This window comes from Phalacrocorax aristotelis, chromosome 20 (genome assembly GCF_949628215.1).
Source record: "Phalacrocorax aristotelis chromosome 20, bGulAri2.1, whole genome shotgun sequence".
NCBI lineage: Eukaryota > Metazoa > Chordata > Aves > Suliformes > Phalacrocoracidae > Phalacrocorax > Phalacrocorax aristotelis.
Genome location: NC_134295.1, coordinates 5,129,679 through 5,200,070, shown reverse-complemented (window position 1 = coordinate 5,200,070; position 70,392 = coordinate 5,129,679). Strand labels below are relative to the sequence as shown.

General features: G+C 49.1%; 2 protein-coding genes across 3 annotated transcripts in view; both read left to right on the top strand.

The window, feature by feature from the left end:
* Positions 1-19,045: 19,045 nt before the first annotated feature.
* Positions 19,046-49,148, top strand: GRHL3 (grainyhead like transcription factor 3). Its single transcript, XM_075114729.1, has 17 exons — positions 19,046-19,364; positions 20,213-20,293; positions 30,642-30,828; positions 31,524-31,585; positions 33,210-33,546; positions 33,846-33,925; positions 35,762-35,915; positions 36,730-36,841; positions 37,567-37,661; positions 39,358-39,516; positions 40,093-40,171; positions 40,574-40,707; positions 41,598-41,632; positions 42,355-42,443; positions 42,585-42,670; positions 43,818-43,882; positions 48,252-49,148. The coding sequence occupies exons 2-17, from the start codon at positions 20,277-20,279 to the stop codon at positions 48,364-48,366; spliced, it is 1,806 nt and encodes a 601-aa protein (XP_074970830.1). The 5' UTR covers positions 19,046-19,364; positions 20,213-20,276; the 3' UTR covers positions 48,367-49,148.
* A 20,099-nt stretch (positions 49,149-69,247) lies between these two features.
* The window catches only part of NIPAL3 (NIPA like domain containing 3), a 13,545-nt gene continuing 12,400 nt past the window's right edge, over positions 69,248-70,392 (top strand). The window contains exon 1 of one of the 2 annotated variants that reach the window (XM_075114544.1): positions 69,248-69,353. The gene's annotated coding sequence lies outside the window, so the exon portion shown is untranslated. The remainder of the gene's footprint in view (positions 69,354-70,392) is intronic. The other variant, XM_075114545.1, reaches the window with a different exon arrangement.

The following is a 70,392-nucleotide window of genomic DNA, read 5'->3' as shown; positions in this document are numbered from 1 at the left end:
GATGGTTATTACAATTAATAATACACTGAAATTAATTACTGGGGAGAAAAATTATGTCTGTGTTGATCCATCCACATGAATGACAGTAGGGATGCCTCTGTGGCACTTTCTTCTCTTGCCATTTGTACTGTTTTCCTGGAGGAACTGGGGTTTCCAGTTAATTCTCAGAGTGACAGTTTAATGTATTTATCTAATGTAATTCATTCCCCTCTGCAGCCCCATCTCCAAGCAACAAAGCAGAAGAAAATAACCGCTCAACCACCCCTTAATCCACTAAGAGTAAAGGCAGAGACACTCTGAACTAGCCTGACAGGAATGATGACCGACAAAGCAAAGGGCTGGGGGCCCTGGAGGGAAATCTGCCAAGCTTTGGTCCTACAAACCACCTAATCCCTTTGCATCTGAGTGCCTTTGGAGCTGCTGAAAGTGGTACAGGGCAGAAGATCTGTTGTGACTTTTGAGTACTGATGTCTGGATTTTTAAGCTTATTATGGGGATGCTGGGAGTGATGTTTCATAGCGGCTGTGAGCCAGCTTAGGTCGGAGAATAAGATTTCCTGGAAGCTCAGGTTTGCACCGCTTCAGAACTGCACAGACCATCATTCTTCCGCTGAGAAACGGATTCCTTGCAGGTATCCTCAGCAAGCACACATGCATGTGCACGCACATGTGCGTGCCTGTGTAGCAATGCCTGAGACCTTGTAAAAATGAGATTCTATCTGGTCATGATAATTTGCTTGAAGCAGACATGAAAACTGAGGCTGATGGACTTACCCTGTAGGTAAATGTTGAAAGCTGAAGTACCAGGCAGGAAGGAGGTTACTAGAGGAGTTCTTGCAGAATCATTTTTGGGCTCAATCTTATCCATTTTTTTTCAGAATAAACAAAAAAGTGTGTGCTGGTGAAATCTGCTGGCTCCCATCCAGACTTTATCATGAAGAGCAGGGGAGGGTCAGAGGGTTCTACAGAAAGAGCGGTGTGGCCTTCACGACCAGAGCAGTAGGAAAAAGATGACATTCAAAGCACAAAATGCAAACTCATGCATTCAGGATTTAGTAACTACTCAGCTGTAAACTGGGAATGTTTGATTTGGAGATAACAAAAGAAGGGAAGGACCTGGGTGTGCTAAGTGACCACAGCAGGTCTGTGAGCTACGGGGACTAGGCGGAAGTAAAAGAAAGCTAAATGCGATATTAGGACGCACAGGGAGAAGAGAGCATTACCGGGGAGTTAGAGAAGTACAAGTGCCCTTGCACAAAGCCAGGGAAAACTTCATCAGAAATAATGTCCGTAGGTGCGGTCATCAGCAGTCAGTGAAAGGCAGTGAGACAGTGAGAGCGGTTCAGAGTGGGGGTCCCAGGACAAGCAGCCTGCCAGAGGTGGCTCTGTGACCCAGCGAAGACCATGCTGAGTGGGAATATGGTCACCCACCATAAATATATCACAAGGCAAACATTGGGAAAATGAGAACTGTTTCCTAGGAAGGACAATACTGACATAACAATCAGTGAATTTAAAGTGGCCCTGGGTTGATTTAGACTGACAATGAGGAGACACTTCTGCCCGCTAGAGATAACACATTTTGGAGACATCCAGCAAGTTTGTACCCTCCCTCCCCATGTGAGCAGGCTGGCTCTGTTCAGGAGGAAAAGGAGCCCAGACAGAACCACAGATCCAGCTGTCCAGTCTTTAGCCACCAAAGGTGGGCATTTAAAATCAGTTCCACAGACATATTATTTGGCTGGCCAGTATTGGGTAATCTGCTCCAGCTCAGAGTGAAAACACAATGGTTTGGCCTGCATTTTATATTTTCTTTGTGTCTGATGTTTACCTCTGGTCCTTGGAGAGCACCCCATTGATTCGTTAGGACCCCAGGGCTGGACTCTCATCCAACGTCCCTTTTATTTCATGGCAGTATTGCTGCTTGGCTTATTTGTTAGATGTCCTTACCAAATCAAGCCAGTGGCTTGTCCAGTGCAGTGTCTGTTTTTTTTACCATCAACAGTTGATGCTTGATATTTCTACAGATGGTGAAACCCCTACAGAATGCACCCAGCTACTTGAGCAATGCTCTGAATGGGAGGAAAAATTCCTCCGTTGTCCCTAGAGGCCACCAGCTCAAGCCCTGAAGCAGGAGGTTTCATTACCCCTATTTTTTTCCCTTGGGTTACATGACTGCCAGTGTTATTTGCAGTCATAAAATTTTCCAACTCAAGTTTGAAACCTAGTCAACATTGTTTGTCTCAGTCGCCTTCCTGCGGCTGCAAATTCCTTTGCTCTGCTATGCACTGGACACAGCTATTTCCTTTTAGGAGCCCGCCATATGCTGCCCTTTAATTTCACTGGGAGCCCGCTTTTTCCCACAGGGTCTGGCTGAGGGTGCTCAGCACCTCACAGGATGGAGCTGGCTGCTCAGGGCTGGCCTTAATATTAGCAGGACTTCAAAGAGAGAGACACAGGCACAGAAGGGAGTCACAGCTATGGGGCAAATAGCCTCCCCTTGGCAAGGCCAGGCTGGAGGAGCTGTTTGCTTTGCTTGTCACCGTGGTTCTGTTAGCAAAGAGCGCAGTTTTTGCAATGCCCTCTATAAGCAGCGCAGCCCCGCTGAGAGCTCTCTGAATCATCTTTCCATAGCACAGGCCAAGGCAATTCAATGGTATCCCCACCCATCTTTGTTGCTCTTTAAACGAGCCATGTGCATTCAAAAGTCAGGAGGTGCAGTACAGAAATTAGTTTTATTTGTTCTTGCGTTCTAGATTTTTTTTCCAATAAGTAAGCATAGGAACTTCTATTCCTTCCTTCCTTCCTTCCTTCCTTCCTTCCTTCCTTCCTTCCTTCCTTCCTTCCTTCCTTCCTTCCTTCCTTCCTTCCTTCCTTCCTTCCTTCCTTCCTTCCTTCCTTTTCCTTTTCCTTTTCCTTTTCCTTTTCCTTTTCCTTTTCCTTTTCCTTTTCCTTTTCCTTTTCCTTTTCCTTTTCCTTTTCCTTTTCCTTTTCTTTTAAAATGAGACAGATTCTTCCAAAATGAGAGGTTTGCAGGCTCTGGGGCTATATGAAAGAATATGAAATCTTTTTATTTCAAAGAAAGAATACTATTGAAAGCAAAATAATCTCAAATGTGCCCAAGAATGGCTACTCTGGTAAAAATGGAAAGCAAAAGTTGCTTCCACAGGACATGGTACATCCTCTAAGCCAGCATTAACACCCTTTGTGGCAGATGTGGCAGGGAAGGGTGCGAGCTACTCTGTAGTCGACATTCTTCTGGAGTAGCCTACACAAAAGGGAAGGCAACAGGATACTATATAGAAGGAAGAGATTCAAAGATCTAGGAGTCCACAGACTTGCTTCCCATCTATGCCCTGAGTTTCTAGATTTAATAGAGGCAGGGGCTGAAGCTGCTGCGCAGCTCTCGGAGTGGCTCCGAGACAAAGCCGTGGACCTCGGCAACAACCGCTTTCATTCTCACACACAGTGCTGAGTCTGCAGGGTAGCACCAGGGTGGGAAGAGCTTCAGCACTTAATTAAAGGAAGGTGCTCGGTGCACTGGGGTGGAGACGAAAGCTAGCTCCCTGGGGATCCCTGCTGCACGGCCACGGGGGGCTGCGGGGCCTGCGTGAGCTCCAGCTGATAACGGTAGGAAGGCAATTACACACCTGCCAGTACATCTGCTACAAATAGCTCCGGAGGCTGATTCATGGGTTGGTTTATTTGATGCTTTTTTCCCCCCTTTTTTTTCCTCTACTCCCCTTCTGGCAATAGCAGTGAGGGACTGGCTGAGTCCTGCTTTACTGACAGGAGGAGGACTGCCAGGTTAGTGTATGAGCATCTACTCTTCAAAACCAAAATCTGTCAGCAATGCAGACATAATGTCAGCCACACAGAAGGCACAGAAGCATGTAAAGAATGGTGAATTCAGCCGTCCTGGGCTACCATCATTCTGCAGCAAGAGAAGGTACTTCAACGTTCGAGGGCAGGCAGAGAGGCAATTCACAGAGCCCAACAGCTACTGCATCTGAGGGCTGCAGCTGCTTTTCCTCTGCTCGGATCTCCCTGGGAACGGCAGTGCAGGCACAGAGAAGGGGCTGTTATGCCAAGTAGGCCTGGTGTCTGTGGAGAAAAAGTATTTCTGTTTCTCCAACACCTGAGGCTTTGCTTCTTGCTTCCCTCTTTGCTATTGGCAAAGGAGAACAGAGGGGTTGCTGTCCTCCCTCCTGCCTTCCTCTTGGCTCCAATAGGATTACAGTTACCTAGGCTGATCCCTGATGCCAAGCACCCAGATTGCAGGTGGCGAGGTCATTTTCCCTGAGCCCCTAGTGGTAGGGGTATGATGAGGGCTTCACCATAACTTGGAGCACCAGAGCAGGGCAAATCTGGCCTGATCTGCACTCTCCCACCATCCCATCCTTTTGCTGTGGCAGCGAGTGAGATCGCTAATATCCTAAGAAGTTATTGCTGCCATGCAGCTTCTTTAGAGGAGTCAGGATCATCATCCATGTTGAGCTGGTGTCTGGGAAAGATCTGGGGCCAAGCTGAAGCAGAGCTGGCAAATCAGACTGCAACTGGCCCTGATTCTTCCCCTGAAAAACACATACTCATTGTCAAGGGCATGCCATACTTCATAGGAGCACACTATAACGAGCGCAAGTGCTAAGGGGGTGTAAAACAGGCAGAGAATCTGGCCTTTTTGTCTTCAGTGCCACAAGCGCAAACAGAAATACCCGGGTACAATGTTTTTACTTTCATCGGGACTGTACAGATGTGAAGGGGCCCCTGTTAGATCATTTGCAGAGATAACTCAGAACATGTAAATAAATCCATCCCTGTCTCTCCAGAGATCCCAACTCAGATGTTGCATGCTGTAAACTCCAGCATTTGTAGCTCTCATTTACATGATCAGATGGGGAAGGGAGGCAGGTTAGTAACAAAGGGTGCAGCTGCCTGCCCCACATACTGTCTCCAAGATCAACAGATTCCTTCACCCCCCGAGGTGCTGGAGTCTTTAATCTCAAGCTCCATGGAGATGCTCCATGCAATTAGCACCTATGCTTATTACTCCCTCTTGCTCCATTCTTACCCCAAAGCTCTCTAGATAAAAGGGAAGACTTTTAAAGCTCAAAGTTTTCTGTGGCAGTTTCCTACTTTGTGCAGTTTTACCCCACCTCTCCTCTCCCTGCTCCTTTCTCCACGGCTCTGAGAATCTCCCAGGTTTGTTTGTGGTTTTTTTTTCCACAGGAAGTTCAAACTCTCCTTTCCCTTATTAGGATTGTCTGTAATTCCATCTCCTACACATTCATCTTGCCATCCTTGAAACCTTTTTCTTTTTTTACACACCTTTCTGCATCCCAGAGCCCAGCTAGTTATTATCTTCCCACCCCCCCACCCCCCCACTGGGTGGCTACTTATCTGTTTATTAGCAAAACTGGATGGAGGTCTTCTAAGAGGAGATGTTTTCATTTGATTTCCAGCTGTCCTTGCTCCAAAGAGAGGGAGAAACTTAGCAGAATGAAGATTTTTAGAAGTTTTTTTCCCTAGTCCCAACAAGAAGCTGAGAACAGAGTGGCAGGACTCAGTAGTGCTTGTTGTTATCTAGGCTCTGCTGCTCTCTCATGCTGTGTTCTTAGGCAAGACCCTTCAGCTTTGAGTCTGTTTTGCCCAGTTATCAACAGAGAAAATCAAATGGGCTGGTATATCGCCCAGAGATGCTGTAATCTTTAATTAGATGGTCCCTGTAGAGTACTTCCAATATGCAGCTTTCTGTGGCAGAGCTAACTGTTACTGCCCAGAGAAAAAATATGCTGGACTAAGTCCTGGTCTTCCCAAGAGGCTGAGTAAAGGGCATGATATGTGCTGGAGAAGTAATAAAAGGATGGGGATCAATTCTTTTTAACCACAGACTCCTAGGGGATTTGCATGACTTCTAGTGGGTCTGCAGAGGGTAACTGAGAAAAGGAAGGTTATTGTTAGTTGGTTTAAACTGATTATCTAGAGAAGAATGGAAAATTTACAGAGATTCTCATCCAAAAAATATTGAAAACTCCTGATGGCTAGAAATGGGTCAACACTGGGGTGGAAGAAGTCAACAAAGACTTGTTCAAACTTTCATGTGAGCTCCTTTGTGACTGTACACCTGTGGGGTATTCTAGGGATGGGTCAGCTCCCAAGAATAATCCTGGAACTAGTGAATTTTAAGGAGCTCTGATTTTAATTCATATAGTTTAGTTTCTGTGGTTTACATCAAAAGACACCAAAATGCTGGGAAAACCTCTGGAGCAGCCACACCTCAGTTTTGAGAAGGGCAGTTCATTCACACCTACTTCAGTGTTCTTCCTTTTAAGCTGTATTAATTGTTTTAATAAACAAAACAGTGTTCTTTCTAGAGCATTCTATTCTTTTAGTTGCTAGTCACTTAAGTGGTGTCCCCATACGCTATGAAGTTGTCCTTGTTTTTTCTTTGTCTGACTCCATTTACAGATTTTCATTGAGTTTGAGATGGGCAAGAACGAATAGATTTCCCAGAGCCCAGATGATTCTGTCACTGGCACATTCTCAGAGGCGCTCACTGCTCTCAGCTCTCCAAATCCTACAGCTGAACACCCAAATTGGGCAGGTAGCCATGAAAATAGGGAATTAGGTGGCTACGTACCTGATTTGCATGCACAAATTGACAGTTTTATGTGCAAATGCAGCTTCTTAGAGATGTAACTGGTAGGTGTATTTATTTAATTTCTCTTTAAAATATTCCATCAGTTTCTTCTGCTGCTTTCACTTGCTGCAAATCCGGGTCAATCCAATTAAGCTGGTGCAGTTGCCTCAATGAAAACTAGCATGAGCAAGAAGAGAATTGGGTTTATTGTCTGGGTGATGGTTGTCACTAGAGAAAAAAATCGGTGTGTGGTGTGCTGGGATAGTTGACTTTGCTGCATATTTGAGATATTTCCCATTCTAAGTATAGGAAATACTTGAACAAAGTCAACAACAGCGTAGTCAGCATGCAGTTCTCTTTAGATGCCACCATTATAGCTGTGTGTTGTGCTGACGGAGTGAATTCCAGATGGAGCTTGGAGAAGTGATGATTAATTTCCAGCAGTTCCAAAGAGGAAATTATACTCGTTAAATCAATCTAGGCGAATTTCAGCTCTTGCATAAAAGACACCCTAATTGCATTGGTGAATTCAGAATGAACTGCAGTACAGTGTGCAGGAAGTTCACACATGCCTTGTACTATCATTAATGATTGCAAAAGAGCCTGAAATGTTTACTCACTCGACCAATAACATGTTTGTGTTCCCTCTTTCTTTTTTTTTTTTTAAACTTATTTAATTGCAGTGGGAAGGGGGCAAATATATGGCCTCTGATGAAGTGGAATGATGCACTGAATAAACCCTCGGCTGGTGTTGCTGGGTCTCGTTGCACCACAGCAGCGCAAGCCGAACTGGTGTAAAATGTGCTGTTCAGCTCCAGTTGTGACACTGATTCGCTGTCGCTGGAGATCTGTCTCTAGCTCTGTGCTCGGGAACATCAGTCATGGTTTGTTGTTATTTTCAGCCTGCCCTACTTTGCGCTGTCATTAATCATGGAGAGGTAGGTGGGATGGGGACGAGACTGGCAATCCCTTTTGTGGTGATAGTCACGCAGCTGCCGGTGCGCAGTCAGCCTCCGTGCCGCTTTCTTTCCACCGAACCTTTCCTTTCCTAGAAGCGGGGTCAATGAGACATTTAATTCATTAGCTGTGCACGGTGATTTACTGGCATCAAATTAATATGACTTAAATTCACAAGGAGCCCGTGGAGAAGAAAAGCAGGTAAGGAATGAGGCAGCCAAGTGTTCTGTGGCTCTGTGACTCAGCAGGCTGCAATTAGGCCACGTCGGGGAACGGAAGGGATGGCCACTGTCTCTTCCCATTGCAGAGTCTCCTTGGGGACAGCAGTGGAGCTGCTTCAGGTTGACTGTCGGGTGTTTGGTTCAGCCTGTTGTGCTTTGGGCACAGGCTGGGTGAAGATTTTCTGTCAGCCTCTCTTATTTTTCCCTCTCTCTCTCTCTTAGAAAATGGCAATGCTTATGAAGGGGCTGGGAGGGAGTTTTGTCCGCGTCCAGGCTGAGTGCAGTTAGGTTGTGTGTGGTCCCTGTCACTTTATGGGACTTGGGTAAACACCAATTGCTTTGTTATGTGCTGAATAGGAAAGTTAGCCCCAAATTAGCACTAATGTGAGGTCATTTAACCCTTATGGGAGGTCTTTTGAAAAATCATAATAGAGCCATGCAGGAGTCAGGACAAACCAGTCACAGAGTCCAGCGAGGTTTTGTGCAAGATTGACAAAGTACACTATTATCACGCTGAGATGGGGTCAAAAATGTAAATACTCTGAAACCAGCAGAGAGAAACATTCTTCCTGCTGGGCTGATTATTCCTCAAACAGGTGCTGCTCCAAATCCCCATGCAATGGCTACAATCTCCCCATATTATTCCTGTAGGGTTTCACGCCAGGAGAATTAAAAGTGAATTGGAGCCGAGACGAGCGTCAGCATCTCTCAATCCAGCGTATTCATTGACATAATGGTTGCTGGGTCAGGGCAGCTCTTCCTGCAGTTTCATTGTCCAGCCCTTGAAACAAGAGCTAGTCTTTAATTGCCATTGAAAATAACTGTGTGTGTCTTGTTTAGGACATGTAGCAGCCTGTGAGTGAATGGAAGCTCACCAGTACAGACACTGGTGTCCTCCTTTCTCGGGCAGCTATGGGCTAGGGATGGGCAGACATTTCCAGCCTGCCTTGCTCCTCGTCAGTGGGAGCAATAGTCTCTGCTGGTCAAGACGTCGGAAGTGGGGTCTATACGTGTGTGGCAGTTTGCTTTCAAGCGAGGTCCACCCTGGGGGAAAGCTGTGATGACCTGTGGGGCTAAGCAAACTATCAGGGAGCCATAAACCTCTTATAATTGGGGACCCTCACTTGCAACACTTATTAGAGCTGTTGGTCAAGCCACAAAGGTGGGGTTATGGGAGAAGAGCGCAGCGTCAGTGGAGGCCATGCGTGCTCCTGGTGTGTGCTGGGTGAGGCAATGGGCGCTTGCAGATCCCATCAAGGGAGGATTGCAGACCAGGCTGTTGTGGGGTGGCACAACTGGAAGGTGGGCACAGATAGCCCCAATGTAGGGCACAAAGAGGTCACAGAGTGATGGAAGGAAGCGTAGGAGGGTGTAACACGCTGAGCTGGAGGGAGGGAAGTGACTTGAGCCTTGCTGTATGCCATGGACTGTCAAAAACAGCAAGGTGGGTGTCCCTCCCATCTCCACTGCCACACAATTGAGTGTGCGGGGCCCTGGCTCTGCAGGGATTCCTTGTATGACCCTGTGCTGGGCATTTCAGGTGTACTGGCCCTGCGAGGGCCTCTGTGGCTGGGAGAATGGGCTTAGGATGGAAACAGGAGAACCTCTGGCTTCATGTGAGACCCACTGTGCGTGGCTTTAGGCTGGGAAGCCCAGATGTGCGGGCTGTACTGTGCAGAGGCGAACAGTTTGTGTTGCCATTTTCTTGGGGACCTCTGCACTGTGCTGTGTTGCAAGGTAAAGGCATACCTCGTAGTGAAAAGAGAAGAGAGGTTTTTCCGGCTTCATGAGAGTGCTGGGAAGATAAACCATTAGAGTGCAGGGCACTTGATGGGATCAGAGGCCACAGGCAGACAGGGAGTAATCCAGACCCCTGGAGCTGCCACAGCCTCTTTGTGCACTGGCAAAGAGAAGAACTGAAAGCTGTAACCAGCTAGCTTTTCACAATATTAAGCCCATTTAAAGTGTCCATATGGTTTATGTCTACTTTAAGCCCAAAAGCCAAGAGAGAAACCTTGGTCACTCTTCGCTGGTGAAAACCTGGCTGTGCTTCCCTGAGTGCCAGTGAGTGCTGGCTCTCTAATTCCAGCCTTCCCAGGATGATTCCCCAGGTTGTTGTTGAGAAATACCTTTCTGCCAAGCAGTCGGCAGGACCGGAAGCTCCAGATGCATTCTCATCTGGAAAGGCAATCAGACAAAATGCCAAGCCCAGGGGGCAAAATTTCAGTCTTGGTGCCAGTCTTGCTTATTACATATCTGGGTTCTGCAGCCCGGTAGACTTTCATCATATAATTTATTTGCTTCTCAACATCCCTGCAGTTATTAAAAGCATCGTACTCAGAACTGCCACCCAAGGTTTCTCTAATTAGTACATCTGCCTTTCGGGGCAATTTTGGATTGTTCATTTTACAGCTTGACCTCAGGCAGTGAATGGCCAGAATTCGATCTGGGTTCCTGTTAGCCAGGGGGGCTGCCTGGGGTCTTCAGGACACAGGAGATCACAGGGAGAAAGAAAGGATCTGATACTGCAGGGCTGGGCTCCATAGAAATGTCAGCCAAATGCTTGGGTCAAGGGGGACAGTCTCCAAATACCCTTGCCTGCCCGCTGCCACCCAATGCCAGCTTGCACTGCAAGGCTCTGCAAAGGGCGGTTCTTCCTTGTGTGCAAGAAAAGAACAATCCACAGCCCAGACTCTCCCTTGGCTCACAGCGGCCCTGCACTGCCCAGTTTGGCACTCGTCTACACTCAAGGTTCAACGCTGGCTCCGGACAGCTGGCTGAGCTCCCCAAATATCATCTCATATAGTGGGATTAAGTAGCTGGGTGCAAGGAGAACTGCTTAGGTTATGTTGTCTTCCCCATCTATGGTCCTCCTGCTCCTTCCAAATCGTGGCTGAGGTGAAGCAGCAGTCTAATGCAATTAAACCCATCAGCTGGGATGCAAAGGCAGTGCAGAACTGAGAAAAGGAGTACGCCTATCCCTGCCTCCCAGCTGAGCACCTTCAAGTGCAGGAACCCAAGAGGCAGGTAGGCCAGGTGGGAGCCTTATGTCTCGTTTGTCTGAACATTTATTCAAGAATAGATACAATACTTTTAAATTCTTAGAACAAGGCTTTCTCCAACCATCTGGGATCCTTCATCTGAGCCCAGTCTTCAGCTTTGCCTCTCCACTGAGCTCTGAATCTGGCTGCTCCTAGGTTTGACTTAGATTAGATCTTTCTAGTTGATCCTAAAATGATTTAATTCTATGCTGAAACTCAGAGCAGCAGGCACTGATTTCAGTGGTAGTGGTTAATCCTGAAGCTACTGTAGGAGCTCACAGGAAAAGGTCTCACTGTCAAGGTTATAAATCCTTCAGGTTCAGAAGAAATTGTTGCTTCCTTTTTGTGCCTTTTTAGGACTCATCTGTACTTGGGTTTTGGCCACGAGTACCAGTTCCGGCTCCAGTAGAGACATGGTTTATGCTGGTGCAGTATAATTTGTTTGATCTTGTTTCAAACTGGGGTAAAAATGCATTGCTATAAGTCACATCTCCACTAGTGGTTTGCGTGGGTGACTAGACACTCAGGGTAGGCAAATTTTTCTAAGACTCGCATAAAATTACTTGCAGTACGGTCATGGCTGCAAATCCCATGAGAGCCCCAGGGGTGGCATCTGTCCAAGTGCTTAGTGCGGGACTGCCCAAACAGGCCTCCAACTGGAACAGGCACAAAGGTTGTGAGAGGCAAAGCTCAGGCAACAGTGATGTGCAGCGAGCAGCGCTTTGGTCTCCTGCTTTCCATTTCAGTGCCTTAGAGACAAGCTATGGCAACAGATCCTCCCTGAATATCAATGACGAGTGCCGCTGCTGCTCAGACCCAGCATCAGAGGTTCACAGGTAAATTTGGTTTGCCATTCTCAAGCCATCAGTGCCTGATATGTGGGTGCCATATAAGATTTGTGGGGAAAATATGAAAGTGTCAGCTTAGAAGGGAGGCTGATTCTCAGATCTTGAAGTAAAAGAAAATTGATTTATTTATTTAACAAAGCTAAAGCAACAGTTTGTTTTGTAATAGGTATGTGCTTCTTGCAGGAGGCATTTTCTATGAGGAAGGAAAATCCCCAAGCCCCTAAGGGCCAGCAGCCCGTATGTGCTAACTGCCACCCAAGACGTTCTTGGTGCATCTCTTTAAATGTTGCAAAACTACCTGATATTTTTCCACTCCATGGGACAATTGGTACCTCGCAGTGAACTTTCTGTTAATCCCCCACCAACAACCTGCCCCGAGAAGGGAGTTCCGCCCCTACAGAGGCTGATGAAAAGCAAACTTATCTACTGGATTTGCTGCGCAGGAAGGCTCATAGGTTTATTCACTTGACCTAGACGTTGGGCAATCTAGAAAGGATCTAAAATATCCTTGTAAGTTTTGGTTAGATTGGTTATCTGAAAAGGCGATGCACTGATATGATTTGAATTTAGTTTCATTTAAGATGGCAAGATTTTTCACTGTAGGTATTGTTTTATGGCCTGGCCAGGAAAAGTAAGCAATATGAGCAGGTAGAGTGAGTCAGAATTAAGTGGGCCTTTATTTGGTATCAAATATGATAGACAGGTGCCAGCTAGGAAGCAAAGAGAGCTTGCCCACTACTAGAGGGTGGAGTAGACGGGTATCTGTTTTTCTTTCTCTCCTAGACTTCAGAGCCATGGGGAGGATGTTTGGAAGACGATGCCGGTGGAGTTCCAGGGCTCCTCCAAGATGCCATGTGCCTGCGCATGTACTGTAGCTCTGATAGGGAGAGATAAGAGCGGAGCCCAGGTTCCCCTCAGCTTTTGGTCTCTGACAGAAGTGTCAGCAGGAGATGGGCTGCGGTGTCTGGGCTCTGGCAGGTGAAGGCCTGATACCTGGCTGTGATTACCTGTATCATGAGGACAGCTTCCTCCAGGGGTGGATGCAGCCGCAGTGTGGATGGAGGAAGACTATGCAGCTGAAGGGGTGCTGGACTGACTCAGAAGGTCCCCTGACTCCCTGATAAAGCTTTCCCTACTGTGACTGTGCTGGCAGTGCCGGTCACAGCAGTGGTGTGCAGCACCAAAGGGGAGCCAGAGAGCCACTGACTCCCTCGTGCTGTCAGACGGAGGTGACATACTGCAGCAGCTCCCTTGAGCTGTGCTTGACCCAAAAGATCAAGTCCAATAATTCAATTTTTCCCCTTTCTTCGGCCCAGAACTGTAATTTTTACAGGAGGCTTCAGCACTGCCAGCTTTGCTTGGGTTTTGCTGCAGCATCCGACACACTGTGAGCTCCACATGTTCTGTGAAGGGGGCTCTCCTTTTTCCTTTGATGGCTGCATGTTAGCGTGACAAAGCTGGAGCCCTTGGGGAGAGAGCAGGGCCAACGGTGGGCCCCTTGGCAGGTGATTTTCAAAGGGAAATCCCTCCCTGTTTGTAAAGAGCTGAGAACTAGAGCCCCAAGTACCGGGTGCTTCTCCCACATGAGGTTGTTCAGAAGTTTGTGCTGTGTTACCTGTGCAACATCAGCCAGCGAGACGATAGCTCCGTGACTTATGCAGGGCCTTCGGCAGGGGTTTCCAGTTTTCTTAGTGGAAATGAGATTCAGTTCCCACAGTTGATGTACCAAGCCCCTGCCCAGCCTCGCTCCTTCTCCCCGCCCTCTGCGTTTGCCTTTTCATTTGAATGCTTCAGGAGCAGAAGGTGTCTCCAAACCAGGCCTGGGATCTAAGCACGGAATCCCAACTCCAGGGACAATTTTAGAGTCAAATCAAGATTGTGGAGCCAAGTTCTTCTTCCCCTTCTCTATAAATAATCAGGTCCAACAGCTGTCTTCTCAGGGTATTGTGGGAAAGTCAGCTTCTGCCAAAGTGCTGAGACAGAGGAAGGCAGGACGACTGTGCCAATTCTAGCCATCCCAAAACATCCCCTGTACCAGTATCCCATGACTGATTCAGATGACTAATGACAGGTGTAGAACAGAAGCGAGAAATAATTAAAATTTGCAGAGTGCTTTAATGATTCCAATAGTGACCAGCCTTAGCACTAATATGGTATGAGCCGTGGTCCTGCCAAACACAGGGCTGGCTTAGAAACCACGAACCAGGTCCCTGGTAGATGTAGGACTGGCTTTAAAATTGCTTAACTTTGTGGGGTGTGTGAGGGAGTTATTTTCGTTTCTGTCTCTTCATTCCTGAGTCTATAGGGGTTGCGTTTTGAGGCATTTTGCAACAATCACGAAGGACAGAGATTTTTATGTAGGGAAAACTTTCACATGATCATGTGATTACAGGAAGTCAGGCTTTAAGAAGGCAACTAAATAAACTAATAACAACGGCAAGTATCAGCAGATTTGTGATGAAACCATGAAAGCTGGCAAACCTGAGACATTATGAGTTCCAGATGTTGCACACAGATAAGTATCTCTGGCCTGAGCTTTTCTAATTAGCTACAGAAACTCAGTTGTCACGTAAAGATGTCTTTCAAGGCTCCCTGAGTAGATTCTTTATAGTCCACCAGGACAGACTGATATATTAATTCATAATGTTTGCTTTTTTATTTGCTACTTAGGATTTACTGAATGAAATCCCATATCTGTGCCGTGCTTAGATTCCAGTTGGAACTGGCATCTCTGCAACTGTGTGAACCAAGCAGACACCAGGACCCAAACACACTTTGTGCTGCAGCTGGAGTCTGAATCTGAGCCCAGCCTCTGCTGCTGGGATCTAACCCACTGGCTGATAAGGGTAATTTATTCTGAGCAGCTTGGGATGCCTCTGCCAGTGACATTTCCATATCTGTGCTCATGAAGGGCTGGTTAATGATGAATGGAGTCAACTGAGGTATCTGAGACCAAACTCATCTCTGCTCTAGCGTCACTGGCTGACATGAGATAACTTCCTGAAGGGAGGCAGCTTTGATCAGGCTGCAGCAGTGGGGGAAATGGTTGGGAGCAATACCTGATGTTTTGCATCTGGTCCACTTTAAAAACTGTTTTCATGTTTAAAAATAAATTTCTCTCAGTGAGGAATCAGCACTGCGGCAACTGTGGGCCCAGCCCTGAGCCCTTCCTCGCAGCGCTGGCGTCAGTGACAGCACCTCCTGCTCCTGGTGTGGTGATCACGGGGAGGGGGGGGGAATTCAACTCCGTGGGTTTTTTTTGCAAGAGGAAATGTGCTTTTGTGTTTCAAGTTGCATGTGCGAGACAGGAGGGAAGTCCCATGAGGTAGGTATGGCTGAAGAGCTGCAGCATGTGCTCACTGTTGGGTGCTGGGCTTAGAAGACAAAGTTTGCTTGGAGCCAGTCTGAAATCATTTTAAAAAGGACCTACTTTTCCTCTGTGAAACCTTCCCCTGTCTCCTTCCCTGTACATATTTGTAGCTGAATATCACAGGAAGCCTGGGCCTGGGCAGCAAATTTGGCCAAAATGGAGAACATCCTTGCGACATCTCCAACCAGCTCCCTCCCTCTATAGACTAAACTGGCATGTCCATTCCCCACTGCGGGTTTCTTCTAGCTGGGTTTGGATTGACAGGTGTCAGTTAAATGCATGCGCTGAAAGTCAGCTCCAGAGTGAGAGCACGGGACAAGCTCAGGTCAAAGCACGCAGAGGAAAAGTGAAGCTTCTTCCACAAAGAGAAGCTGGCTGAGACGGTGGGTCATGTTTGTTTATTTAAACTGAGGGTGGCTGCCCTGAAGACTGTTAGTTGGGTCAGTTGTTTGCAACCCAAACTTGTTACTGTGTAAAAACTGGTAGAACTAGATAAAGACAATAGGAATTTTCCTATAGCCCCGTGGGCTACAACAGATAATAACAAACTGGCCTCACTCTATTTAAAAGACATTTAAGCATCGGGTCGTGTTGTTTAGTGGTACTAGGATCCAGCAAAGCCAGCTGGCTTCCCAGCTACCCTGCAGATAGAGGTATTCACCTAACTGGAAAATGACTGCTGGGAGAGGGTCAGTGAGGGGTTTCTCTCGCTCGCTCGCTTCAGGAGGCCAAATTATTTTTCTCCTTTTCCTCATTATTACTATGACAGTAGTGCCATAGAGGGACTTTTGTAGCCTCTGTTGTGCTATGTGTTGTACAAACAGAGCGAAAGGGCAGTCCTGCCAGAGTAAGACTTGCAGGCCAAGGAAGTTCCAGCTCAGCTTTTTGTTCTGCTTTCCCGAGGAAATGGCTCTGGGAGGCAGAGGGAGTCTCACTGGGAAAGAGTGTCTGGTCTGGATATCAAAGGTTTCTACAAACTTATATGGCACAAGCTCTATTTTTCCCTAGAAAAGCACCTGAAGCAGCCACATCTCCCTTTGGAGAACAGCTCACTTTAACCTGCTTCGGGCTGCTTCCTCTTACTGCATATTAATTGTTGAAGTGTTTTAATAACCTTTGGTCAAAGACAGCTGAAATTCCTGGCACATCACAGGACAACTGGAAAGGATGTTTGACAGCTGTCAGTGGGAAAAGCCGTGTATCCTAAAGGGATAGAAGCCCTTGCTTTGAAGTTTCTTACAGGTTATACAGAAAAGAAGCCAGACTGGGAACAGGGAGCGTGAAACGACTTATCCGAGCTCACAGCACAAATCGGTGGCGGAGGGAGAACGAGGAACGTCAGGGTGGCATGGCCACAGGGCCGCGCCGCACCTTGTGCAGCTCCTCCAGACGCAGACCCAGCCGGCTCCTGACACGGCAGCGGCATCTGAGGGCTGGAGACCCGATGAGTGACGTTGTCCTCAATCATGGAGCTGCTGATCTCTTGCTAACGAAATGCAGCTAATCACAGTCTGCCCCTGGATGTTTAAAGAGGGTTTAACAATCCAAACACAAGTGCAACCCTGTTGCCTTAGAGAGGGTGTAGCTGTGAGCAAAATTTGGCCCTCTCTTTTAAACTTTGCAGTTTGTCTTGACTGCTGCATGCTTTATTTTTAGAGCATCATAAAGGGCTTTTGTTCCAAGGTATATTTAACAGGGGAGTGGAAGGGAAGTGGGAGGGTTTTGTGCATAGAGAATGTGTCTCTTGGTCTCTTTCTTCTAACCCACCCCCTCACCAGATACTCTTGGAGGGTGGAGTATAAATGAAAAAAAAAAAAGAGAAAATAATAATTAAAAAATACTGAAATCATAGTCAAAGGGATTGTCTAGGCGTCCAGGCCTGGAGGCCTCTCAGGCGCCACAAAACATACATTATCACAAAAAAGACAAGGTGCCCAAGAGAATGGAAGAGTCTGGGCGAGGGTGGTCGCGCCTGGCAGGAGCTGGTGGGTGTTGGAGGCCGCGCGGTGCCCAGGCAGCACCGGCTGTCCCCGCTTCCCAGCAGGACATGTCACACCTAGACCGGTGTGCACGTGCTGGGGTGGTCCTGATCCCCCTTCACTGGCAATACCCCAAATCTGACTCAGGGGAGGCTGTGAGGGTCCTGTCTGCTCTGACAGGGGGCCGGTAACAGTTTCATCTGGCCTTGAGAATGTGTCTGAGAGAGCAAACTCAAGCTGGTGTTACCATACAGACGACAGACATGTGTACAGGCCCCACAGTACTGATGCAAAGGGGCTGGTTTCTGCTGTGAGCGATTTTACCAAGGCGCCATAATTCCTGGAGGCTGGGAGAGTGCCTCAGTGCTGCGGGTAGGCGCGTAGCTAATTGCATAAGAAATCAGGCTGTATGCGAGAACAAGCACGCATCTTCCTTCCTGGCAAAGCCTCTCATTCTGCCATTCCAATAAGATCCTCGCAGGAAAAAGACGAGGCCCTGGATCAGTGGCAGCAAAGCTTAGAATAAACTTAATAACTAAAAACAGAATTAGTAAAACTAAGAGAGAGAGAGTCACAGCTGTCCTTTTGGAGTCCCACTGAATTTGTTCAAAGGAGAATCTGTCTTTCTGTCCTTTCTGCCAGTCCTTCCCAGCTTCCCAAGGGACTTCATGGCTTCTCAGGCAGACTCCAGCACTGAAGCAGGACAGGGCACGTAGCCTCGCCAGTGACTGGCAGGCAGCACCAAGAGCCTGGTAAGCCCAGACTGGCCCTGGCTGTCCCCACTTCCACCCGAGCTGTGGTGCACGAGCTGCAAGTGCAGCAGGGGTGGGCTTAAACCCCCAGAGCTAGAAACAACGCTTAGTCAGCAGCGTGCTGGTTCCAGAGCTCAGCTCCAGGCAGGCAGAAGGGTCTGGTGGCTTCGTTCTTCTCCGGTCCCCTATCAAAGAGTGTCATCCCTGCAGTTCTGCAAAAGGCCAAGTCTGAAAACCAGACTGTTTGCATCCAGAGGTGGATTTGGCCTGGCCGGGGTGGCACTGAGGCCCACAGGCCGCCTCTCACTCAGGCAGAGCCTGTCACTGCTCAGCTTTGCCAGGCACATTTCTCCCTCTCTTTTCTTTGACACGGACTTTTTCCTGCAGGGGTCAGAATCCCGTGCCCTGCCATTCCCTTGCATGGTCTGGCTCAGATAGTGTTTTCTCCTCCTTCACTTTTGTTCCTGGAATCTGGTAAGTCTCACTGAAAGGTTAGAAGAAACTTGGAAATCCCCTAAGGGGATGTTGCTGCTCTTTGCACTACCCAGAGCCAGTGAAATACTCTCTGCCTGGATCCAGGTAAAGGACAAGGACCCAGGACTATGATTCCCGTCATCATGAATTGGACAAGGTTTACTTAATTTAAAGATGTAATCAGAATATTGATCAACTAACGCCACCACTGCCTAAGAGTTGTGCTTTCCTCGGCTGGGTAGGATATACATGTTCTTTCCTCTTCTTTTTTGACTCCCACCACTGCATGGTCTCTGCTATGGCACTGATTCTGACCATCAGCCCTCATTCAGCTGGCTTTTGGGTATTTCTGTCCTCTGCTGTACAAGGTCTTGGCAGCTGGTGTTCCCCAGTGATCCCCAATGGAGTTTGCATGGCTCCAGACCTTTGGTTTTCATTCCCAGAAAACAGACTTTGTCCAGTCCCTAGGTCCCTGCCAGGCAGGAGTTTGCACAGCAGAGGGGAGGGCGGTAGTTGCTGGCTGGGTCAGGCAAAGCTCAGCCCAGCACGCCCTTATCAGCCAGTGCAGATACACCACAGTCATTCTTCCTGTGCTCCGAGCTGGCCACGCTCTGAGCCGGAAGCCATAGAGATGTGTTTGAAGGGTGTTGTACCCAAATTAATACGCTCTGCCTTCACATCTGCCTGTGTAGGCATGCCTTATGCCTGCCTGAGTGGGCTGGGAAGGCCATTTGCCACCAAGCTGGGAGAGCCGAACTTACTGTGATATGAAGGAAGGCTGACAAGCTTTCCTGTATTCACCTGCTGGTGCAGGGCGCTGAGTGGGACCGATTCGGCGAGTGAGGCAGTGATGGGGGGTGAGAACGAGTGGTGGAAGCCTTTCTTTTTCCCTTTGTTTTAAGGCTTGTACCAACTTGTCTTGTAAAATCCTCTCCTGCCTTCCAAATCCAGTCAACATGAGTCACCCGCTGAGCCCATCCTTTGCCTCCTCATTGCAACATGGATGACAGAAACCATCCAACAGGAGTGCCTGAATCCATGATGAGTTTTGTTCTATTGCATAAATCTTTTCCCCGTTTACAGGTGAGTTGCTACAGAGCTATTGCCTGGGTGGTATTCCTGCAGCCGGTTCCCGAACGGCGTGTGTCTGGGCTTCCCGCTGCCGTCCCGTGCGTGCTGGAGTAACGCTCCTGTCTGCGCTACAGAAGGCAGGACGGCGTGTGTGAACGGTACGGAAAAAAGTTAACCAACAGACCCGTTTTCCTTACATATCCCATGTAATGTGAAGATTCCCTGAGCCAGTACATTTGCTGCATGTCCTGGCATCTAAAGTTAGGGGTTTTAAAGTTAGTTTTTAAGAGGGGGAAAAAAACCCCCAAACCCACCTGCGGAGACTTTCTGGAGTGAGCAGCTAAGAGAAGGTGAGAAAAGGAAAGAAAGGGTTAGCCTGTCAGTACAATTACCATTTAAGAATGAGAGGAAACTACAAAAGGCATTCCTTCTTCCCTAATTTATTCCTTTATATATATGTATGTATTTTTGTCTGTGTATTTATATATAAAGAAACAAAAAAGGACAAACCAACCCCCAGATTCGTAAAAATGACAGCTATTTGGCATCACAGTATATGGAACACATCCACCAAACTGAAACTAATTATCCCAGAGATGAATAACTGATTCCACTCCTTTATCCTATCTTTTCCCCCCGAGGGCTTTTCCCTCCTTCCCGGGCGCCCTCCCTCTCCTCCAGCCTCCCCGGGGCCGGCAGGCAGAGGGTTACGGGCTGCACCTGTCTGGGTGTACCTGTCCCAGGGCACCTGTGCCGGCAGCCAATCCCCGCCGCCTGCCAACCCACCTGTCAGCAAAATACCTGTACGCAAAACCTCAACATAAATCAAACACTTCCCAGGCAATGTCTGTCTTTAGCAGGTACTAGAAGAGAGAAGTCATCAGAGAGCTTGCTGCCTGCAAAGATTTGGAAACGTGGGGAAATATGTCTAATGAACTTGAGTAAGTACAGATTTTTTCTGTTTACCTACTTCTCTCTGCACAGGCTGAGCGTTTCTTCCCAGGCTTGTTTAAGTGCTTTGGGTCGGCATGAATTCGACTCCTCGGGTCCCTCCACCTGTCCAGCTGTTTGTGAGTGGAAGTAAAAGAATGGGATGGAAGCGTTTTTCAGACTTTTTTTTCCTCACTAACCTGTTGCTGCTTTTAGGACAAATCACTTCTTAGTGTTACTATTTAAGAGTTGTTTCAAATCAGTATCCTTTTTTTTTTTTTTTTCCTTTTTTCCCTCCTCCCGGACTAGAATTTGACACATGGGGTTTCTGTCTAGAGGCAAGTCTGTTCTGCCTCTGTCTGACAAAATCTAACATAGGCTACAGTGATTTTGGATGAGTTTCTAGTTTTTGGGGGGTGGGAGTTGCTGTGTGGTGTTCTTTTTTTTTTTTTTTTTTTTTTTGGTGTTTTTTTTTGGGTTTTTTTTTGTTGTTGTTTTATTTTGTTTTGTTTTTAAGTAAATGGATTCACATTATGATTCTATCAAGTAATTACGATTGATTATATTCTTTTGGTTTTTTTAAACAAGAAAAATCACTTAACATTTTGTTGATCCTGTATAACTCTTGCATCTCATCTTGAGTCCTCCAAAATATTTTGGACTTTGGATACTGATGGTATGGATTTGCACAGCATACCATGGCTCGCACCTCTGGAATAAAAGCAAACCAATGTCACATTGGTATGTCATGGTGTAGTAAAGGCTGGAGGAAGATTGAACAGAGGTAGTGAATGCTGCTTTCAGTCCAGTCTTAAAAAAAGCTCTCTAGGTATATAGCTCTATAAGAATTAAATGTGTATAATAAAATATACCAAGAAATATATGTCCATATATGCATCTGTGTCCAGACATGGTGCTTCAGAAGATGAATTTTGAAATAAAACCACATACCTGTATGTGTTTACAAGCCTGACAGAGGTGTTGTGACAGCTAATCTCTTAATAATTAAGAACCCTGAAAAGGTGCAGCACTAATTATTATTTGATGTAAATAGTGGGATCTGTATGCTTGGATCGATTAAGAATCAGTGACTTCAGTTTTCCCTTTCTGAACTCTTCGGGTAATTTATACTTGGTGCTTTTTAAACTTAAGAGTCGGGCCATGTGTTTCCCCTCAAAACGCTGCCGAGCGCATGCGTGGGTACACCATACACCGTGCCTCCAGAATGAGATTGATGTATTACTAATTATGGACTGGGGCATTACGTTACCTGATGAATTACATGGTTGCTTGACTCTTCTCTTACTAACGGGCTGTTAACCCCTGTGCCTTTCGCATGAGAAAGGGGGAACTGATGGGAGCAGCATCCCTTTTGTGATTCAGATCTCAACTCCAAAGACCGATAAAAACGCGCAGGTCGCTGTGTGCTCTCGGTCTTTAGGCCGAGCTCAGTGCGGGGCTCTGTTACCTGCGGAGCCAAAAGCCTCTGCGCAACGTTTTCCCGTAGCTTGAACCTGAGGATGCGCTTGCAGATCCCTGGGAAAATTTCCCTTGAGGTCCCTGGCCCCCAGCTGGGGGAAATGTCACCCCAGCAACCCCAGCCTGCTGATGAGGGGCAGGCACTGCCTGCTGGCCTGGAGAACCTGCCCAGGAGCACAACGGGCCTGGAGTACCTCACCCGAAAGCTGCCCAGGGGCTGACGGGGAGCAGCGATAGGAGATAAGGGAGCTGGGAACTTGGTGGTACCAAAGGCAGAGCTGAAACGTTCAGACAGCTTTTGGGTTTACTGCGAGGGGGAAAGGTGTCACCGGGGAGGAGGAACCTTGTGAAGAGCTGCTGAAGCCCAACATCTGAGCAATGGGGCTGTTGCAGTAGCTGTTAACCTCTGGTTAATCACCCAGGCCAAAGTCATCCAGGGTGTAGCTTTGTAGGCATCAGTGGAAGGAAAGGGCTCTCGGAGGATCAGATAAGGGCAGCAGTGCATGTCTGTGTGTCTCGCACAGCCGTTGTTCTTTATACAACCCCCACGACAGGCTGAGCACAGGGAGGATGGATCTGAGCTGTGAACATGTGTCCAGATGTAGCTGATTTTAAGGGAGCTGCGATATCCCCGTGGAATGATGCTGTCACCCAAAATGACAGGGAGAATAATCTCATCTCTCACTTTGGCACTTTAATTTCACAGAAAGGACTGGGAAGAGACGAGCGTGGCATGAGAGAATGAGATGTTTTGCCTAGTATCAAATATTCTAACTGATAATTTCCATAGTCTTCTAAACTGAACTTATGTCTAACTCTGCAGTGCGTGGGCTTGAAAGAGTTAACCAGGAGTTACTCCCAGTTGTGGTTTTGTGGTCGAAACCATGATCGCCAGAAGCAAATTTTTGTCATGCATAAGGTGTGTTATTAAAACTTGAGTTATGCTCCTGGTGAATGAAAAGTTAAAGCCCTTTTATAAAATCCTGGCAGTAAAGCACACAAGGGATAACCACGCTGAAGCAAGGTACGCTTTCAAGGGAGACGTGGGTTTTATTTTTTTTACGTTATGTAAAGAGAAAGAGAGATTTGTAAATTAAAGCAACAACAATCAAATAACTGCTATGCAATTCACAACAAAGGAGTAAAAGCCCTCTGAATAAACTCTAGACTCAAAGCAGAGATAAATCAACATTTACATAGTATCTCTGCTTTGATGCTTTGGGTCACATTTTCAACTGATTGGTACCTCGGTATAATTCCAGAGAAATCTGTGGAATAAAGACAGTCACTCTGATGAGGATCTACTCCTGCTTTGTTCGGTCTGGCGTCTAAATTGTTGATCAATGTAAAGTATTCATCCGAAAATGCACTTGTACTTACCTTGCACCTGCAAGGCTTCAGTTCAGCTGATTGGCAGGGCGACTGCTCCTGAGCAGTGCCTCGGATCCCCGAATGGTGTGTGCTCAAGGATGATAAAGGCAACAGCTGAAAAATGCATTAATCAGTGGAACTGATTATAGAGCATACAGTTATATTCTGGCTGGGACTCCACTGCTGATACCCAAGTTTCAAAGGCTTGGAAGCTAAGAAAATGTGATGGCTTGGTTCTTTTGTTATGCCTTTGCTGTTATGTCGTTCTGGCTGGTCGCTGTGATTATGGTATGGGTGAGGGAGCTCTGATCCAGAAATGGTCCTTGTCCCCAGAGCGTTCATAACCACAGGTGTTCAGGGGAAAAGAGCAGGCATCATTTACTTGGTTCCTGGGTGACAGCCACCTGCTGTGTCAAGTTTTTGTTTCTTTTCGTCATTCTGTCTTTGCTGCCTGAGCTGTGATGCTTGCTCTCCAGAAATGCGTTGTTTAACAGGGTTACACCTAGAATGGGATGAATCGTATTTGTCTGGCAAAAACGTTGTTTGAAACACATCATGCTATTTTTTTATTAAAAGGCAAAGCAGAAGGCCTGCCTGGCCTTGGGGGACATGCGTTCACATGATGCTCTGAATCAGAATACGTTAGAGTGTACGTAAAGGGTACATCAGCCAAGCACATTACAGGAGACTTGCGCAGCTGAGATCTGGCTGGCCTGAAAAGTCCCTCCAGGGTGGGAAGAAAGAGGAAAACGAAAGGGGAGAGCCAACCCTGGCTGTATCTCACCAGGTCTGCAGACAGTCCACAGTGCAGCTGAAGAAGGTACAGCCACTGCCAGGCACGGGCGAGGACAGCCTGGCAGGGCAGGGAAGCAAGCTGCATCGTGTGAGGCTTGTGTCAAGTGTCCTGCCCTGACACACGCTTCGTGTATCCTCTTGGGCAACTCACTGGAGGATTCACCTCACCCACCTTCAACCAGCTTAAACCCAGGTGCCAATTTTGTTACCTGGCTGTATTTGCAGGCAATAGGAAGAGATCAGCACATCCCAGCCTAAAATGGGCGGACCGAACTGCCCTGCTGGCTCTCAGAGCATGCAGGAAGCCTGAGACTCAGCGCATAACTCAAGTGGCAAACCTCCCGTGAGGTTAATATTCATCTGTGCTGTCACTACTTTCTTAAACAAGTGCTGAGGTTCACACAGAAGTATGTGATGAGGGAAGTATAGAAACTTGAGTAAAACTGGGCTCTGTTCTCAGTCAGGGCCTCTGGGCCCTGCTACAGTACAAAGAACCCATAATAATTGATTACTAGGTTAAAATCAGATTACTTGAAGAGCAGTAAAAAAGAAACAAACTTTGTCACGAAAGAATGCATATCCCTTTATTGCTACCATTGGGGTTTTTCAATCCAAGTCTTGTAAAACTGTGAATTTTTAATATTTTCTTTTATAAACCAGAGCTCTTGGAGTCGGTGAATATACGAGAATTAAAAATAAAATAGCAAGTAGCTAGGTTTTTGGATGTGGAAGCTGGGGAGAAAATCCATAAGCACTGAAAACAAAAGAAGATAACTGAAAGCGCCTAAACTCTTGGAGTTATGAAGCTCTTCTCATCATGTGTAATCTTTCTTATGGTGTTTGAAGGACTGGGAGCTTCAATGCAGTGTGAGGATGTTGTGTGTTGGTGGAGATGAAGGTTTGTGTTCATGAATACATACAGTGTCCTTATCTGTCTACAATGAAAATAAGAGAGTAAAGTTTAGACCAATATTTCAGAGGTGCCAAGTGGTCGCAGATGCTCAGCCATAGGCACTGTTCAGGGCCTGGTTTTTGTGTCCTGCCTTTGGAGGCAGATCGCCCTGAAACTCAGGACACCTCAAAACTGAACCATCCGACATCATAAACTGCTTCTGGAAAAAATCAGCCATAATTCCTGAACTGCAAACTAATTCTGTGCTGTAATTTGTTTTGTTAGGCAGGGAAGGCACTAAAGCACGAATCATTTGTGAAATGTGATAGTGTGGGTGGATACCTCAAGGATGATGTTATCAGGTAAAACACAATACCAGCTGGTGTCCCCCAAACATCATTCAACACTGAATTGTCTCATGGAGCCCTTCGGGCTAGAAAGGCAGGAACCGGTCCAATGATGGTGAGGTTTATAGCAGAGGTTCAGATCTGGTTCTGTTCTCTCATCTTCACTGAGCAGCCTTGGATGAGTCATTTTAATGTCAATCCCCATGCCTCAGTTTCTCCTCCTGTGATAATAAATACCTTCAAAAGCAGGGAGTTAGGCGGGTGTAAAATGGAAGAATACTGAGCTCAGATCTTGGGTTTGTGGGTCCTAAAGAGCTAAAGTAACCCAAGAGGGACCAGAGACAGGCGAGTTCCCTGCGTATTTCCCAGGTAGCACCCGCCCCTGGAAGCTTTGTCTGGCTCCACGATGCTTTGGATTCAGCCTGCAAACCGTTCCAACTGGTTTCAGCTCCGCAGGAGTGTTGGGGTGGGGGATTCAAAGAGCTTGGCAGGGTTCTATCTCCCCGAGTGTCAGCGCAACACGCATCGCCCCGGTCCCCACCCTCCTCCATCCCACCCGCGGGGATGCACCACACCTTCCCCGCTGTATGGCTAACCCATCTTCCTGGGTGGTGCTGAGCACCACTGGCTTGCTTCGGCCCTGAGGACTCTCAGCGCCCTTTTGGGAAACAGGAGCCATTTCTCAAAGACGCTCATGATGGCCCCTTTTCTTTCCATGCCAGCCACCGCACATTTCTGCTCTGCGCTTACTAAATGCGGGTAGATGCCCCGTTGTGTGCATCCGTGCAAGGTCTCTGGGTGAGTGCAATGGGGTCAGCCTGTCTCACGTGTGTGCCGTGCCGGCCGCGTGCTTCCAGGAAAAGGAGGGGCTCGTGCACTGTCTTTGTGGGTGAAGCAGAGCTGAGGGACAGCTAGGAAACATCTAGCTGTTGTGCTAAGTTAACGTACTGCACTACTCTGAGGCTGATCGTGCTGCTGAGATGCCCCTGGAGAGGCCAGCGACAGAGGCCACGTTGTTATCCAGCTGCCAGAGAAATATGTCAATCCTGTAGCCAGTGCAGGTTGGGGCCCATGAGATCAGTGGTCTCCTAAGCCTTTGACGCCTGTGGATCAACACTGTATTGTACTTGGCATCTAGGCAGTGTTTTTCATCATTAGTCCGTGTGTTCATTATGTTTCTTTTTCTGTTTTGTTTTTTTTTTTTGTTTTCCTGGTTTTGTCTCTGGATTTTTGCCTGACTCTGTGAATGGGCCTGTGACAGAATGCTTACTGGTGGCTGTACTGTCACATTGTATTCGGATGTGCTTATTTATTAAACTTGCAAACGTAGGGTAAAATCAGAATTTAGCTGAGAAGTTTGGATTTAATAACGAGGCCGCTTTGTGGAGTAATGCTCTTCCTTGGCAAGGGGGCCTGGTTTGCAGGCTAAAATCTCTACCCCGGAAAGCAGTCATGGTAAATATTGCTCTTCATCAGTCCCGCTCTCACGAGTGCAGTGTTGAGCCTTCCCCATATTACTGATAAGAGGCTCTTGGGGAACGTCAGGGCTATTTCAGCAGGGAGGTGAGTGTGATGCACAAGGCCAGAGCTAATGAAAGCCCCCGTGTGAACTGCCTCTGGAGTCCTGCGGGCCAGGGTCTTTATTCTGCGGCTTTGGATTCCCGCTGTTGGTTGCCATAGATTCTCTGCTCCTCTGACAATGTGATGTTTCTCTGTAGCCATCAGCATCTGGCATGGCTAATATTTAGGTTGGAGGCCTAATCAGTTATAGGGGAGAGAACAAAGACAAGCAACACAAAGCCTAATGGCCGGCAAAACCACCCACTGAAACCCAACAAAAGGCAAGAGGAATACAAGCATTTCTTTCCTGCTTGGCTGATCTCCCCACCTAGACCCTTTAGGCATATTCTCCTGTTTCAGCGTAGCCCTAAGTGTTTATTCATAATCATGAGGCCGCTGTTATGGTAGACTTGGCAGATAAATAGTCCCCTATTTATCTCTCTTTCCCAACAGAGATTGGGTGGGATGGAGCGGGGAAAGGGGGCTGGTACCACCTTGTGTCAAATTCTAAACTGTTTGGAAACAAATAGTCTGCTCCCTTCCCAAAATCATGCACTGCTTTGCACATGACCCCGAGGCTCCAGCGGGGTGAGTCTGTGCACACAAGAAGGGAGGCTGCTGGTCCCATGTGTTTGTGTTTCACTAATCTGTCCTCGTTTGTCTGAGCCGCTGCACCAAGGCGACTGCCTGTAAAAGGAAAGTTTGTTCTGCCAAACAGAGAGCAGACAGTTTGCAGTGGCCAAACATGGCACAGCCACATGGAAGGGGCATCACAGGGAGTGATGAAAGTAGAGTTCACGTGTGTTTGGGTCTGGATTTGGTTGTGCCTTTCCTGCATCTCTACTTCACGCAGACTGCTAATGCTGAGTTGGAAGTAGGATGTAGAAGCAAACTGAAATGATGGTATGCTGTGGCTGCATGATCTGAAATGCATCTGATGTCAAGAGGGTGCCACTAAACGTGTCATCATATCTGCTTATCTCCTCAAATGACCCCCTTTCTTCAGGTATTGGTTGGCCCTGTTGATTTTTCTGGAATAGGGTCAGAGCAGAACAGACCTCTCTGGAAAAGTAAGATGGGATGGACTCTGCATTGCATCTCATCTGCAGAGCTGTCCTAGCTGCAGAGTTCTACCTGAGCCGGTTCACCTGGCTCCGCTCAAATATATCTCAGCGACTATTAGGGATCGTATAAAGTCTGGAAAAGAAACAAGATGGAATGAATGTGCAATCCCCATCATGCCACCTTTGTCCAAGTCCTCAGCTGGGTGAATCAGTGCAAGAACACTGGGACCAATGCAAACTTGTATTCGTCATAAACTGGACACAGCTGCAAGTGGTTGAGACCTCAAGCCCCCTCCTCAACTCTCCTCTGCCTACAGATTGCAGACCAGGTGATAAAATGCTAAAACAGCAGCTGCTCATGCCTACAGTGGTTGTGTCGTGCCAAAGTGACGAGGCAGGGAGGCAGAACAGAGTCATACAACGAGGAGTGCTTCAGTTGAGGGCGCGGGTGAGAGAGAAGAAAGCTCCAAAGCATTTCTCCTTGTAACTTCTGTGCTTTTTTTAAGCTCCTGAATGCTTTGTTGCTCCATCTTACCATGGTGTGTTTATCTATGTTGATTACAAGTGATAGGAGCTGAGTCTCACCCTGAGAGCAAGCTCTGTTGCTGCCTATTCTTCCTTGAGAAGATCGGATTGAGAACGGGTGAGGATTCCTGTCCAGACAGGACTGAACAGCCCATCGCCAAGTCGACAGCAGTGAAATCTGAGTCACGCCGATTGCTTGCCTTGGAGACAGCAGCGGCACTGAAGGGGAGGGAGAGCTGCGTGAGAAATGCTAAAGACAACGAAACTCGCAAAACACCTGGTGAAGTTTCATGCGCGGGGTGAAACCGGTGTTAGCGCATCACCCCGACATGCGAGGGAGAATTGGAGCAAGCTCAGCACCTCTGTTATACCAGCGCGTGATGGGAGCTGGTGGTGGCCGGAACCGTAACATGGAAGCAGCTACTCTCTGTACCAACCTGAGCTCAGGCGCCTGCCGCCACGCGAGCATAGAAACCAGTGGGAATTGGGTGCCTCAGGCCATTAGCAGAGCTGTTACCAATTTCTCTGCTGTGCAGCTCAGATGTGGAAGGACTCTGTGTGGAAGCAACATATTCTTTAATAAAAAGGTGACAAGGACAGCAGAAGCAGCCCTTGATGGCCCCTGTGCCGCTCTGGGAGAGACTGTGTATCATTATAGGGCTGCCACTCTGCTCGGCCAAGGAGAGCTCTTGAGTTTGATCCAGGAGCATCACCAAAACTATCCATGCAAGGTTTTTATGGGTATTCCCTGCTGGAGACATGGCAGTGTGAGAGGTTGGTGCATGTGCAAGAGTGAAGCCGTCTTAGCTGAGCTGCCAGGAAGGATGGACCAACACCTTTTACCCCATCCAAGGTCCACCTCCGCACCCTTCCAGTTTCCAGCCCAGGAGCATCCATGGAGCACCCAGTTTTTCACCCTGTCAGCATGGGCAGCTCACACCAAACGGGCTGGCAGTATCTGTCATGGTTAGCAATAATTGGGAGTTTCAGAGATGCCAGATTCCTTTCAAGAGGAATTGCTGTTCTCCAAATGATTCACTTAAATAAGCGAATAAGCCCAGGACTTATTATAAACTTATGGAGTGTAGCTTAATGGAAAAAACATATTCCTTATAAAAATGCCATTAAAATGTAGCATTCATTACCTAAATTCCTGTAGATTTTCTTTGCCTTTCTATAAAAAAGGCAGCAATTGAAAGGTTCTGCTCTTGGCAACTTTGGAGATTAAAGAAGTCTGTCTTCTAATTTTCTCTAAACTTCTTCCACAAATAAAAACCAGTCTGCCCTTCCAGGAAGTTTCCATTTTGATGAAGAAGTACTTTTTGTCCACAAAGCTTGTTTTTTATGATGAATAGTGTGAGCTGTTGTGGTGACACCATATGCACGTGGCTGAAGGACGTGACAGGATTACGGCCACTGATTCACCCTCTCCTCTGAGCGGGGTGAACCCGCAGCGTGGAGCACTCAGGGAATTCATGGAGGTGCTTCTGTGCTGGCTGCCAGTACGATTTGCTGGAGGAAAAGGAAAGATGACCAATGTTTGGGTAATTAAGTGTCTGACAGTTTATTAACATAAGATGGAGAGACCTGGAGAAAGTGCCAGAAGAGACGACAGGCAGGGCATTATTTTGGTATGTTGCTTCTCAGCTCACGTAGTCCCATGAGCCTCACCTTTGTCAGGAATTTTTTAGTGGAAGGGAGGGTGTTGTGATCTGCCTGTCTACCTCCCTCTAAGTAAAATCATATGCACATTATTTAAAAAAACCCCAAACCCTAAGACAGATTGGAACTACATTTAAAAACCATGAATTAACAGCACATTAAAATGATGGGGTTCGGTTTCATCTGGATAGGTCAAGGTCTCTGAACTCTGAGTGATCACTTACATTTGTGGGCTGCACTGGCCTTTAGCTCCAAATTCAGGGAAAAATTTTGAGAAGTTTCCCAATCCTGTTGCATTCAGGTTACTGACCAACATCCCACCTTGACAGTGCGTGATCGGGCTGGCTGGTAGCGTGCGCTTGCCGAGGTAGGAGCAGTTGCAGATGATGTTGTGGTGTTTTGCAGCCCTGGGGCAGGAGGAGGGAAGCAGAGGTACCTCTGCCTCTCTGCATGGTCCCACCAGAGAGACTCTGGCCTAGTTTTGTGCATAGCTACAGGCAGAAGAATTGGTAATCCTGAAGACTCTGGGAGTTAAGGACTAGGAAAGCATCCCTTCTGCATTCCAGCAGTGCCTTTGGGAAACCCTTCATGTGTTCAGCTGGGTGGCATGGAAATTGCTGTGGAAAATTAGTATCCTTTATTCCGTTTCTTCTGTGTGGCTCAGTTTTAGATCTGTGCGCCTGATGAAGAATGACACCATGAACTTCCAGAAATTCCCCTATACCAATGAAGATGAAGCCTGGAAAACCTACCTAGAGAACCCCTTGACCGCAGCCACCAAAGCTATGATGAGGGTGAATGGAGATGATGACAGCGTGGCTGCTCTGAGCCTCCTCTATGACTACTACATGGTTCGTTCCTATTGGGGCTGGGTGTCTTGGGGGTACTTTGTTCCAGAGGAGAAGTGTGAAGGTAAAATAAGTGCTCAGCCATCTTAGGAGGGCACCCATCTCCTGATCTGTCCCTGTTGTTTATGCAATGAACCTCATAACACCCCAGGCGTAGAGTGCCACTATTATCCCTAGTGCCCAGATGGTAAACTGAGGTACAAAACACCATTATACTCTGGAGGGAACCCAGGGCAGGGTGAGAAACTGAACCTGGGTGTCTTGAGTCTCAGCCTGGTGGCTTTTTTTTTCCCATGACAGCTTTCATATAAGAAACAGGAATTCTTTGAGAGACATGGAGCTGGAATAGCTAGGTGCATCTTTATTATTCTACTGTTGCTGTAGGATGAGGCTTCAAGAAATGTGTATATGATTTCGCCCTAATTGAAACCAACAGGAGCAATGTTCCCATTCACTTGGGTGCTTTTGAAAGTCCTTCCCAGAACAAAATGTTGTGGCTTGCCTAAGGTTACCTTGGGGAATCCACGGCAGAACCAGCAAGAGAGCCCAGGTCTCCTGTGTCCTCGCCCGGTGTTTATTATTCACCCAGTGTTTTATCTATAAGACTTAACTTGCTACACAGACAAGGCTAATTTTGCCTCTGTTTTCCATTAATAAAATCTAACAATAAACAAATTCTTTGTTCTGCCTTGTTCTAGGTCCCAAAGGAAAAGAGGATTCTTCCATCTGGTATGATGGGACGCAATGAAATAGGAAAGAGGTTAGCTTCATTTTTTGCTCTCTATAGCTGTCTAATTCTCCTGCAGCTGCTTGCATGCATGATGGGCCTCTTAGCTTGCATAAAATAGACATCAAAGCACAGTGTTATTACCAACAACAGTGGAGGTTATTAACCCTGAGACATATATTAAAATTCTTTAGGCCAGGTCCCAAGCAGGTATAAATTGAGCTACACCCATTTACACAACTGAGGATCTGTCTAGCTGTGTTCAGAGGAGTTGCGCTCATTTGCAGCAGCTGAAGAATTTGTCTGTATTTCCTACTGTGTGACAGTTGGAAAGGGGAAGGGGATTAAGCATTGGCAGCAAGAAGGGAGCAATGACCAAGTCCTCTTCCATTCACTAGGCCGATAAATATTTCTGTTCCACTTGCTTCCAGTCTCCCAGGATTCTCTTCCAGTGACTCCCATTTGTCCTTTGAGGTTTTCAGATAATTAACTATTAAATTAATGGCTCATTTGCCACCATGAGTTCAGTTCCCCTTCCTGGATGCTATGTACTTTGGCAACCTTTTCTGTTTTTAACTACTTGACAGAATAAGCCTCTTGAACGATACTTCATCCCTTCTTCTTAAGTAAGCTGAGTTAGGCTGTTTTCTCCTCTCTGAAAGGCCACTGCATTCTGGACGGTGGTATGTGTTTTATTAACTACAGAAATTTCAGCACATAGATGAAGGTGAAGCCCTCGAAGCAGAGCGGGTGGGAGCTACTCGTTCAGCTTTACTTCCCTTGGGGGTAGCTCACGCAAGCGGTGTGCGGGTTGCGAATGTTGGGGTTGGCTTGTTTTCTGAGCATGGTCACAGGGGCAATAAGCCACCTTTTCCCAGCTCAGCTAGAGCAGAGTCACCGCTGTAGAAGGGACCAGTTCTTGGGATGCCGCACAAAGGGATGGTTTCCGTGTGCAAGAGGAGTGCATTTTTGTATGTGTCTTTATTGCTTGATAGTTCCTATACTTAGTCTTTTCTGCTCTGAAGCCTGGGCCATACACATCACTTCCAATACTGCAGCCCTGTCAATTTTTCACTGATCTCATGTTCTCTGGGAGTTTTGCTTCCCAAGCTCCTAGAGTTTGTGAATTTGTACAAGAATCAGCCTTCCTTTAAAAAAAAAAAAGTCAACCCAAAACCAACAAAACCCAATCCCCCCCCCCCCCCCCCCCCAAAGACTTAAAAAAAATCAGCTTTCAGTGTCAATGAGCCTTAAAAAGACTAAGATGGAAAGACCACACAGCAGTTATCTTTCCTATCGTTCCTGCTGCTCTGAGTGTTTAATAGCCCAAATAAAGAAATAATGGATGTAGGCCCTGGCTGCAGCCCCAAACCATGTCTAAAACATATTCTCTGATTTCGTGTGATCATCCCTTATCTGCTGAGCACCTCTGGCTCTTGCTGATTGCACTGAGAGGTATGGGTGGAGATCACCCACAGGCCTGTCAGATCTCCTATATCAAGCAGGAGATGTACACAGCTGACTCAAGGTCACCTGGCAGCTAGCCTGTGCAGTTTGCTTCCCAGCAGCACATCAAGGCACTTGCTTCTTGCTGTGACAACTTGCTGGGATTGTCCACCCTCTGCCCTGGTTTGAGACAGGACCCTTTCTCCACCAGGCACTGCCACGGAATGGAGTACGACCCAGACATCGCATCCTTTGATGGCTCAGCCCATCTCATGAAGCTATTGTCTGAAAATGTCTCCATGACCCAAGAATATTGTGAGCCACAGAAGAAGAACGGCTTAAGTCTTGAAGGCGTCCCTACTCCTCACAAGCCAGCCATGCTTCCACCAGGCACTAGCAAGCTGGATGCCACCCCAGACAACTACATGGTCCCTCCAGGGGATGTATACGACAACAGCTCATTGAACTCCCTCTTCGAGAGCATCCCCGTAGCCCCACCGCAGCAGAGGTGGCAGCCAGACAGCACTTTCAAAGAGGACCCCCAGGAGGTCAGAGCCATTAGTGGGTTGCATGTTGGCCGTGCAGCCCAGGGGGTGCGGCATGCGGCTGTCTCTAGTCTGGGGTTTGCTCATGCTGGAATCAGTGGGAGCTTTGCTTTTGCATTAGAAGCTTGATGCCACTCCAACTGAGTTGTTGGGGTTTTTACATTGCTTTTGGAAGTAGGATAAGGCTTTGAAATGAGGGTCCATGTTTTATCTGTGGCCTCTGTTGTCATGGCTGGGAGAGGTGGATGGACAAAGCAATGAAAGATTCTACTTCTGACTGTTTTGTTTCCACTTGTCTACAGTCGCTACTCTTCAGTGATATCCTCAAACCCCAGCCAGAGCCACCTTGTCCTGAGAGTTATGCTACGGACGGTGTTAAGAGGTAAGTGCCAGTCCATGGTCTCTGGGTTTCCAGTGCCCTTGGCTGTGGCCCTTTCCTGGGGAAAGACCGCATCCCTTCCCTCAACCCAGTGCCAGTCTTGACAGTGACCCTTGCAAACTTACAGATGTCATGCTTTTGCAGAGACAGGTTGTGTTCCCCTGGTGTCTTAGGGGCAAGTTGCTGTTCTGTGACTTTAGACACAAAGCAGTGATGAATGTTAGTGTCTGTAGTCGGAAGCAGGGATTAGGGTTTGAAATGTTTTGCTGAAAAGGAGTCAAACCCAATCTTAAATTCGAGTTACTAGATGGAGTTGTGCCAGTTCATGTTTTTAGCTGGAGAGGTGTGTGGTTCAGACTGTATTCTGTTGGCCAAACTGGTGTAAATCCAGTGCTTCCACTGCTCTGATCTGATCACCTGACCTGCAGGAGGGGAGATGTGGCACCGAGGACTTCCATGGTTTGCCCTGCGTTACAGCCCCTTCCTGGGGAGCACTGCTTGGTTCCCGTGCTACAGATAGATCCAGGTGGCTGCACCATCTTTCCACAAGCTACTTGAAATGGGGTAAATGACAGAGAAAATGAAGATGACAGTTGATGAGGGTGATAAGGAGCCTCCTCCTAATCTAAGGTTTAGGTTCTTGCTTTGGGTTTAGCGCTGTTAGTCAACCTTGATTTTAGAAGGTGCCACTGCCTCTTATTCCTAAAACGGGAGAGATTTCTACCTCCTTTCCACCACTCTCTCAGGCAAAGCTTTCCGGCTCTAGATACCACATCAAATCTCCGAGTAGGTAACATTATTTCACCTCCCACTTTTTATTTGCCTCCTGAGTCACCTGACTCCGTGACTCAGCTGTCAGACGTGGGGATTTTCACACAGACAGCAGCTCGCGTTCATGAGCGAGAGGCTTTCTGTTCGCTGTTGTTTTGTGCGCTAAAGTTCTCTGGCTCTCCTGGCTATAGATAAGAGGAGTTGCCAAGCCTATCTTCAGAGATGGCATCACAGGGGAGGTAGCGCAGGAAAAAGAGAGGGGTTAGTGACTAAATAGGAATACGATGATCTTCAACTCCAGGGCACTTGAAGATTCTGTGTGAAGGCTTGTGTGCAGGTGGTAGCTTGCACAGATTCCTCACAAAAGAGCTCGAGCTAGCCTCATGGTTTGAATGCTTATAGGTGCAGGGCTTCTTGAAAATCAGGCTCTTCTTTTCAAATGCCCTTGTCAACAGTGACACCTTCTTCTGTGTAACACTACAAATCTTTTTTGTGAGGACTAAAGTTGCTGCCCACCAGATGGAGAGTTTGACAAGCTGGGCTTTTAAATCCATTTTTAAAAACCGGGATAAACAAGCAGATTTCAGTGTCCTGCAGGTCCTCCTATTTCTCAGGGCCCATTAGGACCCAGTTTGCCTGCGTCAGCCACTTATGGGTGTGAACTTGCAGACAGGAATCTGAGTTTAGCATGTTCGAAAAGTCCCATCACAGGTACCTATTTTTGTTTGTCTTGGTTTAGGCTTTTGATTGTGCAATAGTCCTGTAGCCATCCACACAGAGATACTGGTTACAATAATGTACAGGGTTTCTGAAGTCAAAACCAAAGGGTAAAATGAGGATATCTGAGAGCTGCTGCTCCCCTGGGTGTTGGGGAGGACCAGTAGGTGCTGTGCTGGGAAGTGCTCGATCACATCTGTAGGGGCGTATGAGATGGGGAATAGGGCAGAGACTCCTGTGTGTACAGTGTCTGTGACCTGTAGGGATGGAGACTTGCATGCCTCCTGTCTTGCTTTTGGAGTGAAACAGCAGCGTGTGCTTATTCATCATTCTCTCTTTGTTCCATACAAGTGACTTTGAATACACTCTGGGGTCACCCAAAGCCATTCACATCAAATCTGGGGACTCTCCCATGGCCTACCTCAACAAAGGACAGTTCTATCCCATCACGCTGCGGACAGCTGGAGACAGCAAATGTTTACACTTGTCCTCAAATAAAGTGAAGGTAAGAGACAAGCTGACAATTTTGCTGACACATGCTGTAATCAGACATCCAGCAATTGTACTGGCCTGGGAACAGAGCTGGGCATGAAGAGTAATGGCTTTGTGGCTCATGTTGGCTTAAAGCGATGAATGGGATGGATTCACTCATAGCAAGCTAATCCTCTGATGCACAGCAACAACCTTCATGTTACCTGGCAGTTGAAACTTTTCACAGTTAGGTCAGGGATGCACAAAGGCCTCCCCAGCCAATGGCTGGCTGGGGGCCTTTGTGGGAAGACTTCGGAGCTAGAGAGAGGTTCCTTGTCTTGCTCCTGGGATGTGTGGCCAGGCCTCAGAGCCACCCTCGAGACTAAGCTAAGCTTGAATTCCCAGCAAAGAACCCTGGTCCTCCAATCCTGAGTGGTATTTAGGGGCTAGATTTTGGATATCTCAAGACTTACAGGATTCCTGAAACTGAGAATGTCTAGAAAAAGACCTTTTAGGCTGTCCCAGCCTAAATACTTGCTGCAGTACTGCTAACATTCCTCCAGCGCAGGATCCTTGTATTCCTTGGGGTTGGTGGGAGCTCATGGACAGTGCAATTAGGGGGCAGACAGGGCATCTTGGTTTTGCTCCTGGCTCTGTCACTCACTGCCTGCATGACAGTGTTCAAGTCCCTTCCCTTGTCTGCCTCAGTTTCCCCAGCAGTAAAACATTAACAATGACACTAAGCTGCCCTTGGCTGGCGCGTGGATGCACTGGATGGAAAGGGCAATGAGGGCACCAGGCATTAGCCTGCTGTGTGTACTAACATGGATATCCTCACTGTGTTACAGAGTGTTGTGATGATTGTTTTTGACAACGAAAAGATCCCGACGGAGCAGCTCAAGTTCTGGAAGCACTGGCATTCCCGCCAGCCCACAGCCAAGCAGAGAGTCATTGACGTTGGTATGAGCGGGGCTGTCTGACTGCGATGGCTGGGTGGGGATGATAACTTCTAGCACCATTTTACTGCATTTCCAATACACAGTAACACAGCTGAAGCTCCAGAATCTGGCCTGGAGGAAAGTGGGGAGGAGCAGGCTGATCTGCTGGCTTCAGATCCTTTCTGGCTGAGGAGCTCTTGTGGGTTTAAGATGGTGTTTGCCAAGAGTAGGGACATGCACTAGGAACCCAAGATACATCAAAGAGCTTCAGTCAGAGAGAGACAGAAAATGCTATTTTGGCTCTTACCTACGTGACCTATGGCCTCTTGGAGTCTGGGAATCTGGGCCAGAAAAGGCTTTGGTACCGCTTGTCCTTCTCCACTACCACCACACAGGCTTTACAGTGTTTTATGCTGGGCCAGAGGAAGGTTGTGTTTGTCCAGCTGAGCACCTGGCGGCTTAGAGCGAGACACAGTGGTTTGAATTTAGAAACAATTCACATTGCCTTAGCATAGCATCACCACTCAAATAGCAGTCATCAGCCAAAATCCTTGAGTCATTTCTGGCCTACCCCTTACATATGTACACTAAGGTTTATCCAGTGGTATTGAGGACAGCCTCTGTTATATTACAAGGTTTCTTTTAGCCTTGGAGTCAGTGAGAAGCAGGCTTTTGCGGGGTGGAAAACCTAGGGAATGTAACCCGTTTTGCAGCCAGAGTATAAACGTCTTCTCCATTGCATTTCAGCTGACTGTAAAGAAAACTTCAACACAGTGCAGAACATCGAGGAGTTAGCCTACAACGCACTGTCCTTCGTGTGGAACATCCATGAAGAAGCAAAGGTACAAACTGCTTGTGGAAGGGATATGGGAAGCCTTGGTCCACAGCAAAACTGTAGGCTCCTTTCTGATGGCCCAGGTTTGCTCCCCCCCACTCCTCAGCTGAAAGACAGAGAGAGTTTCAAATCCAAACAATTCCATTCCAGTGGCCCCAGGTAGTGTTTGTCTGCCAGGACAGTGAGGAAGGACACCATGCTTCTCTGTGTGTTTAAGCATTGCCATTAGCTAATAAACACTCTGGGTACACCTGAGACTGGCTCAGAGATGTTTTTTTAGTGCTGATGGATAACTCTGAAGAAAGCCTTTTGCAGCAGGCAGCCTAGATCAGGGCTCTACTCACATGTAGGTGAAGCCTATTTAAATAAACCACAGCTTAGGGAACAAAGACCCTCCTTTCAAGGCAGCATTTCGGTGCAGAAATGACTGACCACCCTTCTGTGGCTTGTGTGATGCGGAAGGGAGCCAGGCAGGTCACAAGATCCCTTTTGACCTTAAAATCTGTAAAGCTTATATGCACACCTTTCCAGCTCTGCTGTCTCTTCTGCATCTCTTCAGAGTTTCTTGTTAACACTTTGTATCTAGTGTGGATTGAGAGGAGTATATAAAAAAAAGATGAAGTAACTAAGAAAAAAAAGTAAAGCATAAATACCCTATCTCTCTGAAGCTGGAAGCTTGGGAAAACTCTGGTTTGCTTTGGGATTCTTTTAGCCCAAAGGCGACCTTGGTCTTTTACAACCCAAGAGGTTAACAAATGTCTTCAAGGCAAAGCTGTCAGAAATGGAAATATGTCAGGTATGTGGCAAGCCCTCAGGGGCACCTCAGCAAAACTGGGTTTAACTCTTAGGAGAAACTCCGTACATGCACTGGCCTGGGGCAGGTAAAGGTGAGACTTCAGAGAGCTGCGAGGGCTGGGAGCCGCGACAGGAGGGGTCAGGTATTTGGGTCGTCTGTAGCACCTGTTACTTCTCTTCTTGCAATTAAACTTCACACCACAGTTAAGTAGTTTTCTTTTCTATATATAGGTACTGACTAGATCTGACATTAGGTTTCAGGGCTGAAATCCTCAGCCAAAGCCCTGCTGATGGAGCTGTGGGAGCTTCACCAGCTGCAAATGTGTCCCCAGAGTCCAGGGGAAATTCCAAGGTCACACAAAGGAGCTGGTAATTTGGAGAAACAATGTGGATCATGTTTGTGCTCAGCTTTTCGTCAAAAGCTCCCACTGGAGGTAACTCCATCCTAAAAGAGGAGGAGTAGGATAAAGGAGGCCAGTGTGTGATGAATATTTATTTGACTAGCAGCAATGATTTGTAATTCCTGAAGCTGTAGTCTAGTCCTCCTCCCTTCCTCGGGGACATTGCTGTCTGAGGGTCCCTTGTTCAAATGAAAGATCAGAAATATCAGTGAGAACATCCCCAGGCAGACTTTGCATCTTGTCTGACGCTTGCCTGAGCTGATGGAGTAGAGCGCCTAAGGGTTAATAGAGAGACGGGGAGCTGCAATAGGTGTGGGGAAACTGTGGCTAGGAAGGACTGGTGGGTGCGCTCGGGTGGGAAACCAACAGCTCATGCGCTCGGCTGATGCTGGGAGGGTTGGAAAGATGTCTCAGGAGCTGCTTTTGTCCCTACCCACTGTTCTCATTGCCGTCTGAGAATTGTTTTCAGTGCCAACAAGCTGTATCAATCTCTGTTCCTATTTGCAGGTATTTATTGGGGTGAATTGCCTGAGCACTGACTTCTCCTCCCAGAAAGGAGTGAAAGGTGTCCCGCTCAACCTCCAGATAGACACTTATGACTACGGCAATGGAACCAGCCAGCTGGTGCACCGCGCCGTCTGCCAGATCAAGATATTCTGTGATAAGGTAGAACATTGCTTTTCCACCAGGAATTTTAAACCAGTGGTGAGTGACTCCAGGAGAAAAAACAGAAAGGTTGTGAGAGTCTAGAACAGTCTAGAGGTCAGGGCTGAGGAACAGAGAGGGTTAGTCCCCTCCGGTGAGTGCGACAGGACAGCAGGGATGTGTCTGCACTGCTGAGGCCTTTGTAGAACAGAGTCATTAGAAAGTTTTTCCCGTATCAGACCTACATGGGATTGTGCCTCATAATAAACTCTATTTTTGACAAGTTTTTAAATAGCAGAAGACATGAGAACCTCCTTAAGAGGTTCTTCTCCAGCCTCAGATATCTTCCCATGGAAAAATTTCTCACAGTGATTTTTGTCTGCATTTCTCATTTTTATAAGTGAATTTTCTTTTCATTTTTTAATTTATAAGGATCAGAAACTTCTGGACAGCCTGTGGAAGGCCTCTGAGATGAGCGTTTTTTAATAAAGGCTGCCTTTACCTTAATGTGCTTATCTCCCAGAGGTCATCAGTAAACCCTCTCTTGCCAATGTTAGAACTGCCATTGTCCTAATTTTTGCCTTATCTTCCCCACAGGGAGCCGAGAGGAAAATGCGAGATGATGAAAGAAAACAGTTCAGAAGGAAAGGAAAATGCCTGGACTCCAATAACAATGGTCAGTGCTAGTGTTTGTTACCTGATCCAAAGCATGTTGAAATCCATGTAGGCTTGTCCGTTAACTTCCACAGGATCTGGCCCTGGGTACTGCCAAGCCCGATGAAATCAGCACCTTTCAGAAACAACTTGTCAGTCAGGTCCTTGCCTGGTCTCCTACCAAGACTCTGAAAGCCCTTTATTAATACTAACCAACCTTTCTGAATTGTCTTGGGGTCTTGGCAGGGAGCCTTCCCCAGGGGAGATGGCCCTGGGCAAGCCCTGAACACCTGGTTCTGCAGGGTCCCCTCTTTTTTCTAATATTTCTGTTGGGAGACCTTGGGCAGGCGCTTTCCTCACTCTGCATGTAGTTGCCTCTTAAACTGCCATGTGAACTGAGATGAACTGGACTTTCCATCTGTAGGTCTGAAAGGCTGTTTGCTCTCTGGCTTCAGAGGGAATGAAATCACGTTCCTGAGGCCAGAGACTGACCTCGAAACCCAGCCAGTCCTGTTTATCCCCAACGTCCATTTTTCAAATCTGCAGAGGTGTGGCACGGTAAGTCCCTTCAGAAAACAACCAACCTGTTGCCCTCATCCATCACCCCCATCATTTCCAAACTGATCAGTCCCCAGACATGACTTATGTTATGTAAAAAACCAAAACCAAACCACAATCCTTCTGTGGAAATGTGGTGAACTTGAAGACGTAGCTGTCAGGAGTGGCCTAGGTAGTCATGCAACAGTGATGGGCAAGATAACCTTTCCAGGTTCCTTCCAGCCAGATATTCCTGTGGTTTACAGGTATCACCTGCAGCTTCCAAAGAGCACTGGAGCGGTAGCAAAGAATATCAGCAGAAAGTAAACTACAGAAAAATGCGACCTTTCAGTCCCTGCGCGTGTGGGACATGTCTTGCTTGTCCTCTGCCCTTCTCTGTCCCTTGAGACCCCAAAAACCGAGACCCAGCGTCCTTCAGAGCTCATCAGTTTTCCTTCAAGGAACAACTGTCTCGGTTTGTCAAACAGCAGGGAAAAGCCATCTGTGACAAAACTGTAGCGTCCTATTGCAGTGGCTGCTGTACTGAAGCATCAGCATCAAAACCAGGGACTAGAAGAATCTGGTTTACAACCAAAGAAATCGCTGAGAAACTTGGTCCTTGGTCCCAAGCAGGTTATGAGATTTGACCTGCTTTTGGGTCTAGCTAGATATGTGTTCCAGAAGGTCTCTTATGAACTGAGGAGGAGAATCTAGATAGGTTCTTTATATCAGGTTTCATTTAATCTAAGAAACACACACAGATGTTTGGGTTTAATTGCATAGGAAAAGTGATGGCCTGGGAGGAGGGAAATCATGTTTAAAATGTGCCCATGTTGCCTTCCCCCCCAGCTTCGCTGGCTCACTGTGATACTGTGCAAACTAAAAGATCGATGTTTCCTTTCCATTTCAAGGTGCTCCCTCCTGCTGTTCCCAACTCTGCAAACAGGTAAGGAGGCAGCATTTTGTATTTCCCACCCATCAGCTGCTCTGTTTCTTTGGGTATGTCATGGTTGTTTGATATCCGTAGGCAGTATATATCTACAGGTGCAAAATAACGCAGCATAGCGTCTCCCTGATGCCCTTGAGTGTCAAAGTACATGTTACATTTTGGCCTAGAGTGGACTCAAGGCATGCGGAAACACAGACGCATTTCTTTCCCCGTCAGTGAGCCACTCCAGCATGAGTCTGGTCCATGGCTGTCCTGCTGTTCTTATTGAGACAATGTTTGAAAGAAGGGGAAAAAAATGATTACAGAGCTGTCACTGAAGGGTTCGAGTAACCAGAGGCAGATGCTGCTAGAAAGTAAACTGGAATTAAGTAGAAATCACACTTGAAATGTGTCTAGAGTGGGGAGAAGCAGTGTTTACCCAAGGCTTGATCCGTTGTCCAGTGACATCAATAGAGAAACAATGACGTGAAGGTGCAAAGGGCCTTTGTTTATGATGTGACACCAAAACCGCTGCCCGCACTCGCTGCTGCCCCTGTATGCATTAGGCAGGAAGCTGCAGCTCTGATAGACGCTCTGCTGCCATAATTACAAAACCAATATTTAATTGCTGGATGTTTGTTGGAGTAATTGGTTGTTCAATCAAGAGTTCATTTGCTGGAATTGTTTTGTTCGCTGCTATTGTTCTGTCCTTTTGAGAGTATTGTATTCCTTTTGCTTAGGCTGCCCGTAAAACGCAGTGGTGCCTCATTCACAGATGAGTTTGACCCGATACCTCCAAAGCAAACCAAGGAAGAAGATCCTCAGAGAGGTAAACCCTGGGATGGGAACCCTTCCTGAATGTAGCGTCTCATTGATTCGAGTAACCTTGGATCATGAATTACATGAGGCCGCATCACTGAGAATACGCTGCGAAGAGCCCTGATTCAGTGCTGTGCTTTATTTCTTTCAGTCTTGTTGTACGTGCGGAGGGAATCAGAGGAAGTGTTTGATGCTCTCATGTTGAAGACACCAGATCTCCAGGGCCTCAGAACAGCTGTAAGTGTTACCAAAAAACTGCGGCACGGGTACAACTGCAGATAAAAGGGCAATGGCATTTGGTGTATAGGAAGCTGAATTACTGTAAGACCGTTTATATCTCATGTCTGCTTTCTCTTGAGACGGGAAATGGAAATTGTGAGGAGCAAGTGAATTCTACCCACAGCTGCTGGCGTGAGCTGCGTGTTGTTAGTGCTGCAGTGGGGAATAACAGTCCTCATGGCAAAGATGTTTTGTTCAGATCATAATATCAATCCCCTCTTACAGCAACTCATTCATATTTTCCATTGTAAAACACCCTTTCTGTTCTCAAGGCTGTAGATGCACAACCTGAAGCCAATTCTGGCCTCATGCTGGAATTCCCTGTGTTGTGTTTGAGGAGCACACAGACATATTTCTGTGATGATTATCAGCAGCATCTCTGATAACCCACCCCTCTTTGGAGATTGCTGGGAAGGAAACAAACAATAAACCTCCCAGATTTGGGGTGGCTTTATGGCTGCACTTTAAGCTCTGTTGGTTTTACAAACTTTTAAAAATAGAGAGTTTGAAAAATGTCAGCACAGAGGATTCTTTGCCGTCTTCTGCCTCCCCCATCCCTCACCACAGGGTCAAAAAGCTCTACAGAAAAAGCTTGTGAAAAAGCTACAAAACCATCATCCTAAGTCCGTAACTGTACTTGCCTAGGAGAGGCCTGCCGGAAAGCTTCACAGATCACCTAAACCTAAGCAAAAGCTGCAGTCAGATGCATCCACAGTCAAACACTTTCTGTAGTTTCTCTCCCCTTCGGATGCATCAGCAAAGGGAAAGCTCAGCGCTCTCTGTGCCCAGCAGGTTGAAGCATCAGGCCCCAAACGGGCCTGGGAATGAGAGCAAGAAAATGAAGATTATTCCCCTAAGTTCCTGGCCTGGCAGTAGCTGTCAGAAAGAGAAGCAAGGCCAAGCTGCAGCCTGCCCATCTGCCCACTGCAAGACACAGACATGTTCAAATCGTCCTGTTCAGATCAGTGCTTCGGCCCTTTTCTCTTGAGAAAAAGGGAGGGGGAACCCTTTGCTCCTGAATACCCCCGTCTCAGTGTTATCTTTGACTTTTATCATGGGAATTTCATTTTACAAGTACAAAGAATTGCCATGTTTTCTTTCACAGATTTCAGAAAAATATGGGCTTCCTGAAGAAAGCATTTATAAAGTCTACAAAAAATGCAAAAGAGGGTAAGCTAATCTCTCATCTGCTTTTATGCTCTGCCTCTAAAGCCCCATTCTCTCTGGTACCCTGACATAGGCTGAAATAGCGTTTTAACAAGATAATAAAAAGTAAAGCCATGAGAGTCTGTGCTATTTGGAGCGTATAAACCACGGATCTTTCTGGGCTTTAAAGATTTGGGATAATGCTTGTTTGTATTATATTTGTTTGGAGTGTAAAGTCTCCCAAGGAAAGGAAGTTGGATGAAGGAGGAATTGTTTGGGTAGTTTAATAGGTCATCCTTTGTGTCTCAGTCTAAAAGCCTGAGGTTATGGAGAACTTATCTTACTGCCATCAGAGAGGTATAAATGTTTGCTTCTCCAGACCAAGTGCCTAAATGTCCCTGGCTCAGAAAGAGACTGTACTGGCTAAATAAGAGCACAGGCAGCCCCGGTGGACAGGGCAGGAGATCTGAACGGGGAGTGTCTGTTCCCAGCTTTGCCAACCCATCCCCAGACCAGGGAGGTCAACAGGAGACTTCACACTCGCTTTGGGAGGTGATGGATCAGGCCCTCCTGGGCACTGGTGGCTCTTGTGCAGCCCCGTGCAGGTCCCACCTGAGACACTTTGTCGGGCGCTGCTGGGAGACAGGCAGAGCTCTACAGGGGCTGACAGGTGAGGTTTGCAGTAGATGGGAAATGGTTTCTCAAGTGATTTCAACACTGCGTTTATTAGTGACTGATCCATGTGGATCTCCCCCGTGGCTGAGAGGGAACGGTGCTAGTTTGTGTGAGCTGAGGACCAGCCGCTGAGTCTTCCGTGGAGGGCAGCGGCCTTGATGTGGAGCCAAGCGCTACTTTCAGAAACGTTTTCTGGACTAAGAACTCCCTCCGGGTTGTCCCCATCGCTGGCAGCGAGTTCTCCCTTCAGCTGATGGAGGGGGAACGACTCATAAACTCCCAAGCTTATTTTCATAAAGCTAAACCCAGAGCCTTTCTTGCAGAGCAAGGGAGATATAATCAGGCTTTGCAAGCTGCAGTGACTGCCTGGGAGATGAACTCATTGTTGTTGCTGGCCCTGGTCCCGAGTTTGAGCATGGGGAGAGACAGGCAGAAAAGCAAGGCTGATGGCAGCCCTGCCGTTCTTGCTAGCACGGCCCCCCGACGGGCTCCTCTGCGTAACGAACCAGGGGAGCGGAGTCCTTGGGAGCTGAGGGTTAGCCCAAAGCTCTGCTTCTGCATTTGCTTTCTGGTGACAGCGAGATGAGAAAGTCCTAAAGCCCCTCGGACGGGATCTTCCAGCTCATTCGGTGTCACCATAACCTGATCCCGTGGGCCTCAGCCTGTTTGCTTCAAGGGGAGCAGAGCTGAAGCGAGGCTTGGAGGCAGCTGCAAGGTGGGAGGGGGAGAGGCAGTGGTTTCCCCTCCATGCTGTGACGTGGTGTCCCTGAACTGGGAAGCTGGTACAACCCCCTCACCTCTAAATCCACAACTGAGCAACCTTTCCCCATTTAGGAGAGTTTTTAGATATGGTCCTAATTTTAAGATTATGGATGGACCACAGTGAGGTATCTGAATTCGTCAGGAGGCTCTTCCGCCTGTTCCTGAACTCAGGGCCCTCGGTGCTGTCAGATGCCGCTCATCCACTAGCCCCAGAAATGGACATTTTCTCCCCAAAGACAAAGAGCGACATTGGTGGCCTCGAGAGAGTGGTTGTCCCGTACACCTTCAGTCAGAGAATACCTCAAGTCTGATCTCGAAGAACAGCTGCGAAGGAGAGGGGTGGTCAGGTTGTTATTGCAGCTTCAGGGCTGAGCCAAAACCCAGGTGTGTCAGCTGTGGTGGTGGCTTGTGATGTGGCCATCACAGGTCGTCGCACTGTCATCAGACGACAGCTCCTCTCCTTTCTGAACCAGCTGACTGTGAGCATCTGCGTGGCGAGAGAGATCCAAGCACTGATGAGTTTGCAGGTGGACCAGGAAATGGCACTGCTTCAGGGGAGAGGCCACCTATACTTTGTTTTGTTTTGGTTTTGCTCATTACTTGATCTGATAAGTAGTGAATGTTGTTTAATAATGATCGGGAGGGAACCAGGTAGGTGTCCTTTCCATCTCATCCCCAAAATGGAGGAGCGAAGAGATATCTAATGAAAAGAGAAGGCAACACCTGGAAATTAGATTAAAATAAAATTAAATTTGACACCTAGTTTAATGAAAGCTGGACATGACTGGTGCCCTGGGTTATTACTGAAGCGTGGGGGACGTACACGATTTTCTCCAGTCTACGAGATGGCAGGGTCAGACAGTGTTTCCTGCTTCCCCAGATTTAATTTTCCTTTGAATAATTTTATCCTATTGCTCCACCCTAAACAATCCTCTCTTGGTAATTACAGCTTGAGGGTCATATCTTCATCTGGTGTGAACTAGTGAAGCCCAGTGGTACTACCTGGGTTTACAGCAGGTGAGGACCGACTCTCAGCCAAGGGCCGTCCTGGGGTGATGAGCTCATTCAGATGAACTTAGTCTCAGGGTGACTCAAGAGCCATAACAAGTAATTTCGTATCTTGGTGAGGTTTGGTCTAGAAAAACAATACAGGGCTCAAGATCCCTAATCAACACTCCCTTGAATCTTTTGTGGTTGAGAAATCAGATGGAAGCATGGTAGCAGGAGGCACAGGTAGCTTCTCTGGATTCCTGCACCCAGAGAGCCAGAGGTAATTGGAGCAGCTCTGTTGCAAGGCTTTTTGTGACAACCCACCCGTGGGTATCCACGCTGTCCCTCTGGGGCACTGCTGGCGGCCAGACTCCCCGGCATCCAGGGCTTGGGGGCCTGGGCTCGTCACCCCCCAGCAGCCCTAGCACCGCTCCTGTCCGGCGCCAGGAGGTGAGATGAGGCCGCGAAGGTTATGATCCAGCGGGAAGACCCCATGGCGGTGTCAGCCCCTGTGCCTCAGCCTGCCCCTGCGCTGGGCGGCGTGTCCTTCCCCGACTGTGCCGTGACAGAATCAATAGCCTGTTGGTGAACGGCAGCGCCGTGCTGAGCCCTGGGACAAAGCTGACACCAGAACGGACCGGACACGAGGACAGAGCTCCCACCTGCACCTCTGAAATTGGGGCACGCCGGGCCGGGGCAGTGACGAGCCCGCCCGTACGCGCTGCGATCAAACGGGCAGGAGCCCGTCGCTGCAACCCGCTGTGCCTGCGCTGAGCACTGAGGCATTCCCCGGAGGGACACCGGGGCCCCACGCTTGCGCTTGTTAAACTGTTAGATTTGTTAGAGGCTCAGCCTTTTCTTTTTCTTGTTTTTAATCTTGGCTTGTGGAGCATTGCACAATTAATGCTATTGCCCCATTAATGACCCCAGCAGGAACCTGGAGGGGATGTGCTTTCTGCAAAGAAAGATAATTTGTTCTCTTTGTTTCCTCCCAACTGTTACAAATTTCACATCTGATTTATGGGAACGCAGTGGGGTGATGCAAAGCTGCCCTGGTACTTCCATTACAATAATGAGGGGCTCTTGCCTGGCACAGAACCACAGCCTCAGCTTTAAATCAGCTGTTGAAATGTTTTCCTTCTCCCCCGTGTCTCCACGTAACTGATTCCAGGTCAGAGAAGCTGTGTGATCTGCAGCAGGGTTGGAGGTGTGCCCTCGAGCACGAGGAGGAATTTGCCACCGGCTGGCCCAGCTGGCTGCGTGCGCTCAGCCTGCCTGCGTGTGTTCCTCGCAGAAAGGGCTCCCGGGCAACGCTCAGGGCACGTCTGCATGGGAGGTTGCTCTGGATAGCAGAAAGGTGTCCTGTTCCAAACCACTTCCATCCACTCCCAAAGCAGTCTCAGCTTGTTCAGAATAATGCACCCCTAAAAGCACCCAGGCAAGAAGCGAGGAGTGAGCAATTCTCCAAATTCACACCCTGCCGTAATCCAGATTAATTTGCCCGTGTAGCAAATGCTGGGCCTAGGCATGTCGAGGGTAGAATTGCAAAAAGCTCTGCAGGACGTTTCTTTGTGTTGTACCGTGGCTTTAACTAATTAATCATGGCTGAGCCCCTCGAACCAGGTAGGGTGGGTGCTGCAGTGCTGCCTTGTGCCTGCCCAGGGCCGTGACTCCCGGAGCAGCCTGGCAGCGGCCAACCCGCCCGGCTGGCGGGCAGCGAGGAGCACAGCCGCGGTAATGCGGCGCTGGTCGATAACAGAGCAGTAAAGGCAATTTTTAATGGGAATTTTGTGTGGAGGCGTTTCGGAGAGGGCCACCCCCGTGCCCCGAGGCTTTGTCAGTGGTGTTATTCCCAGCTCATGACTGGGAATCCTGAGTGTGCAGTAATGTCCAGCCCTCCCAAGCAAGCTGCTCTGCAAACCTTTGCATGTGCTGCCTCTGACCCAGCCGTTCCCCTCTCCCGTAGGATCCTGGTGAACATGGACAACAACATCATCCAGCACTACAGCAACCACATGGCCTTTCTCCTGGACATGGTGGAAGCAGAGGACAAGTTCCAGATCATCCTCAAGGAGCTATAAAGAGCCGCAGGCAGCACTTACTGGGACTTCTCTCAAAGCCGGCACGTTTGACCCAACAGAACTCAGCCTAGTGCCGCGACTTGTCGCCTTTACTTGAATAACGCTGCCTCCGGGGAGGGCCCCGGCCTTGCGGTGCCGGGCCGGAGACTGCTTGGAAGATCTGTTATCGATGTGAACGTGGAACTTCTCTCTGCTGAGTGTATTATTATTATTTTTTATTTTATTTTATTCCCTTCTGGCGATGGGCCTGACCTTCTGTTTCACAGCTGGGAACACGAAGCTACACTTACATGGCCGTCAGAGCCTGGGCAGAGGCAGGGGGCTGCCTCCGCTCGCTGTTTGCCTCGGCCCGTGACTGATCCAGCCCTGGGCTTTGGCTTTCTCCCAAAGCATCGGTCATGCAGAACCTCCAGACCGTTTCCAGCAGGGCTGAGCCCAGCTCCGAGCTTCTCTCTGTCCACAGAGACTCTCACAGATGCATTTAAAACCCACTCTCGAACGGACACTGCCTGCTCCCACGCCCCCCACCCTGCCGTATCTCTGACTGTAAATACCACGAAGGCCTCCATAGCCCTTGTTTATACATTTCTGATGTATTGTTCCTTTTATATTTTATATATGTATAAATATGCATTGTTTTATATTTGACTCAGTACGGTGACACAGAGCATTTCAAACACAGGCTGCTTCACATTTCTCCGTGAACTCCTTTTGTAACTGTGTTGTTGGTTTTGTTGTTTTGGATATTCCGTAGTAATAAAGGTTCAAAGATGGAAAGTGAACTGTTTTCACCCAGCTCTGGAGGTTGGAGTTGGGAAGGGCTGGGCAGGAGCCAGGGCAGGGAGGTGGCCTCGGAGGCACGGGGAGGACACAAGGCTGGTAACGGACAAGGGAGTTTGTCTGTCTGAACTGTCTCGCCACGAAGGGGTGAGAGGCAGCAAGCGCTTCCACCCGCGCAGGCGGCTCAGCACCTGGGCGCCTCCTGAGCCCTCCCCTCCCGCACGCTGGGCTCTCCCGCCCGGCTGCTGCGGGCGGGCGGAGGCTACGGAGCAGTTCTGGGCACATCCCGCTGATGGAGGGATTACCTTACGCAGGTTTGGTGAAATTTTACACAAGTCGGAAAGAAATGCCCTGTGCCACTGCTGCTCTCAGGAGGGGCAGCTCAGCCTCTCTTTCTGGCGGGGCAGCGTTACCCGAGTACCTTCTGCTGCATGTGCTGTTCGAACTCCTCACACCTGCTGCCTCTCAACCACCCATCTGTCCCCCACACTAAAATCATCTGCAGCTGCTTCCCATTTAGGTTAAAAAATACCAAGGGGAGCCCTGCATTTTCTCATTAACCCTCTGACCAGTGAAAACCAGGGACCTTCCCCCTCCCTCTCTTCATCCTCTGCTTTCCCTGGCCATGTCAAAGAGAAATGTGCCTGAGTCCCATGACTGGGGAAGCGAGAGCAGCTCGGCTCTGGCTGGGAAGGGGGTTCTGAAATGTTGAAATGCATCAGGCTGATGAATTTTGGATGACTTAAGTGTTATCGTCAAGATGAGGCTCGGATAAGTCTGAAGGCGTATCAACCTCAGAAGATCTCTCCCAGCGCTCTGCACTCCATCTTCATATCACAAACTCCTTCTTCAGCAGGATTTCTCTGATTTGGTGTTAGCTCTGCAGGGCCGTGCCTACAGCCTTGCTATAGCAGAGTTTCAGCTCCAGTTAAAACCAGGCACACCAGGAATCCCCTGACGCTTGGTGTCTGTGGCTGGGAACCCACGGACCCCCTCGTCCCCGCGATGTATCAGGCGGGCACAGGGGCTCTCCCCGAGAAGGCAGAGCTCTGCAGCAGGGCTCCACGCGCAGGGGTCTGTGCACAGGGCTCCTGCCAGCGCTGCCTCCGCGGGGCTGCCCTGGGGAGGGTGAACCGACCCTGCGTGGCCGAGCGCTACCTGCTAAGGTAAGGTCCTCTCTGCAACTGCCTGAGAGGGGCTGGAGCGGGGCGGGGTGGTCTCTGCTCCCAGGTCACCAGTGACAGGGCGAGAGGAAATGGCTTAAGCTGCATCAAGGGAGCTTTGATGGGATATTTCTTCCCGGCCAGAGCGGTCAGGCCCTGGCACAGGCTGCCCAGAGAGGTGGGGGAGTCACCGTCCCTGGGGGGGTTCAAAAAACATGCAGACGTGGCACTTGGGGACGTGGTTTAGGAGGCCTGGGGGTGTTGGGTTGGCGGTTGGACTTGATGATCTTTTCCAACATTTATGATTTTAAGAACAGAGGTTTTCCGCTGCGTGTGTGTGAGGGAGCACCCAGCCCCTCAGAGACAAGGGAGGGGCTGGTTCAGGGGAAGCACCGTGTCCCGTGCCCCGTCGGAGGCCCGAAGACAAGGAATCGGTACAAAGAGCTGATGGACGGGGCTGGGAGCACCCCGGTGCCTCGCTCGGGTTTCTGCACGGTGCTAGCGTTCTCCCCCAGGAGCTGCCGTTGCCCCGGCAGAGGCCGGGGCCTTGGGGAAACCCCTGGTAGGGCAGGCGCTTGCTCTGCCGTGCAGTAGAGATTTGGGAGGGCTGAAGGCAACTGTGGGGGGGTTTATGTGCACGCAATGTTATGGGCTTTTGGTGACCTCCCTCAATTAGTTGCTCTAAAATCTGATTTTTGGGGTAACTTCCTACCAGTGTAAACACAGCACGACTCGTCTGATTCTCTTCTCAGTTACACTAGTTTAACTCCATTGATTCTGGTAGTGTTACTCCTAATTCACAACAGCAAAAGTGACCTCACTGGTAACTTGGGGTTAGGGTGAGAACTGTCCTGGCTGGAGCTACGCGGGTCTGCGCTGCCCAAACGGCTTCCCCTCCGCCGCTCCCGTGGAGGGATGGAGGCAGAGAGCCAGGCACTTCTTCTGTGCAGGTTCTGGGTAATCCTGACTTCGTCAGGTTTTAAATCAGGGTAACTCTGCGGTGCGCGGGGAAACGCCGGTTGGCTCATGCCAGCGTAAGAGCCAACACAGTCGCCGCCCCCCGCCGCCCCTGCCGAGGGTGGGTGTTTTGCTGACTGGCTCAGTATCGTTCATCCCTTCCAGCAAAGGCGAGTTGCTGTAGAGGTTGCGTAAAGCAGAGCTCCCAAATATGTGAAAGCATTCTTGACTCTTTGCCCGGAGCCCACCAGTTCCTTTTGAAGATTAAGATACGAGTGATGAAGGCGATTCACCTCTGAGCGAACAAAGGTCGTGTGAAAGTATGAACCCACTTGTGTTTTGCAAAGGGCTCGCGCTGACAAATGGGAGCAGCTTCCTCTGGAGCGGAATCTGCTCGGGACAGTCGGCAGCTGGTTTGTGCTGACTCGAGTCAGACACGCTCAAGTCAACTGGCTTGTACAACGTACCTGGCGGGCGGCGGAGGGTGTGCGGGCACGCGCGCCCCCACGCCGCGGAGGTCTGACACGTGTTCTGCGCAGGCGGCGTCCTTCGGCTGCGCCGAGGCCCTGCCGCTGTGCGACGGACCCAACGCCCGTCCCCTGAGCGAGCGGCAGAGGTGCAGGGTTGGCCCGTGCTGCCCTCCTCACGTATTCCTACCCTGGTAAGAAAGGACTCCCTGCCAGGGTGACGTCTCCTCTGGGCACGCTTGGCCTCTAGCACCTGTTTTCTCGTTGGTTTATCAGATGAAAGCACTAAGAGGAGGTTTTTTTGCAACATCCACTAACTGTAGCAATTATTCAGCATCTGCAGAACCGGAAGCTTTTGGCCAACTTTAGCTAATGACCATCTTCCATCATACGATGCCAAGTACCGCTAACTGGCTGCTGAGCTCGCAGCCGGCCGCAGCGGGCTGCGACAGGAGCGCTCCCTGTGAGTTACCGTGTGCTTCAGAATTTGAACGAAGTCCCGAGTGAGGAACCCTGCTCTGGTATCCAGGTTCTGCTGCTCACAGCGCTGGGAGCCACTTCCTACCGTAGCTGTAGATGCAGGAATACTTCCCGGGTGCTCTGGGTGAATTAGCGCCTGCGATGACAGAGATGCATTAAAAAAAGGGAAATGTAGCAGCCTGTGAGCTGGGTTGTGCAAGAGCTCTGGTATCCCCGGTGCTGGGTGGAGGGCTCTGCCCTTCACTTCTACATATAACACCCAGTTTCTATGTCTTTATTCATGCTTGTTCATTCCTTGCATCATCAGCCAAGCAGCTGAGGATCTCGGCGTGTGGTGTGGTTCTCCATCGCTGTAAAGGGAAAAACAGCATCCTGAGTTTTGTTAGGACACCCGCACATCGTGTTCGGAGATGCCCCGCCTGTGTTGGGGATCGGAGAGGATCAAAGACAGAGGAAAATGAAACTCTGCCTGCATCTGTTTTGCAGCGTGGAAAGCTTTAATGAAGCCAGTGAGGGTCCCCTCCGCTCTGCCTTCTTGCCCCTATCCTCAGGTAGTTCCTTGGATTTGTACAACTCAGGTTCTGATGGGCGAGACGGGTACGAGAACCCTCAGCCTGCATGAACGTCCTGGATCCTCAGCTGGGAAGTGTCCTTGGCCATAGAATTAGAGTTCAGTGCTAACGTGTGGTGTGCAGAGACTTCAGCTTAGCTCTAGCGTGTCGAGGGTTGTATTGATTGTACATTTCACTGTGACCCCTCTACGAGGGATTACTCGGAGCTGCCGGAAACACTGAGCCCCTCACCCCGAAGCAGCCCAGGCACCAACAACTGCTCAATAACCAGCCTTTAATAAAGCTGCTGCTTTGTACCAGCCACGGACTGATTTAACTGTGAAGTATTTTGTCCCCCCGTAGTTCGGCTCGTTGTGGTATAGCACAAAATCGCTCTGTATGCGTTGTGCCTTCTTGTGGGCGAAGGGCTCCGGTCACCTCTGATCTCACGACTGGGAGTTTTGATCCAGGGGAATTTTCTTCCCCTCTTCTCAGGCTGGAGTGGAAAGGAGACGTGGAGCTTTTTTTCTAGCGACAGAGCGAAGACCACCCGGCTGCCTGCATCTGTGGTGATGGAGTCCCCCGTCCTTTTCGTGCACTGACACACTATTGCGTGGGTTTCTGATCAAACTGGCTAAAAGACTGGTGAAAATGAAAGAGGGTGTTTCTCCACCATCTGCAGAAGGCATTTCTAGCCTGTTCCCTTCCTCTTTAATTAATTTGGTAAACATCCTTAAGAACCGTGGGCCAGATCTTCAGCATGAATAAACTGGCCTAGCTCTGTTCCTTTTACTGAAACAGACTGATTTACCTTGGCTGGGGATCTCGTCCCAGCTTAGTCAGCAGAACAGCTCTCGGGGAGTTGGCATGTTGACGCAGTACGTTGCAAGTCTGGGATACGACCTGGACATGGCTCCAGAAAAGCCCATTTCCCGGTTTGTGCTGCCGCGAGGGCTCTGGAGGGACTAATGGCACCAGCGTGTTCTCGCTGTCTGGGGCTGGTACAAAATCTGCAGCTGAGTAAGTTCAAACGCTAGAAATAATAGCAGCGTTGCTGTTGTCTGCTTTTCCAGCCCTTCAGTAACCTCCCAGAAGGACTTAAGAATCTTAGAAGAAATAAACAGGGCAAGAAATATGAGTCTGACTAACTGAAAAAATAATGTTACTTGAGCCTGGCAACAATTAGCCAACGGGCACCGAGGGACACGACCCGCCCAGGCTGAGCCGAGCTCTGCCTCCACCCCATGACGAGCTCGGCATCTGCACGGTCAAGAACCGCTCGGCACAAGGAGTCTGCGGCAGCTTCGTCCCTGCGCCTGCCCCTCTCTCACCCACGCCAATGGCAGGGCCAAAATTCGGCACCGTTCCCTGCGTGAGCCGTGGAGGAACAGCTCAAGCTGTGACCGCTGCCCACCGGCGCTGGCTGGCGGGACCGGTGCCGTGTCGCTGTAAGGCAGTGAGGGGTGTTTCACCTGTTCCTCGCTGAGGGTGGGTTCCCTCCTCCCGCTTCACCAGGCGTTTCCTGATCCCAAGCCGCAGGATACGTTTCCTCTCCCGTTTCACGCAGCTTTATGTCAGGAGAGCCCCGGTGAAGCTGGCAGAGGGCAGGACAGACGGAGGGGTATAAAACCGAGGAGGTGGTGCTGAGGTGCTCTGCAACGCTGCTCCCCAGCTGGGGCACGGAGGCTCTCTGCTGTAAGCAGACATGCTTTTTTCCCCTCCTCTCTCCCTGCAAGTGCTCCTCTTCCAATCAAATATTGCAGGTGAAATGTCTGTTGTACCAACAGCCAGAATTATGTGATAGCTTTACACACGCTCCAGAACTCACAGAACCTGTTTGTCAAATGCACTGACAGTCAGTGATACTTTAATGGCTTTTACATTGCAAATGTGCTTTTTTCAGTCTTGCCTTTAAAAATAATACTGTAAAATATGGATGAACAGGTTGGATAAAGAGCTGGTAGTCAGGGCTGTAGTGCTGCTTCTGCCCCGTCGCTGCTGTGCGGCCCTTTGGAGACCATTCGGCCCAGATTTGCAATGATGTTAGGCCATCCAAAGGCGTCAGGAGACGAGATGCGCTGATCCTGTAGGAATTCAGACACTTGCTGCTCACCATAAACCTACTGTCCCCCGTTCACAGAAGGTCCTACGTGCCACGTGCTACTGAGTTAAGCGCCTCTTAGAAATGGTGTGTCTTCAGGCGGGCCCTCTTAATTTCTGTGCTTCATTTTCTTCCTGTTGAGTGGGCAATAGCGCTGTTGAGTCACGTTCGTGATTTGCTGTCTCTAGTAGTGAGAACTACTTCAGGACAATTCTTATTTTTACCTGGCCCAGGGAACCCTTCCTGTGATCTGCTGGGACAAACACAGCACTTGAGCAGTCCTGCTTTGGAGACCCTTTGTAGCCCACAAGGTCGTACTGCCCAGGCGAAGGAGGATGTTTACAAGGTGGGGTAGCTGAGGCAGAGTGAGTCAAGCAGAATTTCTGCCTGTCAGGAGAGAAAGAGGTCTGAGGAACTTGTCCCATGCTGGTGGGGTTTTATGTCTGGAAATAAAAGCTGTGGTTTCTGCTAAGTGCCCTGGGGAGGTGGGCGCTTTATCCTCCTAAGCCAAAATCTTTGGGAAGTGATCTGGGGAAAAACAGGGTCCAGTCGCACGCCACAGACAGCCCGCTTTGTTTATTGTAAAATAGAAAGACTTGCCACTGGTCCAGCCTCTGTAGAGACCCGGCTGCTCAGCCCCTCCAGAGCAAGGTAGCGCTGAAACCGAGAGAGCCGTGCCAAAAGGCTCCGGCTGGGAGTTCCTCCCATTCTCTCCCACTGACTGAAACGGGAGAGGGAGCAGGCTCTAACCCCAGCGCTTGGGTGTGGAGTCTTTTTGTGTTTTCTGATAATACAGACTGATCATGATCTTCTCTCCTCATATTTAATTTGCCCTTTCCTCTAGCCCTCTGTCCTTATCAAATGCCAGTTGGCACGGCTTCCCTCCCAGCCTACAGCTTCCCACTCTTTTTACAAAACCCCTGTTATAAGATACAACTGCTGAGAGATGTAGTAAAGATACACCTGCTGGGTAAGGAGAGCCACGGGCTTTCTCATGTTCTCATTCTTTTCCATGGTCAGGAATTTATTGTTGATCTTAATCTTAGGGCAGGCAACGTCACTGCGTGGTGACAATAAATTTACTCGAACGATTTGTTGATGGGCAGATCTATTTGTCCTCTCATAAGGATACCAAGGGGGAGGAGGGCTTGGGAGAAGGGAGCTTCCTTTCATGCTCTTTAATCTCTTTGAAACAAGCGGTAGGATGGAATACGTGGGACTGGCAGTTCTGGCTTGAAGGAAGTACTTGAAAGTCTTACAAGCCTCTTCCCAGCTCTAATTCCCAGCCTTAGCAAGGGCTGAGGGAATGCCCATGTTTTACCCGTCAGGTTCCTTGAGCTGCTGCGCAGCCACGGGCGCCCGTCCCCATTCCTGCCCAGCGGTTCCCAGTTCTGACCCTTTATGCCCAACGTGCTCCTCTGGGGTGAGATTAGGCCCTGGCAGCGCAAAAGAAACACAGCCCAGTGCTTAAAGCCTCTGCCTGGGACCCAAAGGGTCTTTTTCCAGGTGATGTGTGCTCTGGCCTCTTGCTCCGTACAACGGGGACAAGATGTTACCCCTACATCGTAAGGGTGGTGCAGTATTTAATCACTGTTTGTAAATGTTCGAGACATCATGTGATAAAGGACCCTCTGATACGCTGCTCCGGGGCGTTACCGGCCCACGCTCCCCTTCCAGGCAGCAACGCTTCACCTCTGAGCCAGCCCCTGTAAACCTTTGGCAATAACTGGCCACATCGGACCAGGGATACAGCGGGACGCTGCTCTCTGACGTATTTTCATATGTGGTATGTCTTCCAGGCCGGGCTTACCTGAACGGAGTTTTCTTTGCTTCCTTGGTAGGTTGAGGTGGCCGATAGGTTGTTGCAGGCTCCGGAGTAAATCTGTCCGTCCTCGTTAGGCCGCTTTGACTTGACGCGAGATGTTATACCCTTGGGAGACACCGCGAGGGATTTGTTGGTGTTGCAGTGACTGACAAAACAAACAGGAAAGGGATGTAAATACCCAACCAGGCTGCAACGGTGGCACTGAGGAAAGAGAGCGCATCAGTCACTGAAAGCAACAGAAGGAAAAAGAACCGGTATGACAGGACTGTGTGGGGAAATCACCTCTGGATTTAAAAAGTGCCGTCCTGGGCAGAGCTTATTTCGAGGGACACTGATAAGACAACACTGGACTTTGTCCTGAGCATAGGAACAAATGGAGAATTAGCAATTTCAAGGAATCAGACAAACAGGAGGAGAACTCACATGTGGTATAACTTGTACGATAAGCTACAAAGCTACGAGCCCCCACGCTCGAGGTCTCGAGCCTCACCAGGCACTGGGCCAGGAGTAGACTTCTTTTTCAGCTCGAGTACCCTGCAGCTTGGTCCTCATGCACTAACGTGGCTGCTCCTGAAGCCTCTGGCGTTTACACGGAGGTGTGGGCTGTGCTAGTGATTCCTCACGGCTACTCAAAGCCGTCAGCAGGGTTTCCGGATGGTGGAGCAGGGGTTCACAAGGACCTACCCCCAGCTCTTGGAAGGGACGCTCACTAGTGTCCTGACACCTACTGAAATCTAACATGACTCAAGAAGCTCTGGGTGACCTGAATTTGTGTGCGATGGTGCTCTGCACCCCGGAGAATCGGAACCAAAGTCACCAGCAACATCTTCCCTCCCAGCTCAAGGCTCGCTCACGTGGAGAAGGCCATTTTCCAAACTTTTCCAAATTTAATCCTCTTGTGGTTTTGGACGCAAACATTGTCTGGCCAGAAACGTTGTTGCTTTGCTTGCAGAAATCCATAGAGGTCTGTTTCAGAAAAAGGGCTTGTGAATGCTTTTGAATTGACTTTACCTGTGGGTAATTACCAACAAAGGAAAACCCACATTTAAAATCCAGTTGTCTCCATTGTGAGTGATTCTAATGATACAGCTGTAGGCGGTATTAGGTCCAAAATCCGGGAGTGCTTACCAATTGTAGGTAGGTCTCTTTGTGACTGCCCAGCATGTAAAGGTTGCATTTACACAGACGCCGAGGACTTGAAACTCTTGCAGAAAATGTGGCTTTGTGTGTTTAACTGCTGTCTCCAGGCTCCTCCGACGTCAGCTCTAGGTGTCCGGCTTTGTTCAGGTCACCAACTGAGCACAGAACTTGCGGTGGTGCTGCCAGGCCGCCAACGGGGCACCTGCGTGGCAGCCCCTGGGAAGTGCTACAGAGGAAAGGAGGCGTCTCTGTGGCTGCCGCTGCCGGGACTGCAGGGTGGGCTGGCGGCGCTGAGCTAAGGGTGACTTGAAGAATCCATATTTCAGTCCATCCATGGCTGCAGGTAACTGCTGGAGGGTTCGTGCCCTCCCGCGGCGCGCACCAAGCTCGGCGTGCGGCACTGTTGTTATGCTGTTAGCGGTCCCCGAGCTAATTAATTTGGACGGAGGTGCCAAATGTCCCCGGGGGAGCAGGTCACGCCGCTCTGGAGCGCTCGGCTGCCTGCGCCAGTCACTGCCCTGGTGCGCGCTGCAGCTCTTCTACAACGTACACGCAGAAACACATTTCACCCACAGCTCCTAAGGACCCACGCTCCAAGCGAGAACTGCTCCCCTTACAGAGCCAAAAATCCTACGGCGCCAAAGGTTACACGAGCTACTCAAAATCACAGAATAGACTGCAGTGAAATGGGGCAAAGGGGAAGATTCTTCAGACTCCCAGGATGAAGCCTGACCTCCTGGAATGTGCTCCAGGATTTATAGCTTTTTATTGTTGGCTGCTGAAATCGATATTTTCTAACCAGGCTACAGTTAGAGAAAACATCGAACAGTCGAGGGTAATTCACCGACGTAAGTGCCAGAGCCCAGTTCATGCACAAGAGTGAGGAGGTAGCGAGAAACCTGCAAAAAAGATTCCAACACAAAAAGACCAATGCTTTTTCCCTGATCTTTTTCTCATGTTTCCTCTATTCAGCTATGAAATGCCTACGACAGTCATGATGCTTAACTGGCTTTACTTTAATATAGGGTTTGGTCCCAGCACTTTAAGGACAGCTTGGGATGCTGTTTTCTTGTTTCTCACTCATTTTTATTCCAGTATTTGTCAACCTTCAGCTGTCACTGCCTCAAAAGCAGACCCCCCCCCCAGTTACTAGACAAAAGTAACTGAGTGAGAGCAGTGACCGTGTAGACTGCAGGACCTGGCCTTCCTTTTCTTCTCAGATGTCTCTTTGTCTAAGTCATAAATTATCAGATGCTGCCATCTTTTAAATAGATAGTTTCCTGTTCTGCTTCTTGTAGGTTAGATATTATCTCCTACAGTAAATCATGAGTCAGTGATTAATTCAAGAAGGCCGTTCCCAGAAGCAAATTCTTACAATGTTAAAAATAATATGATACGAATCCATTATAGTATGATATAGAAAATAATTATGGCCTGCAAACTAGTTTAATCAACTTGGAACATGCTGGGGCAGATGCTCAGCGGGAGTGAGTCATTATAAGAAAGTTCACAGTCTTAGCGTATAGGTTGTGCGAGCGAACACGATTACCCCATGTCAGCTGAGTCGTGGTAACTCCGTACGTGTGCTCTTTGCACGCCCAAATTGTGAGGTAAGACATGTTTGTTTAAAACACCTTCGCTGATGTTTAAACTGTATCAAATTACTTTTTAAAAGCACGAATCGCTTCAAGAACACACATGCAGCCAGTTAAGATGTCTCAGCTGATGACTGGCACCTCATTAAGCTTATTAAATTGTGTCATCTTTATTCTGTCTTAAACAGCTATGCGAAGTCATCAAATATTACAGTCAACGTGCTCTGCCTCACCACACGGTGGATGTATCTTGCGTTCAAGTGCAGTGTAAAAGGGGACAGCTCACTAGGAAACGGCTGCAATGCAGATGTGCCGTGCAGAAAAAACCAAAAACTCCCTCTAAGGAATAACAAAACAACCCAAAAGTAATCACAGCTATGGCAAGGCACCACTGAAGGGAGAGGAAAGCCCATTAGCAGCGCGTATGTTCTTATAAACTATCTGATAATTGTTAATTTGTGTTTTGTTAACATCTTTCACATCTCAGAACGCACTCTGAATTCCTGTGGGCTAAAGCTGACAGCCCCCCAGCGAAGCCTGGTCACCGTGGCATGGGTGGGGAGCACCAGGCGCAGAACAGTTAAGTGACTTACACAAGGGTGAATCAGCAGGAGGTTCAGGGACTGAACAGGTCCTCAGCTGATATAAACTGGCACAGCGCCACGGCAAGGGGAAGGGCACCGTCAGCTACATCAGTTGTACGTACGTGGACCTGATTCCCAGCTCTGAGGTTGAACCTCAAAGCCCAGTACCTGTTACAGGTGTAACGTTCACCTGCCTTGAGGTTTTTGGCAGAAGTTCCCCATAACCAACCGGCGCAGGTCGGATTTCTGGGATGAAAACTCACGGGATGCTACGGGGTCTTTCAGTATCCCAGCCAGTGATGCGGCAAGGACAGGGGCTGCCGCTGTCTCGGGGCCAGGGATGCGTTCTTCCCTCCTTCGTGTTGAAGAGTTACTGCTCGATGCGTGCTGAAGGTTCACAACAGTTTGGGGTACGTCTGCAGCATGGTCCGGGGTGAGACGGCAGGTCATGCGGGAATACCTGACCTCGCTTCACGCTCGTTCCTTTAGCTACTGGTGCCGAACGGCCCGCGGAGGCACAGACCGCAGGATCGTCAGGCGTGGGGGAAGCTGCTGGCACAAAGCTCTGGGCTGTTGCAGCTACCCCGAGAGCTGCACCCAGACTGGGGAGGTTACAGCTAGTTCTGGTGTTTTCTGCCACATCCAACGTCACTTCCCAAACATCACGGATTATCCGTGCCCCCTGCCTTGTCCTCCCTTCCAAACCTCCTTAGGTAGTATTGATGGGGTGCTGGAGTGGGGATTTTCCCACTCTTCCCAGCAATGGTTTGTTGAAACATGCGAGAGTTTCCCTTGCTGAAGTCTTGCTTGGACTGAAAATATTGTAAGATCTTGTAGGCGTTTGCAGCTGGATAGTTGGGAGATTTTCTTGCACGCAGTGCACGGAACCTGGAGGCAGAGGGAGCAAGGCAACTGTCAGTAGCTGAGCTGGAGAGAAACCGGGAAGTGACCGAGGCCTGGAATTTACCTGATGTAATTGTAACGGACAAATTGCCTTTTGCATTTTGAAAACAGCAGAAACTCTGTGATACAGAATTGATGGCTGCAAGTTCTGTGGGATGAAATGGGGGCGAGAGTGACTTTTTCAGGTTCTAAGTTTCCTTGATTTCTTCTTTCTGGGGGGGAGACACCTATCAGCTTGCAAAAGACACCTTAAAGACAATGTTTAAGTCTTCTGTTAGAGAGGACAAATCCTGAAATGATCCGCTTCAGATATGAATTTCAGATAGCTTTGTACAATACCCTAAACGAGTCCACAAGGGGGGGGCGGGGTGTGTACGGATTCTTCTTTATGCTTTGGTAACTTAAAAACAGCTCTCTCAATTTTGCTTGAAAAGGTTCATGCTAAATGAAAAAGGGCCACCTCTGGGTGGGGCTGAGCAAAGGAGATTTCAGCCCCAGTAGAAATTTAAAAGGTAGGAACAAATGAAAAAAACAGATTAAAATAGCTGTCGGGCTTCCACCTTAGCTACGGCTGACAAGGAGACATTATTTTCCTCCTTGGCTGGATTTTAGAAACATCCCAAACACGACACTAAATGGCTGGTGCGGACGCAGACGACAGGTTCAGTTAAAGCCCAGACCCACAGTGCACTGAAGTCAATACAAAGGCACCAGGTGACTTCAGCAGCTTTGCAAATCAGCCTGAAATAAAATGCTTCCTCTTACCAGTGAAGGGAGGTATCCAGTGCCTTTCTTTGACGACGAGGGGCTGTTGATCTCTGCAGGCTGATGAGTTACACTACAGAGTCCTGGGCCTGGGTTTTCATTCTAGCAAGAGAAATACCACACGTGTTGAGCAAGCTGTGTTAGTGACCTCTCTCCGGGGCAGAGGCAATGAGACGCCGGCACAGGCTCACACCGATGCTGATGGGACAGCACCTTTCCCCAGTGCGTCCCTGCTCTTCATCTTTCTGAGCAGAGACCAAACCATACCAATTCTTTTAGGAAGAACTCTGAGAACAGTGAGGCTGGAAGAGAGCAGTGGTCCGTACAGCCCATATGCGTCCATATGTATCTAAACAACAGTTAAACCTCGCTTACAATTGGTCTTACTGGCCCTTATGGCTGCAAGTTCCATTAACGAACTACTACTGATTTTTTTTTTATTATTTGTATACCTGTTGCTCCAAACAGCTTTCATGGCTGTTTGCCATCCCAGTTTACAAACAAAGGACAAACGCTGTTTGTACAATTGCTTCCTTATGTTTTCTTCAAAAAAAACGTGCCGGCGCGGCACTTCAGGACATGGTTCTGGAGACATGGTAGTGTTGGGTTGACAGGTGGACTTGATCCTAGAGGTCTTTACCAACCTTAATGATTCTATGATTCTTTCAAGTTTAAATTTATTGGGTTTAAAGTTTATGCTAATATTCTTCTGGTTTATAAGACACGGGAGAAGCTAACTATTTCATTTTTCTTAGCTCACCTACATTTCAAGCCATCTTATTTGCCTTCTCTCTAAATTAAATATCTTCATTCTTTTCAGTCTTTACTGGGACCCTGATGATCGTATCTCATATTTCTAAATTGAGTCTATTTCTGCCGTAGCCTTTTTTCAGAGTTAGACTGGCCAGAACTAAACATAACATTCCAGCTGAAGGTGTACCAGCAGCATCAATGCTGGTATTATTGTATTTCCTGTATCATTTTCCAAGCCATCACTTGCACCCCCAAATTTTACGCTTTAATTGTAATTGTGCATTGAGGTAGACACCTTCATTGTTTCAAAACTATAATCTTTGAAGGCAAGTTTCCTGTTGCATGGAAAACTGAATACTTCTGAGTACTAGAAAGATCAAATTTCTCTGCTGTCTGCATGGCAATTTGTATAGACTGGGAGTCACAGCACATCTAAAACCTCACCTGTAACATCTGAGTTGTACCTAATTAATTCAGCATGTGGGCAGGATTATTTGCAGTCACCACACCTCTCCTGACTTTGTTCTCTTTCTGGGCTTTTCAAAAAGAGGACTGGGCAGGATTCCGTTTACAGAGCCAAATAAATCAAAACCTGCCTGTACCGTGCATGATACCGCCAGCTTTTCGGGCATGGTCCCGTGAAGTGCTGAATGTCCTTGGTAGCATGCCTTGCTTCTGCCAATCCCAGGAAAAAAAAGTGGGATTTGGGAGGTCTGGGACCATACAAGATGAAAGAAATAACTTTATACTAACATAAATGTTAAGTGGTTCCAGTATGTAGGATGGAAAGAGCTGAAGTTCCTGATCTGTGAGAGCATTTTGCCGTTATGTGAACATCATTAATTGTCTTATCTGCAGCTACCAATGGAAAATACTCTGGAAATACCTGGAAGCGACTTAGTTCCTGTTCTGACGACTTCAGAGTTGGATTCTGACAATGATCAGATGCCCCCAGAAAACAGCACGGGCATAACGCTGAGGGAAAGAGAATGAGATGCATGGAATTGAAGAACAAGGCAATATGGAGTTGAGAGTAGGAAAGAAAGTGGTTTGGGCATGATTCCACTTGTGAAAAGACACGAGGCTGAATGAAGGGATTTGATTGTGTAGAAGTTTTTGCAGGCTCAAGAAAGCAGGAAAGACGCGAGGTTAAAAGTGAGGAAACAGAAGCCTGCACAGGACGAGTTGGTTAAAAACCACCCTCCAGACAGGACCTGTGCTGATGGCCATACAGCAGCAGCAAGCCTGGAACGACTTGCTCCCCCTTAAGAAACAACCAGAAACGGCAGGGAGAAGAGTGGAGGCTCTTGCCCTGCTTGGTCTTGCAAAAGAGTTAGACTAAAGGGAAGGCTAGGTGGGAGTGGGCAGGCAGCGTTGTCTGCTGGAGAAGGTGCTGTTGATTTATAGTGAGATCATGGGCAAACCACTTCACCAGTCTGTTTTTCCACTGCAGCTGAGCTGTTTCTTGCTACATGCATGGGCAAGCGTAGCAGTGCTACTATGGTGCTAAAAATAATAAAACCCAAATATGTGCTGCTTCCATTAAAACTGGAAAAGCACTGCAAGGGATCAGATATCAGGTCTCCAGTTCTTGCTGTTTGCACACGTAATCCTTGCAGATTTGGCCTTCCCCAGAAAAATGCCACCTGAGTTGTTTATCTATCTATCTATCTATCTATCTATCTATCTATCTATCTATCTATCTATCTATCTATCTCTCTCTTCTCCACATCTTTTCCTTTGTAGGAAGATGTTCCAGAACAAACCAAAAACTGAAGCAGGTGACGCAGCTCTGGGAATTTCAGCAGAGCTGTTCTGACTCACGCTGGGTTTCAGTTCAGCCCCTGTGTGATACTCCTAGGATGCCAGACTTACACGTTTCTGAAGACGTGGTCCGAGGGCTTGTCCACACGGAGCAGGCAGGGATCCTGAGCTAGCTCTTTTTTATCAACCCCCAGAACTAGAAGCAGGACAGACGCTGCATTGCTCGGGCCTTCAGCCTGCATCTCCACGTGGCCCGGCCATGTGGAAGCCCTGCCACGTGCTTGAGGTCCTCCACCCTGTGCTCCGTGGACAAGAGGGTTGTGCTGAGGAAAGCAAGATTGGTCTGATTTGCTAGAACTATTAAAATTGCAGCAGGTTTCCAAAGCAGCTGATAAAAAACTGCATCTGCAAGCTCCATTCCCTGGTGTTGCCCAGGCTTGGCTGCTCCTGCTGACCAGCCTCCTGTGGCTTGGATGGAGGCCCGTGCTCAGCCCTGCCCTATAAAGGGGAGTTACTACTCCGGCAGCACGTTCTTGATTATCACCTTCCAGGGTAGCACGTGTCAGGGAAACAGCTACGGAGCCCTTCTTCCATCCAGTGCATCCAGCTCTGGGCTTGGCATGCCCATCATCACCTCAGCGTTGTTGAAAGTAATTGGAGATTAGACATCTACACACCCTTGGAAATTTACCTCCTGCTAAAGACTGCACAGCTCTGTGCCCTCTGAGTGCTTTGAATCACATTCTGGTAATGTAAGGGGGTGCTGAGCAGCGAGGTAAGTCCGTCAGAAATACCCTGCAAACTCCAGTGTTGCGGTACCCGTAGGGATGTGTGAAGACAGTGGTAAACTGGCAGAGATACAAAAAGTGGATCAACTCACCTGTTAGGTATTCTAGGTCAGGTAGTAAGAAGCAAATACGCTTTTTACATTGCCTGAATTACCAGCAGGTAAACTTCACGTAGTGACATTTATTCCTGACTACCCTGCTAAAGGAATGAGCTCCAAAATGGTTTGTGCTGAAGAGGACAGATTGAGTGCTTTTGATGGAGGAAGCCAAGTCAGCAGCCCCCAAATGGTCTGGTGTTAATGGATCTAAGGCTTCCCCTCCCCTACGTGGTGCGGTAACTTTTCTCTAGGGATAAAGCTTAAGAAAGAATCAGCCAAGCCCTTGTGTAGCTTGTGGTTTGGCTTCCTGCCCGCTCTGCCCTTCAAGCAGGAAATTCTCAAAGGGAAGGGAGTGCTTTGTGAAGCTACCTTAAGACTCTGCCTCTTCTCTTTTAGTCAGAGCTTAGCATCAGGTCATCTGGAACTCCTGGAAGCTGACCAGACAGACTGATGGCGCCTACAGAAGGTATTTAAGCAACTTCTCTACCTTGATCATTTTCCCTCATCTTCTGTCCTTTACGTCCTTGATTGCTGTTATTCAGTCCTGAGATAATACACTCCTGATATCACTGAGATGGGAGAGACAAGCAAGGTGGAAGAGATCAAAGGAAGGAGAAGAAAGAGAAGATGCCAAAGGCAGAAGAAGAAAGAGGGAAGATGCCAAATACTTCCTTGACTTACCTACTTTACATACCCGGTACACAAAGTTTCAGAAATTCTTAATATGCTTAATTTTCAGAGTTCTGGAGTTACCACGTAGTCACCAGACAGCAGGAGACTGTCAGCAGGGGCCATGGGCATCCTCTTTCCATCAGCAGAGGAAATAGCTTGAAAGCTGGATCCAGAAAGCCCAGGAGGCCCTTGGCACCTGTGAGAGTTGGCTGGGCTTGAAAAGAAACCCGGCAGCGTGCAGGCTGGGAAACCAGAACGGTTTTAAAATATCTTTCTGCTTCCCTCTGCTGGCCAGATGACAGACGTACCGAAGCAATTCCTACGAACCAGGGAAGGACCAGGGTGAAAAACAGCAAAAGTTAGGAGGGGTCGGTTTGTGCTGTCACTACAGGAACACCAACCCCACCGATTTCTTTGAGTTGTTCCTGAATTTCAGAAGAAATGCAAAGTGTATGTGTCGTGGGGAGCTGAAGAAGATTGTAAACGGGACCAGGGCCAAAACTGGGTGGGTGAGAGATGGTACAGGCGAGGGTGCTGTATGTGGAGTAACTCCGAGGTTTAAACCAATAGTATTGCATTACTGCTTTTCTCATCCTGTTATCAGTTGTGATGACAAAGTTAATTTAGTAACCTTGATCTAAAATGTAGTTTCTAATTCTTGTTACAAAACAGGATTGTTACGAGTTGCCAAAAAAATTAAAAACAAAGACATAGACTTGAAACATGTTTGTTACTCACTTGGTTATACCAAAATCTCTTTGATTGAGAATTAAATCCCTTTTTCTCTGAGTCTGAGATTGCTCTCCTATGGTGTTCATAAGGACTGGAGGAAATCTTGAAACCCAAAAGGAACAGCCAGGGATAACAAAATTCTAAATATGGAGATACAGGAAACGTAACCACAACGCCAGCTTTCATTTTAAATAGGATGTGCAAGTTAAAGGCAACTCTAACATTTGTGCAGTATTCAAGTCAAGAAAGCAGCAGTCATTTCTGCATTTAATTTCCCTGTTTTATTTCAGAAGCAAGGGACAAAAAGGCACTTTGAAGCACCGCCGTTGATGAATGGGCTTTAAGGGTGACTCAGTGCTGTAAATCACTTTTGCAGGTTGTCCTCAGTTACCGAGCCGGGCATCTGACCAGCTCACGGGGCTGACCCTCTCTAAACTGAAACCCTGAGGAAAGATGCCGAGTGCCCCGGCTCCAGCCGCAGGCGGGCGCTAAGCTGCCGGTGCCACCCAAGAAGCGCTGCGCTTTGCAGGCCTGGAATCAGAGGCCTTGTCCTGGCAGCGTTGTTGACTGCCAAGACACGGTGAGGTGGAAGCTACTCAGTTTTCCAAATTCCATAGTCTCTCACAGATACATCATGACAAAAACACCGGTATCTCGTCGAATCAAGCTCTGGTGTTATTACTACGGGGCACAGAGCTGCACCGGCAGTAGCGCTGCATTAGGAAAGTTTAACTATAAGGTCACTGAAAATATAAGTGCGCTTCTGACCGAGGAGAGTACAAGTCTTAAGATGAGCTCTGCCCTCAGAGGGAAGTGCAGGGAAGAGTCTGAGCAGTTGCTAGGGTCAGGGCTCTTACAGGGGTGGTGTACGGGACAAGGAGGTGGTCAGTGCTACAAGGGAGCCAACAGCAAACTTTCCTGTCTTGCAAAAACACACAGCAACTGGAGGGTGATGATTTGATAGCATTTCTTACTCCCTTGTGCTAGTTTGTCCCCAAGGAAAGCAATTTTGGACCTGGAACACGTTTCACTGGCTGTGGATATAAGTTGTTCAGGACTAATTGGTTTCATTAACAAACCCTTGCCATGCTTTGAACGAAACCTTAGCATGGCTGGGGTTCTCCTCCTTCAGCTGTGAAATGATTGTTGTCAGTGCTGTTCCCGCTCACTACGTGGCACCAAGTGGTGTGTTTCTGCTTCATACACCTCATGCTCCAGAACATCGAAGGGCATCAAAGACATTCTAGGGCCACGGAGTTGGGGAAGGGTTTAGAGGGGAAGCCGTAAAAGGAGCGGCTGAAGTCCCTTGGGTTGTTCAGCTGGAGCAGAGGAGGCCGAGGGCAGCCTCACGGCGCTCTGCAGCTCCCTCCCGAGGGCAGGAGGAGGGGCAGGGCTGGTCTCTGCTCTCTGGTGACCAACGCCAGGGCCCGAGGGAATGGCAGGGAGATGTGCCAGGGGAGGGTTAGGCTGGGCATTAGGGAAAGGCTCTTCCCCCAGAGGGTGGTGGAGCCCTGGAACAGGCTCCCCAGGGAGGCATCACGGCACCAGCCCGGCGATGTTCAAGAAGCGCTTGGACAAGGCCCTCAGAGACACGGTGTGAATTTGGGGTGTCCTGGGCAGGGACAGGAGCTGGGCTCGATGGTCCTTGTGGGTCCCTCCCAGCTCCGGGCATTCTGTGATTCGATCCATGAGCACCTGTGGGAAGGCCAGTATCCCCGTTACAGAGCTACCACCCTGGGTAGCACCGCCGTTTTGTTTCTAAAGCAGTTCGGTCAGACCATTAACGTGCAGGGGACGGGCGGAGGCTGGGAGGGCTGCGTTGCCTTTCTACAGCAATGAAAAGGCTCAGCCATAACATTTCTGCTCTCCACGAGTGACTCGGTGAAGGGCTGCGGTCCCGCTTGCTGCGGCCACCGCTGCCTGCCCGCGGGACCACGCCGGCGCGCCGTGAGGGCACGGCCGCCATGCCGGAGAGAGGGCCTGAGGAAACGCCCCCCTCCCCGCCCCCGGTGTGGAGCGACAGGAAGTAACGTCACGGAGGCGCCCCGCCCGGCGATGACGCGATGCGTGCCGGGAACGGCGTCAGCGCGCCCTGTGAGGTAGCGGGGTGCAGACTGGAAATGGCGGGTGCCTGACCGGGTGAGGCAGCGCCGGGCGCGGCCTGTGCCTGCCGGTGCCTGCCCCTGCGCCTCGGGACGCGCCGGCCCTCGGCCGTACTGCGGCCGGGAAAGGCGTACGGCTGGTTGCTGTGACAACGACCGACTTAGTTCTCCTCCAATCACTGCGCCTGTTACTTTGAGCCCTCCGGCAGGCGCCCAATCACAGGGGAACTCTCAGAGCCGCCGTGCGCGCAGTTGGTTAAGGTGGCTCGAAGCAGCCTCGTTTCGCGGCTTAAGGTGGCTCTGGCGGGGGGGTGGCACCACCCGGGGTACCCTCCTCGCCGGGACGGGCAGCAGCCACGCTTACGGGGCGCGCGGTGGCGGAGGCCGGCCAGACCCCACCGGGTGAAGGTGGGGTGCCGCGGTTGTCCCTGGAGCCCCGGGCCGAGGATGGTCCACTCCGCCTGGGCCACAGCTCTTTCCCCGAGGACCAGAGCGGCGGAACCCGGCCCCTTCCTCCCGCCCGCCCCCTCAGAGCCCTTCCCCTCGAGCGGTCTCAGCCCATAGGCTGGGCTGTGCCCCGCCCCCGGCAGGCAAGCCAATCCCTGCCGGCAGCCAGGGCCCGGCCCCGGACTGACAGGGCTGGCGACAAATGGGAGGGAGCGGGCAGGAACGGAAGGCGGTGCTGGGCCGGGACCCGAAGTTGGAGGACGGGAGGGCCGGGCCGTGGCGCGGAGCGGTGGGGAGGGGGGCGCTCCCTGAGGGAGCAGGTGAGTGAGCGGGGCCGCCCCCCTCGGCCGTGCGGGACTCCTGGAGGGGTCCGGCTGCGGGGCTAGGCGGGGCGGGGCGGGCTGACCCGGGGAGGGCGGCCTGGGGACAGCCCCTGCCCTCAGCCAGGCTCGGCTCCGCCCGGGCGGCGTTGCTTCACGATGTGGGGAGCTTTGTCCCTCACCTACCCTCACAACGGGGTGGTTTTGCCCTTCGGCGGCCAGGCTGCCATGCTGCCCCTGTGTCCCCCCACGCTGGAGGCACTGGGGCAGCCCATGAGTTACAGAAGTCCCTCGCAGGCCAAGGTTGGCTGAGAGGTTCATGGCCTGTTCGTGGCCTGAGAGTGGGATGGGTCCTGCCACCTCAGGATGTGACCACGGGCCAGTTGTCTGGGGTCTGAGTCGAAGGGATGCTCAGCCTGCACTGCTTCGGGCAGTCTTTGAGCAGAGCAACAGGGACATGTCACTTGAATGTTGTAAGGGATATCAGCTGGCCAGCAGGAGCCGGGCAGGGATGGGGCCCCTGTGCTCGGCCCTGGGGAGGCCCCACCTCGAATGCTGGGCTCAGGTTTGGGCCCCTCGGGACAAGCAGGCCCTGGAGGGGCTGGAGCGTGTCCAGAGAAGGGCAGCGGGGCTGGGGCAGGGTCTGGAGCACAAGTGTGCTGGGGAGCGGCTGAGGGAGCTGGGGGGGTTTAGCCTGGAGAAGAGGAGGTTGAGGGGAGCCCTTCTCGCTCTCTGCAGCTGCCTGAGAGGGGCTGGAGTGAGGGGGGGGCTGGTCTCTGCTCCCAGGTTACCAGTGACAGGTGAGAGGAAACGGCCTCAAGCTGTGTCAGGGGAGGTTTAGGTTGGAGAATAGGGGAAACTTATTCACTGAAGGAGCGGTCAGGCCCTGGCACAGGCTGCCCGAAGAGGTGGGGAGTCGCCATCCCTGGAGGTGTTTAAAAGACATGTAGATGTGGCACTTGGGGACATGGTTTAGGAGGCCTGGGGGTGTTGGGTTGGTGGTTAGACTTGATGATCCTAGAGGTCTCTTCCAACCTTA

Excerpts from the sequence above, each read along its gene's own strand:
- GRHL3 (XM_075114729.1), top strand. Across the intron at positions 33,547-33,845 it reads TCAAAGAGGACCCCCAGGAG|TCGCTACTCTTCAGTGATAT; the intron begins GTCAGAGCCATT and ends ACTTGTCTACAG. Across the intron at positions 40,708-41,597 it reads ATCTGCAGAGGTGTGGCACG|GTGCTCCCTCCTGCTGTTCC; the intron begins GTAAGTCCCTTC and ends TTCCATTTCAAG.